This window comes from Lactuca sativa, chromosome 5 (genome assembly GCF_002870075.4).
Source record: "Lactuca sativa cultivar Salinas chromosome 5, Lsat_Salinas_v11, whole genome shotgun sequence".
Classification (NCBI taxonomy): domain Eukaryota; kingdom Viridiplantae; phylum Streptophyta; class Magnoliopsida; order Asterales; family Asteraceae; genus Lactuca; species Lactuca sativa.
This window is the reverse complement of record NC_056627.2, coordinates 171,400,749-171,472,837: the sequence shown is the minus strand read 5'-3', so window position 1 is coordinate 171,472,837 and position 72,089 is coordinate 171,400,749. Positions and strand designations below refer to the sequence as shown.

Sequence of the window (72,089 nt, the reverse complement as noted above, 5' to 3'; positions counted from 1 at the left end):
GGCTATATTTATCCTAGATATGATTACATAACTGCCTAGGTTTGACTGTAGTGTTCAACCTTTAGTCACTTTTGTTTTCTCCTTATTATGATATTATGCTAGTAAGTATGTAAACTTTTATAAAATACTTATATCTTTAAAGTATACTTTTATTCAAAGTGTTTTAGTCTCATTGTATTTATAGTTGTATATCTTGTATGGTTACATATACTAGTTCACTATAAACAATGCTCTGATACCAATATGTCACACCCCCGGACCAGACGGCGGAAACGTCCGGAGGCGGGTGAATTCATTGTGCAGTATCATAACAATTAAATATACATGAAACATAGCAGTTTCAAACATCATACATTGAGATAACAAACTTACATTGTTTACAATACTTGTTCTGTTCAAAAGTTAAACATGAAATAACAAGAGTAGCAATATCATAATGCAGCGACACCAGTCCCCGGTCGTGGTGATTACCAGCTTACTAGATCCCTGAGAATACAAGTCGTTTGAAAAGCTTCAACATAAAATATGTTAGTGAGTTCATAAGCATTTTTGTATAAGAATTTGTAATAGTTTAGAAACCCAGAAAATTCCAGTGTTTTCTTGTGAAAAAATTGTAAGTCTTGTTTCCAATCAAGTATAGTTACATGTGTGTGTGTTTTAGTTTTTCATCTTTTGGAATTGTATAAAATCGTTTTTCTCTAGAAAATCCTATATTTTCTTATATAAAATAGTTGTAAATCATGTTTCCAATCGAGTATAGTTGCATGTGTGTATTTTAGTTTATCATCTTTCCTAATTGTATAAAATCATTTTTCCCAAGAAAATCCTATATTTTCTATGTGTGTGTGTGTGTGTAATCGTTTCGTGGTCTTAAAATCCTAAGACTGGTGAGGTGAGAGAAATTAATAGACGGTAGTGGAGAATCCGCACAATGCAAGTAGACGATCAACACAACGAATGTGGACAATCACTACCACGTATAGGGGAGGTCAACACAAAGTGCCAATTTATTTGAAAGGTTTTCCCTACATAATTTTCTAGATAACATTATCATATTCTAGTGAGCCATTATAACCATAAGAATATGACGGAGGCCTGTCTTGTCATTTCTCAAGCGTCCAAATCGATTAAAGACATTTGTCACCCTAGACTGGCCGGTCTAGCTGAAGCGAGCAGCGACGGTGCGCGATGTCAATCCCGTATAGATCTATACACAAATTCTCGATCTCCCTCCAGGAGACTCTGGTTACAACTCTTTACAGGACTTTAAATGTACACTAATTATATATATATATATATATATATATATATATATATATATATATATATATATATATATATATATATAGGTACTTTGGAGATGCGTCTGACTAGAATACCAACATATATTTGTGCTAATAGTTGAAATCCGTTATCTATTACATAAATAACAATAGTTGTACTCGTTGATTAGATATATCATTTTGTTTTGTAACATTAGTTGTGCATCGTTGGCTAGGTGTATCGTTTTGTTTTTTTTTATTGAAAAATAATCCATATTGAATCATAATTATCAAAGATGATCCAATATTATCGATATTCTCAAAAATGGCCCTTCTTTCTATAAAGTATCAAAATAGACCCATATTTGTCAAAAGGTGTCATAAGTGGCCTAAAACTTGGTGAATTGTTGAAAATGTCCCGTTTCTTCTAAAATGCTCATTTTAGCCTTATATTTGAGAAAATGCTCAAAAAGCCCTTCTTTATCCAAAAATTTCATTTTTGGTCCTTTAGAAATTGAGAGGTTTAATGATTTCCCATATTTATCCCATAATTCAAAATATTTCCTTGTATTTTTATATGGCCGAAAATAGTTCCCCAAAAATATCATTTTTTTCCATTTTCTAACCACTTCCAAATATTTTGCACAACAGCTTGTTTTAAACAATTTTTGAAGCAAACCCTTATGGTTCTTGATATAGAAATTTATGATTTATATTTCATAAACATATTAGTTTTTATTTCTACATCTAATTTGTGATATATAGGTTTGAAACCTTGAGACTTGCTAAAAATCTCAAGTTCTTGAACCAATATATAGTGTTCATAACTTTAAGCACATAAATGATAACATACATGCATAAACAAGCAATTATACTAAGATTTCACAACACCCTTGACTTGTAATCTCCCCATAAACAATGAAAACTTAAAAGATAGGGGTATGAAGCTCACATTGAGTTGGTTGATGAGTTAGTTGGAGTGATGGGGGTGAAGATATCCAGCCTAAACTGTTGGGTGAGAGAATGAACTTCCTTGGAGGTAATTTTATCCAAAGATTAGAATGAGCTTGAAGACTTTAACTCCTTTTGAAGCTTGAAGTTATTCTTGAGGGAAAATAGGAATGGACAGGAGGTAAAATGACAAGAGGTGGTGGAGATTTTTGGAAGGAAGTCATTCAAATATAGGGAGTAGGGAATTTTTGATGTGATATTTACTTGGGAATCTGTTGGTTAATTTCATGGATGCATGTTGAATATTAAAGTACATGGGGAAGTGGGGAAAAGTGTCTAATCAATAAATTCAACACTCTTATCCTTATCTTATTTACATCTTATGATTTAAAATAATATCTTTAGAAATCTTAAATAATATTTTAAATGATCAAATTTAGCTTAGAATGGGGGTTTAAGGGTTCGAAGTTACGAAAAATACGAGTTTGGTGGGATTCCCGATGTCAAAATACCTTAAAATGATGAAATAGTCCGAAATGGTCTAAAATCCGGAGTGTAGTCCGAAATCTGCGAGGGTCCGAAGTGCTTAGGGAGTTCTGGAGTCATTTGGAAATATCTGGACTCAAAGGAGCGAATTATGAAGTCATTTACTAAATTCCAGAATAGGTCAGTAGCTTCCAGAGCGAACTAGAGGCTTCCGAGGTGCGAGGCTGTCAGGGGCAGAGTCTTCCGAGGCGTGTGAGATGGTCCTAAGAAAATGATTCCGGAGCGAAACCTTCCGGAGTGAAGGTGTTCCAAAGTGATCAAGGTCCAGAGTATGCGAAATCTTTCAGTTCAACTTAGGAGGTCCGAAATCAACATGTTTCGGACTCAGAAGGCTCCGGACCAAGAGGGTCCTTTTGGGTTTTCTCCTTCGGTTTTGAACTGATTTCAACAAAGGAAAGGATTAGGATGGTATGGTTGTTTATAAAAAGTTGAGAGAGATTTGGGAGAGATTTGAGATACATAGAGATATTTGGTAGAGATTTGGATCATAACGATACACGGTACATTAGGAATCATAATGAAATTTTAATGCGTTGATACAAGCCTTACAATAGTTGATGCTTACATGAGAACAGAATTTCCTAGCTAAAAATGCTAGTTGCGACGTAATATATCAAGTCATTACAATATATGTTTCTTATATTGTTCCAATATCCAAATATTAAATTTCAATCATTTCCAATCACTTAGAACAACAAGGTCTAATAGCACTTACGTGAATTTCATGCTTTAGCTAGTGAAGGAACTTTATTAAGTGGATTCAACAAACTTGATTTGTATAAAATTTGTGATTAGTAACATTTTCATATATATATATATATATATATATATATATATATATATATATATATATATATATATATATATATATATATAACTCGTATATAGAGAAAACTCTTGAGAATATTTTAGAAGCTTAAATATGAATTAGATACCAATACTTGTGTAATGGGACTATTTATAGTCATAAATGAACTAACATTTAAGCATCCTCATATGTGATTCCCCAAATAACAGTGTATCCTGACTATATAGTAGAACTGTAATTAAAATCTATATGGAACTCTTATCCATCCATTTTCTCCTTCATTCAAAATGAGGATTATCTTAATTTATTTGGAAGATTGCATTTGTGTTACAGTTAGAACTTAGCTTTCTTTCAAATAATCTGCATATCAGGAATATTTCTCTAGTTCTTCATAAGTTCTTTAGAATGCTCTTATCATTCATACCATGACTTATTCTCATATTATATTAGTATTTATTTGTCATGCTCCAGGCATACAATTTGTCACACCCCAAAACCGATAACGGCGGAATACGTTTCGGGGTGGATGACGTAGTGAACAGTATCATCACAATTGCATAATAGTAGAAACAAGAATTATACAACCATAGTATTACATAGTGAATTTAATTACATGCGTGTTTTGTAATGTTTAACAATCACCCAAAAGTAAATCAAAAATAAGAGATGGTTCTCATGTGCTCCACCTTCTCCAAAAATGCCGCGTCTGTACCTGTCTATCTTTGACCTGAAGATACAAGTTATTTTGAAAACAATTATCAGCATAAAGCTGGTGAGTTCATAAGAGTTTAGTGTGAGTTTTTGTATACAAGCATTAGTGTTAAAAAAATGTACCATTTAGGTTCATAAGTAGTAGAAACTTAGAAAAATCCCATATTTTCCAGGAAATACATTGTAAGTGACAATCTGTGAAAAGTATGCATTCTTTATTTCTTTGAAAATAGTATATTGTAAAAATACATTGGCAAATCTCCAAATGACAAATGTGATAGGATAAGTTAAGCCCGTGATTCATAATAGAGGTGCGAGCTTCCTTTAGTGATAGATACTTACTTACTTCGGGATGTGGTTTAGCATTTAGTGTAGTATTTTAGTGTAGTTGTAGGGTATTCCTTGTATATTACCAATAGTGTGGATAATAGAGGATCCCATGACCTTCCCGGTCACGCATAGTGTAGTGAAGTAGTGGCATCCCTGGGCCTGTACGGCACGGACTGAGTTAACAGTCGGGATGTATTAGCGTCTGCCCCGTATAGATCTATACATGTAGAGTCGTCTCCTGCTGGAACACTCCGGGCGTAGTGAATAGCGAATAGAGTATCTCGTAGCGGGTTAGTGTATTATTGTTTGTTTAGTGTTTTCTCTATTGTTATAGTGTAGTAATCTTTTAGTATTGATCATAGTGTATTCTCTTACTAGTGTATCGTCTAGTAATAGTGAGTATTATAGTGTAGATATTAATAACTTTAGCGAGTAGTAGCGGTAGCGACCCTAACCATACCTATTATGGTTATCTTAGTGGGGATGTTTCTTAGCATGTTAGTGACTTTAGCATTAAGTGAAAGCAGAAATATTCGTATCCCATACTGATATACAGATTATATAAGTAAGAAATCAACGACAGTCGGACGGATAACTACTACCTTAAGCCCACAATCAAACAAGAACAGGAAATAAGGCGAGATATCGGTCCTAAGTCCTCCAAGTCTTATTTATATAAATATATCAGAGTGGTTACATTTTATAAGCAAATTGATTTAATAAAAGTATTTTCCAAAAGAACATTTAAATTCTGATTCACTGTTTAAAAATAGTTTGAAAAGGGTAAAACTTGTTTTTAAGGCAAACGGACAAATCACATGTGATTTGAACTAAGAGTAGTGAATCACATGTGATTAATCCTTGTAACTCGGAAATCGTTCTGTAAAACTATACATAAACATTTATAAGCAACTTGTATCTCCCCCCTAAAACATGTAAAACACTTGAAAGGTTCATTAAAGGGGTATGAACTCACCTGAAATCGCGGAAATCGGGTGAATCGGGTAAATCGGGTAATAGTGTCGATTGAGCGTTTGGTACCAAATAACCACTTGAGCACCTTTTAGGACCCTAATGTCATATGAAATATGTATTTTACAAGAAGTTAATCATCTTATGTTTTTCATTATAGAATTTGGACATTCTAGTGTCGTTTTCGGGGTTTTAAGGCCTAGAAAGGGTTCCCGGGAGTGGTACAAGGCCATGGATGATTTACGGGAGGGTCCTTGAGTTCACTTCCTTAGAGTTTATGGCCTAAAAGCCATCCATTGGGAGTTTACGGCCGTAAGCCCCCTAGGCTTGGCCGTAAACTCTTGTGACACTCCAAAATGTGTGTTTAAGGCCTTATCTCACTTCCTTGATTTAGTGGTGTGTGTTTTGGACCAAGAGGGAAGGATTAAACATCATATTTTGTGATATTTTTGGGGATTTTACGGCCAAGGCTTGTTCTTGGCCCGTAAACTCCTATAAGTCCTTTAAGATGATGGTTTTTCTTGTACAACATGGTCCCAAATGGCTTAGAAAAATCCTAGAAGGCCCTATAGTGAGTTTGGAGCAATTTGGCACATATTTATGGGGAGTTTACGGCCCAAGAACATCCTTGGCCGTAAACTCTTCATTTGGTGTCAAAATGAAGTGTTTAATGGTACAACACACTTCCAAAGGCCTTAGATAAATTCCTTTCATGCATTAGGGTGGTTTAAGGGCTTGTTTGACACAATTTCTTGGGTGTTTACGGCCCAAGCCTAAGCTAGGCCGTAAACTCCTCATTTTGGCCTCAAATGGAGTTGTTTGATGCATCTAAGTGTTCCTTGGAGTCATGTCTAATTTACCTAACATCCTAGAAGTGTTTTTGGGGCTTAAAACATGGATTTATGGGGTGTTTGAGGTGTTTACGGCCTAAGCACATGCTTGGGCCGTAAACTCCTTTTTAAGCCTCATTTACTTGTGTTTTAATGTCCAAATCCCTCTAGTTGTAAGCCTTAATAAGTATACTAACATACAAGAAGGAGAAACTTGGCCTTGGGCATGAATTTGGGGGTTTACGGCCTAAGGAGCTTCTTAGGCCGTAAACTCCTTTATGGTCCTTGATTTCCATGATTTTGGCCCCTAAATTCAATGAAGCATGACTAGATTAAGATAGAGGATGAGTACTTACGTTTGGAGGTCGGAAATTAGCGGAATCGGGGCCGATTTCAAGTCTAGAGAGAGAAAGTAGAGAGAGAGAGTGGGTGTGTAGTAAATGGGTGTTCAAATGTTGTGCACACCCATTGCATATGTCTTGGGAAACGCACCCAATACACGGCTACCCGATGTTTAAAGTTAACTGGGTTAAAACTTTTTACCTGGGTGAAGTGGTTGAAAAGGTAAAACCACTCTATTAGGTTAAACGGGGTTAACACATACGAGTTATATTTCTTATAATAATATCAAACCATGCTTAAATTTAGATATTCGGATTTTGACGATTCCAAATATTACATAAAATAACGTATAGTGACGCTTTCCGTTAGTGAAAATGGGATTTTTAACGGAATTAGATTTGGGGTTGTCACATCATCCCCCCGTTAGGGGAATTTCGTCCCGAAATTCAGAATACAAACAGATACGATATTACAATACTACTAAGCAAAGAGATGAGGGTATTTGAGTTTCATTTGATCCTCGCGCTCCCAAGTGAATTCCGGTCCTCGCTTGGCGTTCCACCAAACCTTCACAATTGGGATGCGGCTTTGTTTCGTCCGCTTTACTTCACGATCTAAAACCTCTGCAGGTTCTTCCACGAAGTTGAGGCTCTCATTGATCTCGATCTCGTCAAGGGGGATCACGAGAGTCTCGTCCGACAGACATTTCTTCAAGTTGGAGACGTGGAAGGTTGGATGTATGTTACTTAGTTCGCGGGGTAAGTTTAGTTTGTAAGCTACGGGGCCGATTCTAGCAAGAATCTCAAAAGGCCCTATGTACCTTGGATTCAACTTTCCACGCTTCCCGAAGCGTATCGTGCCTTTCCAGGGCGAGACCTTCAGAAGGACTTGGTCTCCCACCTGGAATTCCAAGGGTTTTCTTCGTTTGTCGGCGTAGCTCTTTTGTCGATCCCTAGCGGCTTTTAGTCGTTCACGTATCTGTACAATCTTCTCGGTCGTCTCTCGAATGATCTCTGGACTAGTGAGGGCGCTATCAGGAGTTCGTCCCTTAGCTAACTGAGTGTCTCCCACCTCGGCCCAGCACAAAGGGGATCTGCACTTTCGGCCGTAGAGAGCTTTGAATGGAGCTGCCTTGATGCTTGTATGATAACTATTGTTGTAGGAAAACTCCACAAGAGGTAAGTGTGTATCCCACGATTTCCTGAAGTCAATCACACAAGCTCGCAGCATGTCTTCTAAGGTTTGGATCGTCCTTTCACTTTGTCCGTCAGTCTGCGGATGGTAGGCTGTACTCATGTCCAGCCTCGTCCCTAGTGCCTTTTGTAATGATTGCCAAAACCTAAAGGTGAACCTACTATCTCTGTCTGATATAATAGATATAGGGACGCCATGCAATCGCACTATTTCTTTTATGTAGATCCTAGTGAGCTTTTCCATCTTATCCGTCTCTTTGATGGGTAGGAAGTGGGCGGACTTGGTCAACCTGTCAACAATGACCCAAATGGTATCTAATCCACCTGCTGTCTTGGGCAGCTTGGTGATGAAGTCCATTGTGATTCGCTCCCACTTCCATTCTGGTATTTCCGGTTGTTGGAGGAGTCCTGATGGCTTTTGGCATTCCACTTTGACCTTCGCGCAAGTAAGGCACTTACTTACAAAGGTAGCGATCTCTGCTTTCATGTTCGGCCACCAGTATAGCTTTTTGAGATCCAGATACATCTTATCTGAACCCGGGTGGACGGAGTAGCGAGTGTTGTGTGCTTCTCTCATAACCAAATCCCTGAAACCTCCATGGCGTGGAGTCCAGATTCGGTCCATAAAGTAATAGGCTCCGTCACCCTTAACCTCCAGATTTTTATCCATTCCACGCAGGGATTCTCCCGTCACGTTTCCAGGCTTTAGAGCTTCCAGCTGAGCTTCTTTGATCTGCGTGGATAGATGTGAGTGTATGGTCATGGTTAGCGACTTGGTTCTTCGTCCGGAATATTCTTTTCTGCTCAGGGCGTCTGCTACTACGTTGGCTTTCCCCGGATGATATCTAATTTCACAGTCGTAATCGTTAAGTAACTCGACCCATCGGCGTTGTCTCATGTTGAGTTCTTTCTGGTTCAGTATGTGTTGGAGGCTTTTATGATCAGTGTACACCACGCTCTTCGTCCCATACAAGTAGTGTCTCCAGATTTTTAGTGCGAAGACGACCGCTCCTAACTCGAGGTCGTGAGTAGTGTAGTTCACCTCATGGTTCTTTAGCTGTCTCGAGGCATAGGCGATAACCTTGCCTCGTTGCATCAAGACACAACCGAGCCCCTGATTGGATGCATCACAGTATACAACAAAATCTACTGTCCCTTCGGGAAGGGATAATACTGGTGCGGTGCACAGGGCTCGCTTCAGGGTCTGGAATGCCTTCTCCTGTTTCTCTTCCCAGTCGAATGGCACACCCTTTTGTGTTAGCGTGGTGAGAGGCTTCGCAATCCGAGAGAAGTTTTGGATGAACCGTCGGTAGTAGCCAGCGAGGCCTAGAAATTGACGAATTTCCGTAGGCGTCTTTGGTGCTGACTAGTTCTCAATAGCCTTAATTTTGGAGGGGTCCTCGTGGATTCCTTCCTCACTGACCACGTGTCCTAAGAATTCAACTCTCCGGATCCAAAACTCGCACTTAGAGAACTTTGCATACAACTTCTCGGATCGCAGGGTTTCCAGGACTAATCGTAAATGGCTTCTGTGCTCTTCCTCGCTCCGAGAGTAGACAAGAATGTCGTCAATAAAAACGATGACGAACTGGTCTAGATATGGACGACACACCCTATTCATCAAGTCCATGAATACTGCGGGGGCGTTAGTCAGTCCAAAGGGCATCACTACGAACTCGAAATGTCCGTAGCGGGTTCGGAAAGCTGTCTTTGGAACATCTTCCTCAAGCACCCGTAATTGGTGATACCCCGATCTAAGATCAATCTTGGAGAAGTAACTGGCTCCTTGGAGTTGGTCGAATAGGTCGTCGATACGAGGGAGAGGATAGCGATTTTTGATCGTGAGTTTATTGAGTTCCCTATAATCGATGCACATTCGAAACGACCCATCCTTTTTCTTCACGAACAAGACCGGAGCTCCCCAAGGTGAGAAGCTAGGTCTTATAAAACCCTTGCTAAGCAGTTCGTTGAGTTGACCGGATAGTTCTTGCATTTCGGCGGGCGCTAGGCGGTAGGGCGACTTAGCTACGGGGGTAGCTCCTGGGATTAGGTCGATTCTGAATTCAACCTGTCGTTTAGGAGGTAGGCCTGGGAGATCCTCCGGAAAGACATCAGGAAAATCGCATACTACGGGAATGTCTTTTGGATCCTTCGATTTCTGGTTAGTGTCGACGACGTGAGCCAGAAAGGCGCGATATTCCTTGCGCAAGTATTTCTGAGCCTGAATACTAGAGATGATACGAAGGTTTGTACTTGGCTTATCTCCGTATATCACTAGGGTCTCTCGATTCGGAAAGTTCAGGCGAATGGCTTTCTCGGAACACAGGATGTCGGCGTAGTGAAGGCTTAGCCAATCCATACCAACAATGACATCGAAATTTTTGATTGGGACTGGTATAAGATCGATTAGAAAGGGGTGATCATCTAACGTGAGAGTACAACCTATATAGATTTCATTAGAGCTTTCTGTCTTCCCATTAGCCATTTCTACAACGAATGTTTCTTTTAGTGGTTGAGGGGTTTGTTTGAGTAGGTGTTTAAAGTTTTGATTTATGAAGCTTCTTTCTGCACCACTATCGAATAAGACACATGCATAAGAGTTGTTGAGAAGAAACGTACCCGTGACCACCGTGGGATCGGCTACCGCTTCGTTGTGACCGATAGCAAGTAACCTTCCAGTTCCCCCAGCATTTGCAGCCTTCGGACAGTTCTTCTTAAAATGGCCCGCTTCACCGCAGCCATAACACGTCGGGGTCACTCCCGTACCAGGAACCTGTGTGATAGGTTTGGGAGGGGCCTTGCAAAATCGGACAGTATGGCCCTTCCGTCTGCAGTTGGAACACTGCAATTCACGGCATGGACCGTTGTGGTGAAAAGGGCACTTGGGACACTTAGGCAAATTCCCACTGTAAGCTTTCGGTGGGGCTGGAGCAGCTGGTGCGGCCGAGGTGGTGGCAGCATGGACCGCCACAATTTGCTGGTCCCTGGAGGCGGTTTGAGTTTTCTTGCCTTTCTTCTTATCCCATCGTTTCCTCTTTCTGTCGGATGATCCGGATGGTGCAGTGGTAGTTGTGGTTGTTGTTACTGGAGTGGAGGAGATTTCGTGGTTGATAAGACTCTGGGCCAATTCCTTGGCGCTGTCGAAAGTGGTAGGGCGTGAAGCCAGAACATTTCCTCGATACGGGGGCACTAAACCCCAGATGTAACGTTCAATCTTCTTGCTTTCAGAGGGGATCATGTTGGGACACATAGCCGCCAAGTCGCAAAACCTAGCCGTATAAGCCGTTATGTCGGTCCCCTTCATCTTGAGGTTCCAGAGTTCTTCCTCAAGCTTCTGAACTTCGCCCCTAGGGCAGTACTCTCCTCTCATAAGATCTTTTAGAGTGTCCCAGCCCATGGCATTGGCTGTGACCAAGGAGAGTGCGTTGACATGGCCGTTCCACCATGACAAAGCCCTGTTAGTGAAGGTAGCAGTAGCGAACTTGATTTTGCTCTCTTCGGGACAAGAGCACATTTCGAATACAGCTTCGGTTCTTTCGAACCATTGGGACAATGCCAGAATTCCTCCGGTCCCATCAAAGAAAGTAGGTTTACAATTCATGAAGTCTTTATAAGTGCATCCCTGCACTCGCTGGTGGACTTCACCAAATCTAGAATTTCCACCGCTCGCATCACCCGAGTTCATTTGGGCCATGGCTGCTGTTACCGCTGCAGTCACAGCCGCTTGGAACAACACCGGATCGAACTGCGGAGGAGGAGGTGGTGGAGGAGGGGTTTGAGTTTCAGGTCTTCCTCTGCTAGGACGCTTTCGTGGTGGCATCCTTCACTGGAAGATCATAGAAATGATAGCAATAGTAAGAGCCTATTGCGAATATGAATAGTGTGTTTCATGGATTAAATCAACATAATCCAAGATCAGGGTAAGAGTTATAGCAATAGAGAAATCATCTGCCAATATACTGGTATTAATGATGCAACAGAAGTTCATGAAAATTGACCTAGCAGTAGGTCTTACATCATACCATAGAGAAAATGTTGGCAGTTTAGAGGTTCAACTAGGGTACTTTTAAACTAGGAACGTTTACAGACAAGAGACCTACGGAACATAGAGATAAAAGGCTAGTCCTTTAAACAAAAGAGTGAGGTAACTAGATGTCTTCTACTGGCGACGGCTGCTTGTCGGGCGAATCCTCAGATCCTCTAGTTGACGCATAACTTCTTGAAGGTGTCGATCATGAGTCCTTTGGCGTGCTCGGAGTTCCCTAACTTCAGCTCGGGATGCAGCCAGCTGATGCTGCAGAGCCTCGTTGGTCCTCCTTGTCCTGTCCACGGCTTCCTCGAGTTGGCGAATGCGAACAGTATTGAGGTTTGAGTTGGCATCCACTCCTACAACTCGACCAATAGCTGTTTGACCTTGTTCAACATTCCTGGCAATCCTTCGGATCATGATGGGTAGAACCCGATCTGCCGATCCTCCTTCGCTTACGTTGTAGAAACTTCGGTCTCCATTGTAAGGCAAGGGCTGACCCTGCTCCTCGCTCCATCGATGCAAGGACATTGCCCACATAGGAGTGGGGCCCTGAAATGCGGGTCGGGGGTTAGGGTTCGGGGCTTCAGGAGGTTGGTTGTTGACTTCTGGCTCGGAGCTCGAACTATCCGAGAAGCCTTCAGCATGATGATCATCCAAAGGAATAGGGTGATCGTCGTCTGACTCCTCTTCGAGCCATCCTCCATTGCCCTGGTTCGGGAAGTACGGATCACCGGGTAGGTGGAAGCCAGCCATGCTATCTACGCGAGAAGGGGGAAAGAAGATTAATAGACGCACTATTCTAAGATACTTATAGGAGGAATCATTACCAGTTGACCCCATACTTGCATAGTGCATACCGATTACATGTAACCGAAGCAAGATAGTCCTTCGAATAAACCACCCTAACTTCAGACCCCCAATCAAACAAGAACAGGGAATGAAGCAAAGGCTGCAGATTCTGAGTATATATCGCCCCAATCACATGTAATCGTGGTGTATCCACTTAGCAACTATTGTCCTACTAGTAACGACCCTTGATGTTAACACATACGTATAATCTAGAGATACAGAATACTCCTATAGTATTCTTATGTTAGCGTTATTGTGGTATTGTTGGTAAGTTTTAGACTTGTTGCAACATCACAACCAAACTTAGGCACATGCTAGTCACTCCCAGGAAAACGTAGTTGATCAGGCTACATCCTCCTGAATGTGACTATATGTCTCTAAACCCAATTGCGCTGCCCAACAATCTTAATACTTTTGTTTTGTTCTAGGATGATACTGATTCCTGTGTTTCATAGTGATGTGTGTACATATATATACTTGGTTAGTTCTTTTAGATACTTAACAGTATATATTTTTGGTCAGAGTGTTTTAGTCCCGAAGTGTTTATAGTTCGTATATCTTTTATAGGTTGATATACTTGATTCACTATAAACAATGCTCTGATACCAATCTGTCACACCCCAAAACCGATAACGGCGGAATACATTTCGGGGTGGATGACGTAGTGAACAGTATCATCACAATTGCATAATAGTAGAAACAAGAATTATACAACCATAGTATTACATAGTGAATTTAATTACATGCGTGTTTTGTAATGTTTAACAATCACCCAAAAGTAAATCAAAAATAAGAGATGGTTCTCATGTGCTCCACCTTCTCCAAAAATGCCGCGTCTGTACCTGTCTATCTTTGACCTGAAGATACAAGTTATTTTGAAAACAATTATCAGCATAAAGCTGGTGAGTTCATAAGAGTTTAGTGTGAGTTTTTGTATACAAGCATTAGTGTTAAAAAAAATGTATCATTTAGGTTCATAAGTAGTAGAAACTTAGAAAAATCCCATATTTTCCAGGAAATACATTGTAAGTGACAATCTGTGAAAAGTATGCATTCTTTATTTCTTTGAAAACAGTATATTGTAAAAATACATTGGCAAATCTCCAAATGACAAATGTGATAGGATAAGTTAAGCCCGTGATTCATAATAGAGGTGCGAGCTTCCTTTAGTGATAGATACTTACTTACTTCGGGATGTGGTTTAGCATTTAGTGTAGTTGTAGGGTATTCCTTGTATATTACCAATAGTGTGGATAATAGAGGATCCCATGACCTTCCCGGTTATGCATAGTGTAGTGAAGTAGTGGCATCCCTGGGCCTGTACGGCACGGACTGAGTTAACAGTCGGGATGTATTAGCGTCTGCCCCGTATAGATCTATACATGTAGAGTCGTCTCCTGCTAGAACACTCCGGGCGTAGTGAATAGCGAATAGAGTATCTCGTAGCGGGTTAGTGTATTATTGTTTGTTTAGTGTTTTCTCTATTGTTATAGTGTAGTAATCTTTTAGTATTGATCATAGTGTATTCTCTTACTAGTGTATCATCTAGTAATAGTGAGTATTATAGTGTAGATATTAATAACTTTAGCGAGTAGTAGCGGTAGCGACCCTAACCATACCTATTATGGTTATCTTAGTGGGGATGTTTCTTAGCACGTTAGTGACTTTAGCATTAAGTGAAAGCAGAAATATTCGTATCCCATACTGATATACAGATTATATAAGTAAGAAATCAACGACAGTCGGACGGATAACTACTACCCTAAGCCCACAATCAAACAAGAACAGGAAATAAGGCGAGATATCGGTCCTAAGTCCTCCAAGTCTTATTTATATAAATATATCAGAGTGGTTACATTTTATAAGCAAATTGATTTAATAAAAGTATTTTCCAAAAGAACATTTAAATTCTGATTCACTGTTTAAAAATAGTTTGAAAAGGGTAAAACCCGTTTTTAAGGCATAGGGACAAATCACATGTGATTTGAACTAAGAGTAGTGAATCACATGTGATTAATCCTTGTAACTCGGAAATCGTTCTGTAAAACTTTACATAAACATTTATAAGCAACTTGTATCTCCCCCCTAAAACATGTAAAACACTTGAAAGGTTCATTAAAGGGGTATGAACTCACCTGAAATCGCGGAAATCGGGTGAATCGGGTAAATCGGGTAATAGTGTCGATTGAGCGTTTGGTACCAAATAACCACTTGAGCACCTTTTAGGACCCTAATGTCATATGAAATATGTATTTTACAAGAAGTTAATCATCTTATGTTTTTCATTATAGAATTTGGACATTCTAGTGTCGTTTTCGGGGTTTTAAGGCCTAGAAAGGGTTCCCGGGAGTGGTACAAGGCCATGGATGATTTACGGGAGGGTCCTTGAGTTCACTTCCTTAGAGTTTATGGCCTAAAAGCCATCCATTGGGAGTTTACGGCCGTAAGCCCCCTAGGCTTGGCCGTAAACTCTTGTGACACTCCAAAATGTGTGTTTAAGGCCTTATCTCACTTCCTTGATTTAGTGGTGTGTGTTTTGGACCAAGAGGGAAGGATTAAACATCATATTTTGTGATATTTTTGGGGAGTTTACGGCTAAGGCTTGTTCTTGGGCCGTAAACTCCTATAAGTCCTTTAAGATGATGGTTTTTCTTGTACAACATGGTCCCAAATGGCTTAGAAAAATCCTAGAAGGCCCTATAGTGAGTTTGGAGCAATTTGGCACATATTTATGGGGAGTTTATGGCCCAAGAACATCCTTGGCCATAAACTCTTCATTTGGTGTCAAAATGAAGTGTTTAATGGTACAACACACTTCCAAAGGCCTTAGATAAATTCCTTTCATGCATTAGGGTGGTTTAAGGGCTTGTTTGACACAATTTCTTGGGTGTTTACGGCCCAAGCCTAAGCTAGGCCGTAAACTCCTCATTTTGGCCTCAAATGGAGTTGTTTGATGCATCTAAGTGTTCCTTGGAGTCATGTCTAATTTACCTAACATCCTAGAAGTGTTTTTGGGGCTTAAAACATGGATTTATGGGGTGTTTGAGGTGTTTACGGCCTAAGCACATGCTTGGGCCGTAAACTCCTTTTTAAGCCTCATTTACTTGTGTTTTAATGTCCAAATCCCTCTAGTTGTAAGCCTTAATAAGTATACTAACATACAAGAAGGAGAAACTTGGCCTTGGGCATGAATTTGGGGGTTTACGGCCTAAGGAGCTTCTTAGGCCGTAAACTCCTTTATGGTCCTTGATTTCCATGATTTTGGCCCCTAAATTCAATGAAGCATGACTAGATTAAGATAGAGGATGAGTACTTACGTTTGGAGGTCGGAAATTAGCGGAATCGGGGCCGATTTCAAGTCTAGAGAGAGAAAGTAGAGAGAGAGTGGATGTGTAGTAAATGGGTGTTCAAATGGTGTGCACACCCATTGCATATGTCTTGGGAAACGTACCCGATACACGGCTACTCGATGTTTAAAGTTAACTGGGTTAAAACTTTTTACCTGGGTGAAGTGGTTGAAAAGGTAAAACCACTCTATTAGGTTAAACGGGGTTAACACATACGAGTTATATTTCTTATAATAATATCAAACCATGCTTAAATTTAGATATTCGGATTTTGACGATTCCAAATATTACGTAAAATAACGTATAGTGACGCTTTCCGTTAGTGAAAATGGGATTTTTAACGGAATTAGATTTGGGGTTGTCACACAATTGTATCTGGCCTTTATGCATAATCATGACATATATGATGAATCTAATTGCAACAACATATGGAATATAATCATACTATCTAGTTTAATTGTTGTACTAGGATTCTAAGACATGCTCAAAATCACATCATGTGGTATTGACAAGATAAAATCTCTCAAAGTCCTATATCTTTAGCTATTTAAGAACCTTGACAGTTAATGAGTTCTATTTAATATTTTAATTTGTCATGATATATCTAAGTAGATCTTAATTCCAAGAATTAGTATATCAATTACATAAAAGGCTATGAATGTTACTACACACCCACTAGCTTGGTGGAAAACACAAGAGTCATCTTGATTTATAAAGAAATCAGACTATGTAATTATCTTATAAGAAAGAAGAATCTTACTTTGAGATGTTAGCTTAAATCTGAAAAGGTTTTCATCCATGTATGCTTTTCTCCTTTGAAATATCACTTACTCTTTATATTCATATTGTATCAAGGAAGATTAATCAAGCTCGTACATGATTATCATACATGAATGCATCTCTACGTGTTATATTACTTTCTGATCAACTATTGAACAGGTTCAACGAATACTGCAAAGTTGCTAGTTCTAAGCCGTGATGCATTTAGTTTATGGTTCTTTATCCCATTAAAGTTCCATATTGCTCCCACTTAGAAAAAGAACTTTCTAAGTACATATCTTCTTGAATGAAAATTAGTGGGATTGTAGAAACTTTATCCTAAAAAATCATTTAAGATATTCTACATAAAAGGAATTAGTATATGTCCAGTTGAGTTAAGATTTGTGTCTAACATAATGCTTCATAACTCTATACCTTCTAGATAAGGATAAGAACATTTCATCCTTAGTTTAATGAAAGTAATTAATCTACTTGTTTGGTTGGAAATATATATTCAATATATATTTGTTGTAGTGAGCATAATTCAAAATATATAAAGGAAATAAATTTTTTAAAAACATAGCAGACTATAAGGTCTAATTTATCCTTTTCAAAAACTTGTAATATCAACAATCAACCAGTGGTCAGGTGACCCTTTCTCACTAAATAATATTAAAGTTACCTTGAACATCATAAGACAAAGGCCAAGCGACCAAGAGATCCAATGCCACAAAGAACCATACAAATGATGAGTGAGTGTTCTTTGACAGAATAAGTTGTGAACCAATTCCAGAACTCCTAAGATGTTTCAAGAAGACTTGGTTTAAAAACTCATTTTCTTTATCAGAAAGGAAAGGTTTATGATGGCCTCATTGAGTTGTATTTTAATCTTCACTATGAAACAATTTGAGAAAATCAAAAGTTTAAACAATAAGGAATAAAAGTCATCAGTGAAATTGATTAGGTATTTATCACCAAATTTATTCAACTGTTACATGTTCCTATAATAATAAGTACAATACACATATTGTTTAATTAAATACTATTTGGTAATCTAAAACTCTAACAGTATCAATAACAACATTTGTCATATCTCAAGAATGGAACACCAATTGTTCGTAATCAGTTGTTTCTTTCTTCCAAACATTTGCACATAATATCAAGTATTAGTTTCACATGTAGTATTAAATACTCAAGTGAATGGCTGAAAAATAAACAGTTCTATCATATAGATATATGAAGTACTGGTCATGCCAGACTTTCTCCGTTCGGTGAGATAAGAGGAGCAATTCCTCTTCTAGTGTTGTGTCTTTTCACTAGATACAACACTGATCATTTTAGCCCTTTCTTGAATTTGTGGGTTAATGTTATGTTTCCCTTAGATAAACTATATGTCTCTTAGAGTACATAATCTCTTATACCTTACCTTTATCTGATGATTGAACAGGTTTAAAGCATGTTCTATTATTCAAAATGAATAGCTCCTTTACTTGATGAAACATCTTGTATGCTTCATAATTATCAAAGACTTTTTGTAGATCAAGGGTCATTATTCCAATGTGATGTGATATACATCAACATCATCACAATAATGCTTTCACACATCATCATGATTAGACTGACTAGTTGGCAGAGGTTGTTCATGAATGGGATCTTTCAGTATATATAATTTATGTTTATCCTTAAGAAAAAACTCAAGGCCTCATACTAGTTATAGAAATTATAAACATCAAATGTTAGTATTTCTTGAAACTCAACAAAAGAGAGGGTATACAGGGGTGTATGATTATTAATAGTTGTATACAGAATTTAACAAAATTTCATATAGTATTTTCAAAATTAAATCTTTAAAAATTAATACCTTTTCTTGTTTCTCAAACATTAATTTATGAAATTTTATGATCCAAGTTACGAAATAAGTAAATAATTAGATTACCTTTATGTTAGGGGTAAATCCGAGATGACGAATGAGGAATATCAAGAACAATCATGAATCAATCACCATCATACGCAAGTAATCTTTCAAAGGTTTTGTGCATATTTATTTTGATATAAACGTACAAAGAAAACTCTAATCAAGAAAAAGCTTACATAAAAAGCTAACATAATGATTATTTATAGGGAACATAAAATATTTACCAAAAATATAAAACCCTAAAAAGGCTTCCTTAAATAACCAAACATACCAAATCAGTTTCAATATCTCAAATACTCAACAATCTCCCCCTAGATGTTGAAATTGATGAAGGTCACGATTTTTGATCTTCTTGGCATTTCTCCCCCTAAATTGTGAGACTCGTCATCACATGGGGTCCTCAAAGAGATAGAAATAATTATCATCTTCGAAATGCGAACTCCCCCCTTGAATAATCATCACTCCCCCTTTGAATCTTCAACAAATACCATGGAGAGAATCCGGAAAGTTAAGAAGAATCACCAACAATGTTCACTATCTCATAGAGTAAGTCGTATAACTTGCTATGTCATATGGAGCGAGTGCCAAAATAGATCTTCAAAACCTGTCAGATTTGATGAAATAAATCCTTGTTGAATATGCACGATTCTTAAAAATTAAAACCGAAAAAATAACAAAAAAATTAATTTTGTATGTTTTTTATTTTTAAATTTAGACATAAAGAATAGAATAAGAAGCAATTTATTTAGAAGGATTAAAAAGAATAAGACCAAAAAAAGATAAGAAATGAAAATATTTTGGTAAGAATAGATAAAAACCCATAAAATTGGAAAGAAGTTAGAATATGGGGTAGAAACTGTCGAGAATGGAAAGAGCAGGGACTGAATTTGAAAAGTGAGCCATCTTTTCATATGATCTGATGAACACGCATTTTGACTTTAAAAAGTCAAATATGATTACGACTTCCGATCATAGTTTCATGTAATCCCGATTTCAGATGATGATGTAGTCGAAAACCAAATTACGAACACTAAGATCGACTTCAATTTCTGAAGCAATTAATTCCGATTCCCATTCGTTTGTAACAGATTGTGATAGAATACTTCCGTTCGACCAATTCTGATTGACGATCGAGATTTCTGTAATAATTTCCGAAACCGAGCTTGTTCAATTCCGAAGGCAGTTGCAAGTCCCGATTGTGGTTTCTAAATTCCGATTCCAATTACGAAGCCAAAATCAGTTCGGATATGTGTTAATCAAATTCCGATTCCAGAAATTGATTCCGAGGACTCGGAGTATGAACAGTGTGGACGACCAATTCCAGAAATCGATTGCGAGTCATTCTGATTCCATTTGTGAAATCCGATTGCAATATTCAGAAAACATCCCTCGTACTTTAATAAAATGACAGATTTCGCCCATAAATCCGAAACTAACCAATTTTGTGTATTGTTCCGAATCTGGCCCTCTTTTTGCAGTACACTGACAATTTCAGCCCATTTTTTGTAGTGATATCAGATTGCAGCCCCTTTTTGCAGAAAAATTTACTTTTCAATCCATCTTTTCAACTTTTCACCATTTTATCATTTCCAACCATTAAAAATCAATAAAAATGATTTTATCCTTCAAAACTTCACCATTTTTACTATATTTTCGTCAGCTTTCACAAGAGTTTTTTTTATAAAACTTTTATGAAACCTTTGGTACCCATTTAAGATTCAAGATTGAATTTGGTTTCTTGCACACCCATTTATTCAAATAAAATCGATCATCTTCTGAAAATAATACCCACTTTTTAGTTGGAATACAAAATTTTCTAAAATTTTCATTAAACCAACCAAATACTCTTTTATTTTCCCTCCAACTTCTAACATTTTTATCTGAAGAAAAATTAGAATTGAAGTTTCTATGAACAAGCTTGACTTCAACTTTCTCAGCTTTTCCACAAGCTTGTGGGACTTGTACCTTGGGCATCCAAACCTTCTTCATTTACTCTTGTTCTTGTTCTTGTTCTTCTTTCTTTTCAGATTATAGGCTTCAAATAAGGTTTTCGGATCTGAACAACATCTTCACATTTCTGAATCTGAACATTTGAAGACTTTTGAACACAATCCTTAGGAGTTTGGTAAATCTGAACATCTTGAATTATTGGCTTTCTGTAAGGAACCAATCATTCAAAAACATCATCAGAACTAGAAAAATCATTTTTTTGGGTTCCAATAGAACAAAACATCTTTATTTTCACTATTTCAGAAGACTTGATTTGCGATTCAATGTTTAAAACACCATATTCAGATTGTGAAGCTTCTGAAAAATATGAAACTTTTGACTCCTCAACAAGAACATTTGGAGTACCTTTTCTTCATAAACATGGAAATCATTATGAACTTCACCAAGAACACCAAGAACATCTTCTTCTTTTCTCATAGAATATTCTTTTCTTTTTCTTTCTCTCATAACATATTCTTTTCTTTTTCTTTCTAACTCCAACTGTTGTTCATTTTTCAGATCTAAATGTGCTTTAATAATACGAAATTGATCTATCAAAATTTCATCATTTACTAAGACACAACTTCCATATTGATTACAACTTGTGAACTTTTCTATCTCCCCATTAATAAAGAGATTATACATCTCAATAGCATCTCGATTCACATATTGATTGTACAAACGCGAATATTTTCTTAATTCCAGATGAAAATTTGGATCATTGATTTTAATCCAAGATCAAAAACCAAAGACAAAAACAATGAGTTTGGTGAAACCATTAGATCTTCAACAAGTGATAGAACTTGAAGAGAGAGAAAGTAGATCTGATAAGATTTCCAGAGAGATAACATGAATCTAAGATGGTTTTTAGAGAGATAAAGTAGATCTGATAAGATTACTAGAGAGATAAAACGGGTATGAGATGGTTTTTAGAGAGATAAAGTAGACCTGAACACAAATATGAGAATAAACACGAAATTCTTCTTCTATTTCTCTTCCAAAACACTAATCAAGAACAAATTAAGTGAAAGAATGAGTAGAAAATAACATATTTGAGATGGGGTTTGCAACAAAACGAGATATTTCACTTTTTCTTTTCAAAAAACTTACAAAACTTGAAGAACAAGGTGAGATACATGATAAAATATCTCCATAAAAAAGATCGATTCTTGCAATAATCACTTAGATCTACAAGAACATGCTCTGATACCACTTGTTACGAATAAATCCGAGATAACGAATGTTTAATATCAAGAACAATCATAAACCAATCACCATCATATGCAAGTAACTTTCAAAGGTTTTATGTATATTGATTTTGATATAAACGTACAAAGAAAACCCAAATCAGTAAAAAGATTACATCAAAAGCTAACCTAATGATTATTTATAGGGAACATAAAATATTCACCAAAATATAAAACCCTAAAAAAGCTTCCCTAAATAACCAAACATGTCAAATCAGTTTCAATATCTCAAATACTCAACACTTTATCCCATCTACTTAATCCAACTCGATAAGTAACGATTGTTGTCTCCCTAAAATATGCAATACCTAGATAATGGAATCCTAAACAACTATTGTTTAATTTGCATGTTTGTTCCCATCTATGTCTCAATCCTTTCATGCTTAGGTGACATTTATCAGACAAGATTCTAGATCAAATCTTCCTACTTGAAAAACTTGTAGCATTGCAAACTAACCAATGACTAAGTGATCCATCTGGCACTAGAAAGTACAAAACAACTTCGAACATCATAAGACAAATTCTAATGACCATGTGAACCGTGTCAAGGGATGACTCTTTTAGACTAGTCAATATCGTGTGCCACTTAGTGCTTCTCCGACTAAGTCAGGCTAACTTCGACGATCTAGATGTACTAACGAACTTAGGAAGCAAGAGTTACGACAAAGGACATTTCAATAAAGCTTCTATTATATAACTCAACTTCTTTACAAGGCAACTTCTTCATGGTTTGGACAAATAAGTCCTCCCCCTATTTATAGGAACCTTACACCTCCTCAAATGGAAGTTTCTAGGTCCCGATCATTCATGACTAATCTAGACTCTTCTTGTTATATACATAGATTTTACAAGACTCTAGAATATGGTAGACTTGTATACGATGCTCTAGAAATCTCTAAGTCGTCCCGACATTATCCAAATCATTCTTGTATGATCTAGCGTGTTCTAGATCCTTCCAAAGTCTTCCGGGTCGTTCTAGCTTTGTCTAGCGTCCTCTTGATAATTCCGGATCGTTATCCTTTGTTCCACGGACATCTACAATATTCTAGCATCTTCCAGGGTCTTGTAGAGCATTCCTGATCTCTTCGGAGACTTCTCGAGTATACTTGATTGTTCCGGAGTTCTCTAGACGATTGTAGAATTTTCCAAAAACTTGGTCCGTGACACCCTCCCCTACTTAAACCCTTGACGTCCTCGTCAAGTCTTCTATACATATGTCTCGATCTTGTCACGGGGCTACTTCGTGTCTTTTCGTTTTCTCCAAAGTATCTCTTCGAGTAAGGCGTGCTTTTATTTCTTGATGTACTTTGAATCCTATTTCTTCTCGCAGCCTCGTAAAACCTTGAGTAACTCTTCATGTGGGATATGGATCCCTGTTCCTTCAAACGTGCCTCGCTTATTCGAACTTCCCCTTTTGGCTTCATATTCTTCTTGATTATATTTCTCTGGTCATAACACATCTTCATAGTTGAAAGGGATCGAGCTTTTGTCTTTCTTCTTTCCAAGGGAATTATATGTATAGTTGATCCCTTGGTTATACGCAGGGTGTTTTCTCTTTCGAACGACCAAGGATATACCATATCCAGGAAATCCATTCTTAGTACCATGCGATAGTCGTCCATCGGAACCACTATCAAGTCGATGGTCCCTTCCCATTCTGCAATCTTCATGCGTATTCCACAAGAAACTCCGAGGATCGGATTAGATGGAGAGTTGACAACCTTCAACCGACCTAACTCCTTTGTATAATGAATATCCAACTTCTTTGCTTCTTCCTCTGCGATGAAACTATGTGTTGCTCCAGAATCTATTAGCGCCTTAGTGTTCCTTGCATTCACTTTAAGTTCGACGAACATGAGACTCCCTCCTTTATTTTCTTCCTTCTTAGAAGATTTTATCTCATCTTTTGATATTGAGTTCAGAAAACTCATTGAGCTTATTTGTGCTTCGTCTTCTTCTTTTTGCAAAACCATCGCATATAAAGTCTTTTTCTTCGGACAGTCTCGGATCAAGTGAGGACCATCACACAAGTAGCACTTGATCTCCTTTCGTTCTTCTCTTTGGTTTCTTCCTTCGATTTCTTTTCCTTTCGTATTTAAAGGTTAGGGTGTGTTTTGTTTTGGTTCCGGTTCTGTCATAGTTTGTTCTCCCCCACTATTCTTCTTAACCGTGCTTTCTTTTCGAAATTCCATTAGATCTTCTGCCACGGCAATAGCTTCGTCAATGTCTTTGACATTTCTCCTCTTGAGCTCATTGTAGGCCCAAGATTGTAGTCCATCCATGAAATAGAAAAGTTTGTCCTTCTCCTGCATGTCGGGTAACTCTAGCATCAAGCTCGTGAACTCGACTATATAGTCTCGGATGGATCCCGTATGCTTTAGCCCACGAAGTTTCTTCATCGCTATATCTTCAGCATTATGTGGGCAGAATTGTCTCTTAAGTTGCCTTTTGAATTCTTCCCATGTGTCTATGGTATATAATCCTTTTTCAATATCACCGTGCTTCCTTCGCCACCATAGAGCTGCACTCTCGCATAGATAAAGTACGGCTGTATCTACCTTCGTCTTGTCGTACTTCACTTGACTAGCATTGAAGTAGCATTCCATCGACCATAAGAATTCGTCAAGTTCTTTGGGGTCGCATTTACCTCCATACTTCAATGGTTTGGGTGCTTCTGTGTGCGGAAACGTTCTTGCAATGGTCCCTCCAGTGATTGTTGCCTTGCACAGGTTTACTTTGGCTTGTAATGCGTCTACCTTCTCACGGAACTCACTCCGCAGGGTGTTGATAAGTCCAAGGACTTCTTCCTTGATGACACTGATGGTCTCCTTCAATCCATCGCTCGTGTCACTTATCTCAGCAACAAATTGATCGACGGTATCCTTCCATTCAAGGATCTCACCGACGTTAATCTCTGTCCTTGTAAGCTTGTTTTCTAAGCTTGCCAAGGCATCTACCGATTGATCCCTCTTCTTGGACTTCCTTCCTTTCTCCTTGACGACAGGGGGAATGTTGAATACTTTGTTGGGTTTTGAGCATTCTAACACTCCTATGATGTACATGCAACCCTGTAAACCGTGGATCTATGTTTTCTCTATTATACATGCAAATAAGAACTTTCCAAGGCTTTAATCCTAACTAGCATATTATGATGTTCTTAATCTACAAAGTACTAGTTAGATGGCATACCTTTTGATGTAGCTTGATGTCTTCAAGCTTTAAGAGCTTAGCCCCAATAGTGTGGAAGCCTCAAGTGGAATCACAAATCACCAAGACACCTTGGAAGACTTTAGAGAATATGGATACTTGGTTCTCTCTAGTGAAATTGGCTAGCCCTTCTTAGTGTACCACACTAGTTCCAATTTCACCAACCAAGGACATCTTTATATAGTGTGGAGGATTAGGGTTAAACCCTAATACCCATGACCTTTCATTTCCTAGGATCCATGGGATAAACACTCCATGTACTATCCATGAAAGCTTAGCCCAACCTAAATGAACTTGGCGCATTCCATATATATATATGAGTCCATATTTAATTAGTTCCTTTTGATCACTTAATTAATTATAAATTAATTCTTGATCAATACTAATTAAATAATATGATTCCATATTAATATATTAGAACCTATAATATATTAATATTAATCATAAACATACTATTCTCAAAAGATTATCCATATAAATTGTGTCGGTGAAGTGCAACCCAAATGGACCATGTCGGGTCGGGTCAAGTACATACCAAATATAGTTATGGACTTAGACATTAATCCAACAGTCTCCCACTTGGATAAGTCTAAAACTATTATTGCGTATGACTTCAAACCTAACTGGCAATCGTAGCTCTTAAAGCCGCTGTCGAACTCTGATCTTGTCAACGAACTTGTCCATTAGATAAGGGATCATATATTCCTCCATTATAGATATCATATGGACTGAGACATGTATTATAATCATTCTCTCTGTCCATTTGTTGTTTCCCGATTTCTGATTTATGACGACTGACTAATTGAACAAATCAAATCAGTCCTGGCCCGGCCGAGCACTTCCATTTGTCATCATCAAATCATCGAGGGGCCCACAGATATCGCTTTTATCCCAAAGGTAAAAGGAATGGATAAACTTCGACTCATATGGCTTGTTCTACTATTTGTTGAATCATACACAAAGGCACGTTTTATAGCACCGATTTACCAAATGCGTTTTCGTGCAATCAATGTACAACCAACTCATAGTAACAACTCATATCTCTAGGTTTGAAGAATATAAGATATTATCGTCTCATGATCACTCGTGATAAAATCCATGAAGTGATTCCAATGAGCGCGGGTTGAATCCAATACTCAAAACTTATGAGCACTCATGAGTGTTGTAGCCCTTTGTCCAAAACCTTAGACCTCTACAAGCCAACCCATGACAGTCTTAATTCATATCTACTTCCAACATATGACCGATTGTGGATGGTTTGAACAACTTAGTCATTCCGGAAGAATAACCTAGTTTATTCTGGAAGTCAAAACATGCAAAATGAAACACAAGAATAATTGAATCCAATATGGTATCAAAACCTATGAACATAAATAAAACACCTTTTATTTATCACCATATGATTACACATTATTCATTGTATACTGTTTCAGCAATCAACTTTATTCTTGAATTTAAAACAATAGTTGTCCCATGCTCCAAGCATGTACACTATGTTTTCTAAACACTAGCCATGCCATACACCAAGTATGCATACTATGTTTGTCTATGATCTTTACTTTGTGAACTAGATCCATTGAACATAACTTCAATGATTCTCTTGTCACACTCCCAAATCTTTACTGCAAATACAAGAATTCCAAATTCATGTCATTTACTGAAATCTGTTAGATTCTAAACTTATATGCATTGATCCTCTTCTAATGATTATGCACAAAGTCAGAAAGACTTGACAACAATCATTACAGAGTATTCTAAAGGAGATCAACTCCTTGGAAACATCCTTCTTGCATTAAGTTTCCTAATCTTACACAGATTGAATAATTTCTAACTTTGAAACATTTCCATATTCCATTTTGACTATCACTTCTGAACAAGAGTTGACTCCTTACAGATTATGTCAATATGGTCCTTCCAGAATTATCACTATACTTCCAACTATCCTTGAGCAACCAATCTTTGGTAAACCTTAGATTGTCCTCGACAATTGTTTAATCCTTTTAGTCATTTCCAGTTCTAAACCTTTTCCCTTCTTAATGCCCTAGGCATTTGGAAAATTTTAGAAAGGATGAATATAGCACATGTAATCGATCCTATATCCGAAGCATATGAGAATCGATTCATGATGTCTCACATAAAGACTAAACCAGTCTTTTGCTATAACATTTCCATTTCAATTTGCCAAGTTCTCATAATTCAGATTATGAAAAGGGATGTTGTAATCATAATCGAATTTTAGAACGCAAATAATGGACTCATATACAAAATTTCCTTATGTTGAGCCATTCCAACATGAAATTCATATATATCCTTGACTAAATGATTAAAACCTCACGATCTAAGCTTATAGATTTGAGATGAAGTATAATTTCCTTTCCCTTAATTATAGCAAAACAACTCTTTCCCAATTGAAACTTTTGTTTTCTATAATTAACATTACTAACTTGCAATACTTATCATAATTATCATGCTCCCACTAACATGATGATTATTAGCATAACATTTATGCTCCCACTAGCTTTGACATGTACTCAAAAATCAGCTGACTTTCTTACCAAAGTTCATATTTCTGATACTAGATTGTTTTGATAAGATTTTATCAAAATCATACACCTTCCCTTAGATAGCACACTTGTGTGTCTAAACAATTATGAAGAGGGATGCCGTAATCATAATGGTTAGACCTTTTTGCCACTTCTCACAAGTCCAGGTTAGTGTGCCGGTAAACCACACATGCTCCACTAATGACTTTGAGAATGCAAATATCACAATTGTTATCCAGCTAAAATCTACTTAGTGAAAGTGTTTCCTCACCATCATTTTCATGAATCGGAGAGAAACCTTATGACACTTAGATTTAATGGTGTATGTGTTCTTATCCATGTGAATTGTCAAAACCATAGTCACAAGACAAGGATAATGACAAATCCAAACTCATATGGACTGAACTCAATCTTAATTTCTTGCCACCTGGCAGCTCAAGGGCCTGCTATTGCTTCCAAGTTGTTGTGCAACTAATTGAGAACTCTAAGAACTCATATGCAAAACCAACTTTAACCGGAATGGGCACAGAATATGTCAACACGATAGGTTATAAACCTCAAGTCGTGTGCTAGTGAAGAACTTCAGGTTTTATTCTTGATTAGTTCTTGAGACTTTCAAGACCTTTAACACTCCCACTGTCCTCTTGACATATAAGACTCCCTTGTCAAACATCCAAGAGATAGTGCGGATTCTAATCAAGACAAACACTTCACACAATTGGCCTTAGTTGGTCTTTGTTTTATCCAAAACATCACAACTTACCAATTTCAAATGTACAAGAGTAGAAAACTTTTACTCTTACATTTCACAGGTGTTTTAAACCTTCTTTAAGACATGTCACTCAAGTTACAATCTTGGAGTATGAATCTAAGACTTGTATTGGAACGAAGTATGACTCATCTTCTTGATTTAACCATTTCAACAATTCAAGATCCCTCTTCTTAGTCATAAGAATGCACTAAGATTTCCTTAGAGAACTAATTGTGCTATGGTTTCTTAATCATTAAGATGATCACAAAACTGATACTAAAGTACTCTCCCATCTTTTCAGATTTGAGAAACTTTTATCCTTCTGCCTAATTTGATTCTTCTTATTCGCTCTGTCATACATTGGAACCTTTTTCCAATGTCTTAGAGTTACACTTAAGCTTGTAAGTATAATCATATTTACTGAGCTTTTGTAAACTATGACGAATAATTTTATCAATCTTTTGTGGTGGACTTGACCAGTGCACAAGAATGTGTACTCGATCCCTTAGTCCTTCACTTGACTCACACATCCATGTGAACAAGTAATTAGTCTTAATTTTCCAATACTTGAAAGTTCTCATTCATCATGCTATACAACTTACATGATTCCAAGTTCCGGTCCAATTGAAACTTGGGTGATGAGAATCTTTCCTTATTTGGTAAATTTAGACATTACCACAAATGAAAGAATCAATTTCATATTTCTACTCTTGCTATTAATGGAATCATATAAGCAACAATTTTTCCTCAAATGCCATTGTAAGGATATTTTAAAATAAATAAAATCAAAATTTTTCTTTTATTTTAAAACTTTGTGGAAAAACTTATCCTTACAATCCATATGAAAACTTGTTGTTATCTATTCCCAAGCAATATCTCATAACTCCTAAGAAGTAGCTCAAGAATCTGATCTTCAAACTATGCGATAGAAATCCATCTACGCCATCAGATTCAACATATTCTTTCTTTAAGTTTCTTCACTTTTCTTTGATTCTTAAAACAACAACATGTGACCCAGTCACATCATGTTTCAAGAATCTCAGATTAGAAACATAGCAGAGTTAGATAGTGGACTTTACCTGAAGTAGAGTCAAACTTATTGACTTTAACATCCTTAGGTAAATTTGGCAACTTCGCGACCAATGCCCCTTCCTTTGGCAATATAAACATATGGACCCTTTGATAATGGTACACGGGACTATCACAGACTTAGCTTTTCTCTTTACCATTTGGTCAACCGAGTTGACTATGGTCGATCCCTTTCCATTGGGAAGAGAATGCTTTTCTGGATTTCCTGTGTCACTATTGTCAATGTCCATCAAGTTTTAAGGAAGTTGATCTTAACAAATAGATAAGATCATTAAGGGTCTTGTCATAGTTTGTTTCATAGGTGTCCCAAAGGAACTCACTATGTGACTTAGAAAGTGATTGAACCACCAACTTTCTCAAGACTTTGACACCCAACTCTCTCGGCTTGTCAACATGTGACTACATCTCCAAGACGTGACCACACCTAGACCTTGACGTGCCAGTAGGGCTTGAGTGACCTTAAACTTTTCAAGAACTTGTGGGTTAGGGAGAATAATTGGAGGAGGTGAAAGAAGTATGATTTCCAAGGGACATCATCTTCATTTAGGAAAGCTTGTTTCAAGAGATTTGGGAAGATCATAACTGTCTAAACCAGACATCTTTTGGGAGATATTAAAGATAGTTGATCTAAAGTCCTTAATATGACACCCAATATGAAATATTAAGGCTAGGACCCAACAAACTATTTTATAACTTAGAAGAGGGATGCCATAATCCAAGCTATAAAATATTTGAAGGTAGGTGAATGACAATTCACCAATTTCCACCATGAAAAACGAAATATATATTATTAGGTTTTAATTTAATTTGAAACTCCTAGATCTTTTGAGATTCATTGAACTGTCCAATGGCATGTTTCAATCTCGAGTGTGCCCTTCAGGTTTTGTGACTAGGATGCCAAGGATCACAAAACAAGGTGTGAAGTAACCATGCAAATTACTTGGTACCCTTAAGTGTTTACCCCTCAATCGATGTGTCGGTTAACCACACACGCTCCATCGATACTATGATAAACATTAAGTTACCATTTGCCTACCTTGTTAAATACGAGTTAGTGTGTCGGTTAACCACACACGCTCCACTAACCAACTTAAACAAAGAGCAAAGTGTAATTTCATGGATTAGCACCTTATTCACATTTTCCTAAGTAACTAGGATTGGGTATTATTAAGAGTTTAGTTACTTAGTATTTATCATTAATACTTTTAATGAAGGGAGAATTCTAGTCCTATCAAACCCGTTCGGCTAACGACCCTCCACCAGTCAAGCAAGCGGTGGGTGAGAGTGAACACCCATTAAGTTGCCATTTTATAGGCAACAACCTTATACCCACCTTATAGACCGGCTTCGTGAATGAGGCGTACTAGCGGTAAGACTGACTTTACTCTTATACATATATATATATATATATATATATATATATATATATATATATATATATATATATTATTAACTTATAATATTATAAAGTATAAGGGTTGAATTTTAACTCTTTAAAATTCTAAGGGCTAACTTGGAATTAAAGTATTCATAAGAGAAAACTTTTCAAATTCCAAAACTTGAGGGCAAGTTTTGTAACTTTCAAAACTTTTCTTATTCCACAACTTATGTGTTTAAAGTAGTTTTAATTAAAAAACTCTTCAAGTTCCATAACTTGAGGACAAGTTATGGAAGACTTTAAACTAATAAAAGAATTAACTTTTCTTTATTTTATAACTTATGGAATTAATTAAGGTTACACCTTTTTTATTTTATTTTATTTTATTAAATGAAGTGACTCTTGGTCCTCCATAACTTGAGGACAAGTTATGGAGTCATAAAACCATTTAATTAGAACTAGACTCTTCATTTTTGTAACCTTTGCCAACTTTTATGAGTTTTATGATTCTTAAATGTGACTTTTCATATAAATTGAGGACAAGTTACAAAAACACATTTTAGAATCAGTTCATAGATTAATTTGGATTGAAAACAACAATTTCACATAACTTCTATTAATCTAAGCAACTCATATAAACAAGATAATTCAAATCAAACTTTTCCATGTAATTAGAGTAACACTTTAAAACTAATACAAAACATGAATCTATTGACAATTATCTTTAAAATTGGATTAGCATGAACATTACCACATCAAAAAACAATTTTATAAGTCCAAAACATCTTTGGTAATGTTCCTAGTCCAATTCCAGCCAAAAAAGTCGAATTTACGCTGTCTGGGGGTCCAACTCGTCGAGTGCATGAACCAACTCGGCGAGTTGGATCGATTTGATCACTTTTTAGGCATGGACTCGCCGAGTCTCCTGATGGACTCGCCGAGTCTGATGATCAGACCGCAACAATTTCGATTTTTTAAGCTTCTTTTGCTAGTATAACAAGAAAACAAGCCTAGGCTCTGATACCATTGTTGGGTTTTGAGCATTCTAACACTCCTATGGTGTACATGCAACCCTATAAACCTTGTATCTATGTTTTCTCTATTATACATGCAAATAAGAACTTTCCAAGGCTTTAATCCTAACTAGCATATTATGATGTTCTTAATCTACGAAGTACTAGTTAGATGACATACCTTTTGATGTAGCTTGATGTCTTCAAGCTTTAAGATCTTAGCCCCAATAGTGTGGAAGCCTCAAGTGGAATCACAAATCACCAAGACACCTTGGAAGACTTTAGAGAATATGGATACTTGGTTCTCTCTAGTGAAATTGGCTAGCCCTTCTTAGTGTACCACACTAGTGCCAATTTCACCAACCATGGACATCTTTATATAGTGTGGAGGATTAGGGTTATACCCTAATACCCATGACCTTTCATTTCCTAGGATACATGGGTTAAACACTCCATGGACTATCCATGAAAGCTTAGCCCAACCTAAATGAACTTGGCCCATTCCATATATATAAGAGTCCATATTTAATTAGTTCCTTTTGATCACTTAATTAATTCTAAATTAATTCTTGATCAATACTAATTAAATAATATGATTCCATATTAATATATTAGAACCTATAATATATTAATATTAATCATAAACATACTATTCTCAAAAGATTATCCATATAAATTGTGTCGGTGAAGTGCAACCCAAATGGACCATGCCGGGTCGGGTCAAGTACATACCAAATATAGTTATGGACTTAGACATTAATCCAACATACTTCACTTGCTGCTTCCATCATAATGGTCTCTTGCTTGCTCGAACCTGGCTCTGATACCACGTGTCACAGGATGACTCTTTTAGACTAGTCAATACCATGTGCCACTTAGTGCTTCTCCGACTAAGTCAGGCTAACTTCGACGATCTAGATGTACTAACGAACTTAGGAAGCAAGAGTTACGACAAGGGACACTTCAATAAAGCTTCTATTATATAACTCAACTTCTTTACAAGGCAACTTCTTGATGGTTTGGACAAATGAGTCCTCCCCCTATTTATAGGAACCTTACACCTCCTCAAATGGAAGTTTCTAGGTCCCGATCATTCATGACTAATCTAGACTCTTCCTGTTATATACATAGATTTTACAAGACTCTAGAATATGGTAGACTTGTATACGATGCTCTAGAAATCTCTAAGTCGTCCCGACGTTATCCAAATCATTCTTGTATGATCTAGCATGTTCTAGATCCTTCCAAAGTCTTCCGGGTCGTTCTAGCTTCGTCTAGCGTCCTCTTGATTATTCTGGATCGTTCTCCTTTGTTACACGAACATCTACAATATTCTAGCATCTTCCAGGGTCTCGTAGAGCATTCCTGATCTCTTCGGAGACTTCTCGAGTATATTTGATTGTTTCGGAGTTCTCTAGACGATTGTAGAATTTTCCAGAAACTTGGTCCGTGACACTGTGGCACAAAGACAATGCAAACTACGCACAAGTGTTCTTCAAAAGGACGACATCAAATTGCATTTTTAAGAAAATGTTTTTATATATGTCTTACAAATATAGTTATAAAAACATAGTCTCATGATTATTGCATACATCCAATAATTGATATACCTTTTGTAAGAATCATATCTCCTGTATAAAGTTGTTTAGGTTCCAAATTAAACTTCATTTTATTAATCGTTAGCCGCAATCAACTATAAACAAATATCTTATATTTAAGATTTAGTCGTAGAGAGCTTTTAAGAACTGATTATACTCTTTTAATAAACTTCATTTTATAGTTAAGACTTGGAGTTTTGGAAGAGTTTAAAAATCAAAATTTTAAATATCTTTTTAATAATCAAAATCTTTTGACTAAACGAATTTATAGAATAAAAACTCATTTTATTTTATAAACTCAATTTACAAATCATGTGATAAAAAAAATCATTTTTTGATCCAAAACTAAAGTGATGTTAATAATGTTGTAAATCTCATTTAGCATACATAAAACATAAGATCAACATGTTGCGTTAAATTAAAAAATTAACATCATATATAAAGTTTTGACGCAAAAATAACATCTAGTATTATAGTTTGATGTTATTATAAAATGATTTTTAGTCTTTTTAATAAAACTATTGTTTATTATAAAAGACATGGAGTTTAGATAAAATTTAAACATATTTTAAACCAATTTAACTATTTTAAAGTTCCTTATTAAGGGTTTTACCATAAAAATTATTTTTAACAAAAACTCAATTTTAAACGTTTTAAAATGATTTAATAAAAACTCATTTATAAACATCTTATGTTATCTTTTAAATATTAATTTTTCAAACTCCAGTTGATGTTATTTTATGATAACATGTTATTGACATGTAAAAACTATTTTCATACGCAAAACATAACATATAACAACATAAAATAAACACAAGCATGTATATAAAATATGTATAAACCAAGTCATAAACTAATAATAATTTTTGTGAGCTAACACAAGAATTATTAAGTCATTTCTTAGGACTTATGGTACACTTCGAATGGTCTTAAAGTTCCAACTTGTCAAGACAACTCTTGCATACAAAAAGAACTTCAATGCTACATGTGTTGTGATGACACTTGAACCATTAAGACTACAATTAAGCCTAAACCCAAGAGTAGAAACTAAATGTTTGGATTATAGTCTCAAGTGGTTAAGTCATCTTCAAGATGGTCATTTCTTCAACTTGTTAAATCTGGTAAAAAAAAAAATAAGAATACAACTAGTTAACTAATTTATAACATATAAAATAAACAAATGAAAAAATAACTATTTATCTATTACATCTTATAAATAAATAATAATCAACCAAACCAACACAATTATCCTATGGTTGGTTTATACACAACAACATCATATGAAATATACAAACAAAAACTTTGTTTTTCTAAGACAACTTTATAAAACCAAATGCATGAAGAAATTGGTTGCATAAAAATAACGATTATAAAAACAACAAGTTGTGATAGAAAATATATTTGGTGATCTCTTTGCCAAAAGAAATACCAAGCATATTTTCCAAAACCAAATGTTATCAAACACGTAAATAAATATTTCTAAAAATATATAATAGGCGTTGATACCACTGATAGGTGTTGGGAAGCTTAAAACGATCCTTTTTATAAAGCAATTTATAAACTGAAAAGGGAAGACTTTAAAAATAACTAATTTGTTTTTAGATCATTTTAACAAAACCACCAAGAGGATCCAAATATATGAACTAGAAAGATTTTAACAATACATTGGATTTTAAGAAGACAACATTTGGAGCCTTTGATCCCACTTCGAAATGGGGAGTTGGTGAAAATAGCAAAAAATCAAGAGAGTTTCTCTACAATGTACCCACCATCAAGAGTGAGACACTTTTGAATGCTAGTTCTAATCTTGAATGAAGTACACCATAAGACTTATGTTCTTAACACAATTAAGCACTAAAGGAGAAGTACTTCTTAATCACCAACACTTGCATCAAGTCTTCAAAAGAGAGCGGCGGGAGAGATAGAGAGAGTATATGGTTTTAAGAGCAAAACCAAAGGAAAAGAAGCAACAAAAAGCAAGCCTCATGCACTTTTTTTATACTCACAAGTGAGATCAAATGACCATACCTTATCTTACATGAAGTGATAGACATAGAGGCATGATAATTGAAGTGTGACATGAAAAAAAACAACAACCCATCCCTAAAGGATGGGTTCGGCCGAAAGTCAACAGGAGAGGGGAGAAGAAGTGTCTTATACTCTATCTTAATTAACTAATGTACATCTTATGTCTAGTGATATCCAATATTGTAAAAACTACTAAAAACTCAAGATACCCAACATCACAATCTATTATATCATTTGAGGATTAACAGACAGGTGGTTTTCACAAACATACAATACAAACCTCACTACAAAAACCCTACACTACTCTCAACAATGATTCACTCAACCTAATATGATAAAAAGATCAAGAACAATGAACTTATTAACAAGATACAGAGAAAACCCTGTATATGATGAAACCCTAAAATGAGAGAAACATGAGAGAATTACAGAGCTAAATGAATGAATAATGAATCTTCTCAAGCTCTCGTAGCCTTTAAGTATTCGGGTCACCTGCTACCCAATGACCCGCGTGTTAACCCGAGCCAACAACTTGAACATTACACTTTAAATCCTTCAACATTCTAATTATACCTGTAACACCCCTCAGATAAACACAAACTATACAAATATATAATTAATATAAAAATGTTAGTTTGAATCATTCAGATTATATATTTTTACAGCCCCCCTCAAACTAAACATTTTGAAAGTAATTATTTAGAAGAAAAAGGATTTATCAACAAAGCTTATCACTAAGACTCTCATGTTGTGAACACATAAGAGACTTAGTAAATATATCTGCTACTTGATCAGAAGAACCAATTTTACAACTCCTTTAACAATTTTTTCCCTTATAAAGTGAAAATCAATATCAAAATGTTTTGTCTTATCATGAAAAACTGGATTCATAGCTAGCATAATAGCTGACTCATTATCACAAAAAATATTCACAGGAATAGAAACTTTAAAACCAATGTCATAAAGAATTTTCAGAATCCAGATCAATTCACATGATAAAGAGCTTAATGCTCTATACTCAGACTCTGTAGAAGAACGAGATATTGTAGACTTTTTTTTTTACTTTTCCAAGAAACAGGTGAATTACCAAAAAAAACAGTACATAACCAGTTACTGACTTTCTAGAAAACAACCTTTTTGCCCAATCAGCATCAGAAAAACCTTTTAATACCAACTTATTTGACTGAGATTTCAAAAAACTCACACCTTTATCTGGACAGAGTTTAAGATATCTTAATAACCTCATTGCAACCTGAAAATGAGCTTTAGTAGGCTATGCATATACTAACTCAAAACATGCACATCATATGCAATGTCAGGCCTAGTAATAGTTAAGTAAATAAGTTTACCAACTAACTTTTGAAAATCAGTAACATTTTCTACCAAAACATCTTTGTTAACATCAAAGACAATATTTGACTCAAGAGGAGTCTTAACAGGCTTGCAGCTTAACATACCAAAATCATGCAAAAGCTCCAAACAATACTTCCTTTGACACAAACAAATTCCACTTGGAACATTAACCACTTCAATACCCAAAAAATATTTGAACTTTCCCAAATCTTTTATAAGAAATTGTGATTTCAAAAATTCTTTTACTTTTGTTATTTCATTTTCACAATTTCATGTAACAATAATATCATCAACATATACTAAAAGTATAACAACTAATTTTCCTGAAACCTTAACAAACATAGAATAATCATTATAACTTTGTTTAAAACCAAAACTAATTAAAGAGTTACTTAAACTTTCATTCCACTTTATTAGAGCCTGTTTTAAACCATACAAAGATTTTAACAGTTTACAAACTTTGTTGTCATTTTTACTATGATAACCAGGAGGTAAAGACATATAAACATCTTCTTCAAGAGACCCATACAAGAAAGCATTATTAATTTCAAACTTATACAAATTCCAATTCGAATTCACAACCAAAGTAATAACAACACGTATAGTAACAATTTTGGCAATAGGAGCAAAAGTCTCCCTATAGTCAATACCTACCTTTTGATTATAACCTTTAGCTACTAACCTAGCCTTATATCTTTCTATTTCTCCATTTTCTTTATACTTTATCTTATATATCCAGCGACATCCTATAGGTTTCCTATTTTTAGGGAAATCTATTATTATCGAGGTATTGTTTCTATACAGAGCTTCCATTTTCTGATTCATAGCTTTAATTCATTCAGGATTAAGTGATGCCTCATAAAACGATTGAGGTTCAACAGTTTTATCAAGACTAGAAACAAAACATTTATTTTCAGAAGTTAACTTTAAATAATTAAGAGTTTTTTCAATTCCATATTTATATTTTCCTTCTACAATATAATCACTAAATTTAGATGGAAATCTAGTTTCTCTTCTAGTACGAATAAGACCAATAGACTCAGTATCAGAAGAATCAGGAATAAAAGAAATATTTTCCTCAGTCCTAACAGAAGAATCAGGAGAACTAACAGAACTAGGACCAGACCCATCAATCAAAGGCACATTGTACTCTTTAAATCTTAAACTACTATCTGTCTATTTTCCTATAATATTTGTTCTACTAGGACTTAAAGGAGAACTAGCACCATCTAAATGATGATCCAGTCCTTGAGTTCTATTAGACACACTATCATCAACATAATTTTTAGAAATAACAGGATCATCATCGGAAAATGGGTCAGACCCACTAGAAACATCATTAGATTTAGTGAAAACATGACTCTACATTCTGAATGGAAACACATATTCGTAGAACTTAACATCTTGGAAACAAACATAGATTTTGAATCAAGACTCAAGACTTTATACCCTTTCTTATCTAAAGAGTAACCCATAAAAACACATTTTTCAGAACGAGGAGAAAACTTATCAGAATTATTTAGATTAGTAGTAAAGCACATACACCCAAACACACGAAGATTATCAAAATTAGGTGACTTTTTATAAACTAACTCATGCGGAGAAAGTCCTTTTAAAACAGAAGAAGGAGTTCTATTAATTAAAAAAACTGATGTGAGAATAGCATCACCCCAGTACTTTAGTGGAACTCCTGATTGAAACATTAAAGACCTAGCAACATTAAGAATATGCCGATGTTTCCTCTCTAGAACTCCATTCTGTAGTGGAGTGTAAACACAAGAAGTTTGATGAATAATACCATGACTATCACCAAATGTTTTAAAACGAGAATTAATAAATTCAGTTCCATTGTCAGTTCTTATAGTTTTAACAATAACTTGAAACTGATCTTTTAACATATTAAAAAAATATCACATAATTTTGAAAAACTTCATCTTTGGACTTAAGGAGAAAAACCCAAGTAGCTCTAGTGTAATCATCTACAATAGTTAAAAAGAATCTAAATCCTCCTACACACTCAACTCTATAAGGTCCCCACACATCCAAATGAATAATCTCTCCAAGGGATTTTGTAATATGCAGACTGTTATGAAATGAATCCCTAGTTTGTTTAGATTTGTGACAAACCTCACAAGGTGGTAGAGAAACATTACTAAACTTAATTTTATTCCTAAGAATGTTTAAATCTTGGTCAGTAGGATGACCAAGTCTACTATGCCTGGTAAATTTAGAAACACAACAAACATTCTTAGAAACAAAGGACCCACTACCTGCCACATATGGATCAAGATAATAAAGACCAACAGATTGATTACCAGTCTCCACCGTCCCCTTGGACTCTGAATCCTGAATATGAAAATTATGTTCATTAAAAACAACTTCACATTTGCTGTCCTTGCACAACTTATGAACAAATAACAAATTAACATTGAAATCTGGAATAACAAAGACATCAAACAATGTAACAGAACTTGATAACTGCATATTCCCAATTTTATTAATTTGAGCAGAAGATCCATTTGGGTGACTAACCCTTATATTTAGTCTAGAAACATCATTTGAATCTTGGAGATGTGACTCAGGACTAATCATATGTTGGCTAGCTCCAGAGTCAACAACCCATTTAGAACATTTATTATCAATAAATGAGTTACATGAAATGCCTGCCATATTGGCATTGACAGATGTATCATCTAACCCTTGCTTATTGTCACCAATGAGACTGAGAAACTTAGAATATTGCTCATTAGTTAAAAAATGACAATCATTACTACTATGACTAGCTCTAGACCCATAGGATTCAATTTGAAAAACAAAAGTTGAATTACTAGAAAAAATTTTGTTTTGATTACCAACTTCGGAACTTGGCTTGTAATCCTTTGGATAACCAATAATTTCGTAACATTTATCAATAGAATAACCTTTAAGACCACAGTTTTTACACTGCAGTATTTGACCCTTGGACTTGGACTTTTTCTGATCAACAAACTTAGATACAAAAGCGGAACCAGAGGTCTTAGAATTTGAATTTAAAATATTAGACCCATGTTTTTTATTTCACTCCTCACAAGATACTAAGGAGAAAGCAGTTTTGACAGAAGGAAGAGGATCCATTAACAAGATATGACTCTTAACTTGATTATAAGAATCATCTAAACCACTCAAAAATTGCATCAACTTCATAAGTTTTTAATGACTCTTACAACTATCAGTAGCTTTACATGTACACTTAGTAAGATTAGTTAACCCATCAAATTCTTTCCAATATGAATCAAGTTTACTAAAATAATTAGACAAAGACAAGCTACCTTGAGAATGAGATACAATTTTTTGATGGACATTAAAAATAACTGAACCATCTGTTTTATGATAAGTTTCATTTAATTCATTCCAAAGATCATAAGCACTTTCTAAACAAGCATGGTTAGCATATAAGTTCTCAGAAATAGAACCAAGAATCCAAGAACAAGTAATGGCATTAGCACGTTCCCATTTAGACTCTTTAACAGGGTCTTTAACAGGTTTAGACACGGTTCCATCAACAAAACCAAGTTTATTACGAGCCTTCAAAGCTCTAACCATAGAACTACGCCAGATCCTAAAATTTTCAGTTCCTAACAACTTGAAAATGATAACACTAGTAACAGTATTATCTGAAGGGTGAACATATAAAGGATCATCAAAGTTGACAGTAGGATCAGTTTTATCCCCAGATCCACTAGAACACTCAACCCCAGAACTAGTCATATTTGCAAGAAATCAAACAAAACATAGATAACAGTGAAAGCCTTAGAGTCCAGATGGTCACCACAGTATGTCGGGGCCCAAGACAAGCAATCACTGAATCAAAGAAAACTAGAGCTTGTAATGATAACAGATCTTATCAAAACAATAAAAATAGGAACAAGAAATCCTCACACTGAGAGCAGATGACAACATAAACGGCTGAATAACCGATCGGCTCTCAGATTCATTCTCTACTAAGGTTTATCGGTGATGAAATCCGACCCTTAGAGAGTTATTTCAGATCAAGTGAGATTAACCGACCGATCCAATGGAGGACAAAGCCTTCACACAACTAATCAGATGGAAACAAGAGATCTAATCTTTGGAGTCTGCAAAACAAATCAAAGAACTCACACTAACCAAGATCAAGAAACCCTAATCTCACACAATCTAAAATTGGATCCAGATTTCAACAAGTCTGGACTAAATCAGATTATGTAGATCAATTAGAGAAATGAAACAAGGACAGGAAACCGAAACAGTTACCTCGATTTAGTGAAGACAAAGTGTCAATAGATGATATGAGCCAACAATCGGAGCCCTAAAGCTCTGATACCATGTAAAAACTACTAAAAACTCAAGATACCCAACATCACCATCTATTATATCATTTGAGGATTAACAGACAGGTGGTTTTCACAAACTTACAATACAAACCTCACTACAAAAACCCTACACTACTCTCAACAATGATTCACTCAACCTAATCTAATAAAAAGATAAAGAACAATGAACTTATTAACAAGATACAGAGAAAACCCTGAATATGATGAAACCCTAAAACGAGAGAAACATGAGAGAGTTACAGAGCTGAATGAATGAATAATGAATCTTCTCAAGCTCACATAGCCTTTAAGTATTCGGGTCACCTGCTACCCGATGACCTACATGTTAACCCGAGCCAACAACTTCAACAATACACTTTCAATCCTTCAACATTCTAATTATACCTGCAACACCCCTCAGATAAACACAAACTATGCAAATATATAATTAATATCAAACTGTTAGTTTGAGTCATTCAGATTATATATTTTAACAAATATGCCTAAAAACTTGTACATGACATATTATATCATACAATATGATGTAATTATTAGTTACAACCTCTACAAATATTATTTTCACAAAAATAATAACTTCCCTAATTAAATAAAAGAGTTAGTTATTTATTAATAATAAATATTCAATATGTGTCAACTGGATAAAGTTATGACCCTATAGGATCATATGTTATTAGCAATATCATTTATTAATGATTCTTAAGCATATAGATCCAACATTTATTACGGGTATGTATTCAAAATCCTAATACTCATGTTCAAACATCTTGAAGCAATGAGTAATAAGTTATTTTGGGGAGGTGAAGATACTGATACAAATACTACATAAATTAAGTGGGGTGTTGTGTTGACAGTAAAGGAAAAAGGTGGTCTAAGCATTTGAAGTTTCGAGGATTTCAATGATGCCCTACTGCATAAGTAGAAATGGATGCTTTTTCAACAATCCAAAAACTATTTGGGTTTGAGGTGATCAGGAGATTCATGAAGTTTAAGTTCGTATCAGCAGGGTTAGGTACTCGGCTGGTATCATGGAGATGTAGACGAACATTATTGGTTCAATAACCTTATTTCATGAGAAAAATATTATTCCTAGATCGACCTTGAAAATAAAATAAAAAAGTAGGGATGGCTATATTATGTAACGTCCGCGTTTCCAGGCTAGGCATTATTGTTGATGTAATAGCCTAGGTTAACCCTTGTAACTCTTTTTGAAGTATTAATGATGAAATATGTGAGTATTATGTGAATTATGTGAATTATGTGTTTATTTTTCTTAATTATTATAATTTAATGAATTAAGAATAAAATGAGCGTCAAAATTAAAGTGTGAGATAAGCCCGATATCTTTGCATGAATATGTAGTAGTTGAAACAAGGATTCCAGAGATATAAAGAATGTCGAAATCCGAGTTATAACGAAGAAGTTATGACTCGTCGAATTTTCGCGACAGAACCGGCAACGCTGAATGACATAAAAAGTGAAATTTACGTTAGAGCGGTATTTAGCCTTAGTAATATAAACGAAAGTCGTAGAGTTCGTTAAACCGGGAGCGTGCATAAAAAGAACGCCCAAATCTAACTTCGTATAAGGAAGTTATGATTTTCCGAAGTTTCGACTTACGCACAGCGTAACTGGGATTTATGCACAGCGTAAATCGAGGATCCAGCCCCCTATAAAAGGAAGTTGAGGCTGCCAAGTTTCAGTTGCTATTTTCTTTCCTTCTCTCGCGTTTTTACCTCGTTTTCGTGCAAGAATTATCCCGAAGTCCCGGTATCATTCCCGAGACCCGAAGCAAGTCCCAAAGGCCTGAAGATCCCGAGAAGTAAAATTCCCGAGCCGAAGCTCTGCCTACGAGGATCCCGGTTTTTGTGAAAATCTTCCAGATCTACCGAAGAATACTACTTCTTCAAGCCATAGTGTTGTCCGATCATCTTCTGATCAAGTGAGTGTGTAATCACTTTCTTCTAACGCATAATTATGAAGTATTTTATACGAAATACGTGTTATGTGTATATTTTGTTGTTATATGTGTGAATGTATATTCACTTTCTTCTATCTGATAGATATGATTTATTCTCTATGAAATACGTGTTATGTGTATGTGACTCATCTGTTGTTTGGAATATGTATTGAATGAGAATGCTATACAGGTTTTAAACTATGTATAAAAATATATTTTTTTTTCTACTAATATGTTGGGTAGAACATGGGTAGATAATTGATGTGTGATAAACAGATGAATGGCCTCAATGTTGTTTTTGATTCAGTCATCTAGCAGAGTTTAGATGATGACCACAGACTTTTCTAAACAATCATGTGGAACGCTAGCAGGCTCGCCACCTATAGGTGTTAATGAACTTGGGTGTTCATTCGTTGTACTCCATCCCCCTCATGGTTGCCTTATTTGACATATATTGTTGGGAAACCCCCGAATGCATGTGTTCTCGCCCCGATGAAATATTCTTAAACTAGGTCCCTTATGTTAGTTGTCTTAGGGGCGTAAAGTGAGAATAATGGGAATTGATAATTGGTTTATTGTTGGTTGGTGGAATTAAATATAATTATTTATTGTGGGTTGAAAACCCTATATGCTCACTAGGCTCCCAAGTCTGATCCACTCGGTTTTCTTTGTATTATAGGTAGTGGCGCCAGAGCATAAGTTGGATGACTTGTCAAGTTATTTTTGGATTATAGACATGTTGTTGTAAATAACTGTTGTAAGGTCTGTATTGAAATGTTTATGCTTTTGGTCTATTTATGGGAACATGACATCCCAAGTATTGTAATATAATAAAAAATACATTTCTTTAAGAAATGCTTTGGTAAATCTTATTTTTATCATATTTTGTTTTGGGAACAAATTCTGCAACTCTTTTAATCAAAGGATTACCTTGAAATCATTTTAAAAGCATAAATTAAACTGGTCTTTTCTGGTCGTGATTTTGGGGATGTCACATATTTACTTTTTTGAAATGAAGTGTGGATTGGAAGTGATCTACTATTAATCATTTTTTAGGTTATATCGATTGGAGCTATAAGTAGAATGTTATATTTCACACAAAATGGAAAATGATAGATGGAAACGAGAGATGGTTTTGAATCAGACCAATTCTTGGCTCTTTTGTAGATGCTAGCTATATTCGATTTCAGCCCGTAGAAACATAGAGGGATGTGGGACTTCATAGGTTCGCTTAAGTTAAGACCTTTGTTTGGAGATTATTGTTGAATCGTCTTCCTAAAAAGGATAAGCTGAGAGCTAGAGGTATAGATTTGTACTCTTCTTTATCTCCTATTTTCAATAACAACGGACGAAATTGACCATATGTTTCTTAACTATGAAGTAGCAGAGTAAGTGTTAGCGAAAGTGAGTCGATTGTGTGACTTCCAATTCCCTTATCGGAATTGAATTTGTGATTTTTTTGTGGTCACATAATGTAGAATCATCTAACAACAAACAGAAGGGACTAGATGCTATTATTATTTATACGTGGTGGACCATTTGGAAATTCGGGAATGAGAAGGCTTTCATGACCTCCAACCGAGAAGCGATGTTATGTTTGATAATATGGTGACAACTTTTTTTTACTTGGTTTATGCTTAAAACACTATAATTAAAATTGATTACATCAATTTGCTACAAAACCCAGTCATTAACATTCCCTTGGCATTGCTCTTTTATTTTCTTTGTTTCTTGCTAGCTTAATATATTTTGTTGTTCATGAAAAAACATTAAAAAAAATAACATGTAATGCCTAGATTTTTTTTCGTTTTTTTTGGAATATACTATTGATTCTACATATTTAAAAGTCCCAATTGCTATGTGAAAGCCAATCATATATATATATATATATATATATATATATATATATATATATATATATATATATATATATATATATATATATATACATTTAAAGAAAGACTTTTGAGTTTTGACTTACAATTGTTCCTTATATATAATATAATTGGACTACCTCCCATGGTCGACCTTCATTTCTTCAATCGCCATGATCAAGCTCAATCTGCCCTTTCATGCCTACCGCCATAACAAACCACCCACCAAGATTTCGACCCCAAACAATCGGAGTTGGAGGCTTCTAAAAAGGGATCGATCGTTTCCACTTACATCGATGGCAACCACTACTAAACCGATGAAAAAGACGAGCTCACTACATCAAAAATGGAAGGGGACAAAGGATCAAAACGACTTCTCCAGCCTGCTAGAACCGATGGATCCCCTCTTAAAATCTGAGGTCATCCGTTATGGAGAAATGGCTCAAGCATGTTACGAATCTTTTGATAACGACCCCTACTCAAAGTATTGTGGTAGTTGTAAGGTGCCACCGAAGAACTTTTTCCAAGACCTCGGAATGAATGACTTCGGATACGATATCACAAGCTATATCTATTCAAGCAACACGAGTAATCTCGTTCCCAAATTCTTCACAAAGTCGATCCATTCAGATGGGCCATGGAGCCCTTCGGTGAACTGGATTGGTTATGTTGCAGTCTCGGACGATGAAACCACCGCCCGGTTGGGGAGGCGGGACATCGCCATAGCATGGCGGGGCACCGTCACAAAGTTGGAATGGTATGAGGATCTTATGAACTTCCTGAAACCCGTTTCAGCTCAAAAACTAGCGAGTAGAGACCCAAAGATCAAAGTGATGGCTGGGTTTTTGCATATCTATACGGATAAAGATCAAAGCTGCATGTATTCAGAGTTCTCTGCGCGTGAACAGGTACTACTTTTACTCTTGCTCACACTACAAATTTTTCTTTAAGGGTTGACCATGGCTGACTCGTTGACTTTTTGTCTCAGCTTTTGGCCGAATTAGCAAGATTAACAATGATCTACGGGGAAAAAAAGGAGGAAATCAGCATAACTATAACGGGTCATAGCTTGGGTAGTGCTTTGGCGATTTTAAGTGCTTATGACATAGCAGAATCCGGATTGGATATACTTGACAACATGCACGACATACCCATATCCGTAATGTCATTTTCAGGTCCGAGGGTGGGTAACACAAGGTTTCAAAATAGACTCGAACTCCTCGGAGTAAAAGTATTGAGAGTCTTCAATGTCCATGATAAGGTTCCTAATGTGCCAGGTTTTTTTCTTAACGAATACACATCATCATTAGCTCGACATATTTTTGATTGGACGACTTGGTTCTACTCGCATGTGGGGGAGGAACTTGCTTTGGATCACACAAAATCTCCTTTCGTGAAGACAAAATTAGACTTACCTTCAAAGCATAACTTGGAGCTTCTCTTGCATCTAGTAGACGGGTATGTACACAATATTTAATTATTCAATTAACCATACGTTAATGTGTTGTGTATATAATATTTTAGTATATTATGTATATAATATAAATGTGTTATGTATATTACCATACGTTAATGACTAAATGTGTTATGTATATTATGTATATTACCATACGCTAATGACTAAATGTGTTATGTATATAATATTTTATTTAAGGGGTGAAAATTATAAAATGCAGATACCATGGTAAAGGGACAGAATTTTGTCTTTCGAGTGGAAGGGACAAAGCATTGTTGAACAGAGATGGTGATATTTTGAAAGGGGAGTATTTGATACCACCCAAGTGGTTTCAAGTTGAAAACAAAGGGCTTCGGAAAAAACCAAATGGTAAATGGGAATTACCGGAACAAAAGGGCATTGAGGATCATTTACGACCTGAAGATGTTGAACTTCATCTTCGAAAGTTAGGTCTAAAGGTTTGATATTAGGAATGGCAATGGGGCGGGTTCGGGGCGGGGCATGGATTCCCAAACCCGCCCCGATAACTTTCGGGTATCTTATCGGGGCGCCCCATTGGGTTTCGGGTTTCCCCATCGGGTTTCGGGTATCTTATCGGGTTTACAACAATTGATAACGAAATCTTTATTCTCTTTTAGGGTACCCCAATGTCTTATAAAATATACATGTTCTAGCAACTCTTTTAAATTAAAAACATGATGCATCACTTTAATAAAATAAACTGGACGTTATATTAAAAATTATTTGATTTAAGTTTTGTTTAATACGTCAAAACACATAAAAATGATCATTAACACCAGATTGTTAATAACTAAAAAATTTGTCCACAATAAGTATTTTATATTTGAACGCATACAATTAACAGCAAAATTTTTTGAGCATTATATATATATATATATATATATATATATATATATATATATATATATATATATATATATATATATATATATATATATATATATATATATATAATCGGGGCGGGGCGGGTCGGGGCGAGGATAACCCACTCCCTGCCCCGAACCCGATAAAAAACCCGATAACGACCCGTTACCCGACCCGAAATGATCGGGTTTCGGGTTTCCCCATCGGGTTCGGACTTTTTTGCCATCCCTATTTGATATCTAGATTCTTTTGAACATAACTTTACATACTTTTTTTTATTGTTTTGTTTTAGATAGTGAATTCATTTAATAAAAAATAGTTAGTTTGGATAGGGGAGGTAATAAGGTGTCCTAAACTCTAAAGGGATATTGAGTCATGTTGTTGTTTGGTTGTTGAAATTGATAAGTAAAGATCAACATTGCTTAATGCGTCATTATAGTGTACGGATATTTAAAAAGTACAGTTGCATTATTTTTTTAGACAGTTGATTGTTAAAAACTCTCAATCGAAAGAGCATAATTCCAAATTAATAGTCTTGCCTACCAACTATGCAAAGCAAAGAAATGTAAACATGAAACAGTCAATGTTTGATATTCATGAATCATGACTACATTTTACAAGTCAATGGTATCCAGCAACAACTTCGAGAACACATAAAGAAAGAATAATAGTAACAATTTAAAACTCCCACCAATCCTATTAATTCAACTATAGAGACCTACCTACATAAATGCATGCATATATACATAAATGTGACGTCGTGTTTAAATCTCTATTATAATAAAACAAATTGTTTTATTAAATCATGACATATTTTACGCACAATGATGACATATGTTATTTTTTTAGAATTCTTTTATTTTATTTTTTTACTTTACTTATAAATCCTAAATTTTTAGAAGTTTAATCTGTTTTGATCTGTTATATCTAGTACTTGTGGGACAAAGAGTACAACTACAACAGCATTGCTTCAGTACAGAATTTCTCTCCAATAAGATATTCATCAATTTCAAAGAAACCAATTGGAAATCAAATTATAAAATTAAAAAATAAATTATATGTTTTCAGTACGCTACTCTATCGGTTTCATACGAGATGTTCACTAATGATATTTTATTTCAACAATTATACCATCCCCAGTTACAATAAGCATTATATTCAACCTCAAAAGTTTGTAATGTTTCTCCTTTATTCTTCTTGAAAAAAAGGAGAACAAAAATAAAAATCAAAAGACTATCAACCCGAATCTGTACCCAAGTATTAGTACTTCCATACCCAAAAAAAGAAAAAAAAAAGAAAAAAAAAAAAAAAAACATGTGCATGAGTTAGAAATCAGTATCCATATCCATAAGACGGCCAACCTCGATTTCCTCAAATTTTCAAGATCCAACGAGCCCTTTTAAACGAGCATACGAAACAATCAATAGAAAAAGAACCGCAGAGAATACACCCGAAAGAATCACCACCTATCAACATCCATAAAAAAATAAATAAATAAATTTTTTTTGTCTTTTCTGCAAAAAAGTTATTCTTCCAGCAAACCCTGAGCTAGCCTGCATGCCGGGTACCTAGTGGGCCCAATGTTTATTCTTCCAGCTTAAAGGTTGTTGGAAAAATAACTTTTTTTTCAGATATATTGATGCCAAATACGAAATATTGAATTTAAATTTCTACACGCACCCATTTGAACATGTAGCCATGATCATCATTCCATGTGTAAGGTATATTCATGCCAAATATTCCAGTCACCAATGCATAGATTGACATACATAAAGTTCCTGAACTTAAAAACAGCTCCAACTGCAATCATAAATACAATCAAAAACTAGATTAAAAAAAAAAAAAAAAAAAAAAAAAAAAAAAAAAAAGTGTATCCAGTCCTATGTAAAAAGTGCTGACCAAAAGAAAATATTATGGGACAAAAAATATAATTTACCTGAATTAGCTGATTTCTATGATTATCAAGCTGCAGTACAAACAATTTCATAAATTAATTGTAAATTAATTGAAGAAATTAAAAATTTATTGCTTTTTGCATACCTGAATGTTGATGTAATCTTCCGTATCATCAATATATTCACGCAACTGCAGATTTTATTTGTCACGGAGTTAATAATAATAATAATAATGTCTGGTTGTTTAAACAAAAGTGGCAACAATTATACAATATCTAAAACACCTATCCATGAACCATGAAATTTTATGGATCAAAATTAGTCAAAATCACAAATAGTTTTATTAAGAACACATCTTTTTTTAATTTGTTTATTACATTTCTTCCTATTATAGCATTGTAGTTTGAAAAACATACAAAATTCTTGCAAAGCCATCTAGATACAAAGCAATTTTCACTTTTATAATAAAAATAAATAAAAGTACAATGCTTATAATTGGGTAGATTTTCCAAAGTAACAATGCCTTAATAAGAAAAAACCTTGAAAATACAAAATAAAAGTAGCATGCTATAATACGGACACATATAAAAAAACTACATTGCTCTTTCTTGCATTTAACCCAAATAGAACCTACATTTTGCTTTTTGTTTTCCAAAACAGATAGAAAAGATGGTTTTTAAGGGTAACAGAAAATAATTAATTGGCTAAAAATCGATAGAACAAAAAAAGTAAAGAATTAACATGACTCACACTCATTAACTTGTTCAAAGTTCCATCAATCTGCATAAAGTATGCCTGAAAGAAATCGAAAAAACAAAACCAATATAAACATAAAATGAAATAAATAAATAAAAAAGATGTAAAAATTGAAACCTCTAGAAGCATCTCGAGCTCCTCAACATCATTTTCATCTCCATGAACAGTCATCACACTCGCCCTGCTAGCCCTAGATATCTTTGAACCAATGGTTGGCGATCCATGAAACCAACCAGCTGCACCTCCACCTGAATCACTCACTGGTGATGCGGAGGATAATTTCCTCGATAAGTACAGATCCGCCATGTCATCATCATCGTCCAAAAGTCGCTCAAGTTCATCTCTCACCTGCAATAAACCACATATAGTCAGAACAGGACATGACATGACATGACATGACATGACATGACAGAACAGAACAATACAGCCTGTGTTTGGGATGTAATGGACCAGGATTGGAATTCATGTCAATAAGACAAAAGTTGCAGCTTTTTGTCAGGTGGAACAAAACAATGTCTTCTCTGTGTAAAAAGACATAAATGCCCTTCAAACATCATGTATATGTATATATACCTTTTGAACACGAGCAGTCAACCTTGTCATTGCACTTTTTAGTTTACGAACACGATCCAAGTTACGGCTACTAATCTGCCAATTAATAAAAAATCATAAAACAATTACATAAAATACGAAAATAAAAAAATATATATATATTTCGAATTCAATGGAAATTGGGCATATAGTTAACAATATAGAGTCAAATTTGACATTATAATTCATTTCATGATTTATTTAATAAAAAGTGGCATTGTTGTTTTGCATTAAAAAAAAAAAAAAAAAAAAAAAAAAAAAGAAAGAAGTAGATTTAACTAATATGACAATTGACCCCAAATACATTGCTATTATGTGCATTTAACCCTAGTTATAACTCAAGGATCACCCTCTTGTATAAAATTGTTTACATAAGTATTTTCTTCATATACTAAAAAATTTAAAGGCAAAATACAAGAATAGCAATGTACTTTCATGTATTTGTATATTATACCCTTTGTATTACAACATCATTCTTTCAATTTTTTTTCAACTTTTCCCTATTAAGACATTATATTTTGGAAAATGAAAAAATTTATCCAATTATAACAATGAAAGTTGATGTGTATGCATGACATTGCAACAACTTGATAGATTTTTTTTAAGTATAATATTGTTATAGGAAAAAAAAATGAAAGTTCATTGGTATTTCTTGTTTATAAGCCAAAAGATACCTTTGATGTAAGCTCATCTAAGGCTGGATAAGCATCAGTTTCTAACTCTGTAGTACGAGCAGCATGAAAGCTGCAAATGGCCTCTAGAAAAACCTCTAGTGCTCTGAATTCAAATGGAGATTCTGCATTTATATTAAAGAAACAAATGAAATCCATTTCTTTCAAAACACAAGATAATGCAAAAAGACAATAAGGTCCCTTTTGGGACTTAATATCATACCATCTTCTTCACCAGTTTCAACATCATGCTGTCCATTCAGTTCTCCATGATGGGCATTTAGGACAGGTAATCTCCTTCTTAGTTCCTCAACAACTGGTATTACATTATCATCTGAAGGATCTCGAAGCAACACCTGTTCAAAGTTCCAAATGCATGTAAGAAGAAATTTGGATAGAAGATTTGAAAGGGATATAATAAGGGGAAAAAGGAAAGAAATCCAAACCTCTTCAGCAGTGATAATAGCCTTGATATGCTGCCAAAAACCAACAAATCGACAGAAATATTAGTAGATAAACCAATTTGCTTTGATGAAATCTTGATGATGGATTCCTGTTTATAGCACTACATACAAAACAGAACATGTATTCTGTTTTATGACAATTTGCTTTGTGGTTGTTTAAGGCATAGGTTTAACTATTTGGTGAAATTTTTGATGTATCTATTAATTAGAATAGAAGGAAGCACTATAACTAAAGAACTCTATATACAAAAATAGTGTTTAAAGACAAAAATTAAACTGAATTTTTGAGTCAAAAATATTAGAAAGTGAGGTTTAACATCGAAAAGATAGTTTGAAGATGTGCTTGACTACAAATTCATGTTATATGATGCCATGCAATAAGACAAATTTCAAAACCAAATTATAGCATGTATAATTTTCCAGAAACTCTGGCATGATGACAAAAATCTCTGAATACTTACACGGTTGATATATTTATTGAAATTGAAACTATTCTATGGAAGATAACAAAAATCATTATTAATTTATAGATACTCTGGATTAAAAAACAATAAAGGAAGATAACATGAATCAAAATAGTAATGATAGTAATGATGAACTCACTTCCAAGTTGAGAACGATTGCCCTTTCACGGCCTAAAATTGTTGAAGGATAAGATAGAAGAGGATCAAGAATCCGAAGATCACGAGCATGAATCTGAACTCTGTGCATGATTGCGTACTTATCGATATCCATAATCGTTTCATTCACGTCAGAATCGATCGATATCCAACTCCTGGCACTCGCTGTCCCCTTCTTCTTCACCAGCATACCAACGCCACCATCTCCCGACGTCGTTTCGGTCTCCGGCTGCACCACTAACACGTCTCGAGTCATCTCTAACAATCATCCCCAAAATTAAACACTGATTTTTTTACAAATTCCTGGAAACGGTGTTGTATTGTTTGCATGAACCTCTCACCACACCACTGTTGGAACAAATATATGCGCGTAAAAACAAAACCCTAATCAATTTAGCAAACAAATTAGGGTTTCTAAACAAACAAAAAAAGATCGAGAGAGATCACATTTTTTCGAAAAATTTGGTTGATTAGAGAACAGAAGTCTCAGATTTCATGCCTCCCCCTAAATATGCTGACATGCTTCTGAGATCCCTTTTCTTTTTTTATTGTTTTTTTTTCAGCATTAAATAATCATTTATTACTCTTCAAGCATCCATTTTTCAAAGACTTTGGACTGAATTGTAAATTTCTCATTTTCTCTATTTAATAAAATTACGAAACTACCCTTAACTTTCTGTTGTTTATTTGTTTCCTATCACTCAAGTCTGAAAATTAGTTAGCAAAATCGTCCTCATCTCCAACTATGTTGACCCCTTTTTGTTACAAAGTAATTGAAGATAATTTAGCAAAATCGTGAACATCTCCACTCTATTGACCCATTTTTGTTACAATGTGTAAGGGCATAACCGTAATTTTCGATACACTAGCTTAGCTTTTTTGTTTTCTCTATTATATTTTTCCCATTTTTCTTTTTTGTAATTTTGGACTTATGACGACTTGTTTTATGTTAAAATGGCACCAAAGTGAGGTTTTTCATCAAAATAATAATTAAAAAAATCAATAATAGAAAGGTTAATTCAGCAAAAGAGGGATTTGGTAGGGTTGTTTTATGGGTTGTTCGATATGTTTTTTTATCGGGTCTGGTAAAATGTTATGTCTGATTTAGTCAAATTTAGATCGTTTGATATAGCAAATAGAAGTCTCCAATTTAGTCTTATAACATTGATCAACATCGATTAAACCTTATCTAAATCAGTCTAACCAAACAATTCACTATCAAACATCCACCAACATTATAAATTTAGTATGAAGTTTACTTTTAGGGACAAAGTTTTATTTATTATTTTAATTTAAACATTCAAAATATGTATCTTCGTTACAATTGTGTGGTTATGTTTATAACAAGATGGACTATTCTTTTAAGTCCTTTATACAACAAGACAGAAAAATGCAAAAACTAAAATCATTGGACTAAATTAGACAATCATAATATATTACAGGGAATATTTTCAAAGTTACTTTAAAAAGCGACTAAAAGGCATAAAAAACACCAAAAAGGAATTGGTTAACCACTTCCTTAGAAAAGTACCAAATTTTCTGCCAAATGTTTCCAAAAACATCCAAGGAAGATTATCAAATCAATTATTGTTTTATTTAAAAAAAAAAAAAAAAAAAAGGAATTATTGTTTTTTTAAATGATCATGTAGATGTAATGCTTGGTTTAAGTATTTTTAATTTAGGGACTGTATGTGTAATAAAAAGAAAATATGAACAATACTATAAAGGCCAAAGTAATTGATTCTTCTATTTTTTAAGCATTCCATTAACATTTTTATTTTATTGTCCAAAACAGATAATTTTTCTTTTCAAATAGTTTTTCACCAAAAATAATATTTTTAATACTAGTAATCATTATCCGAAATGCTAGCCTAACAATTAATCTCCAATTAATCTTGATATGTGATACGCATGATAAATTATTTTAAATAAACATTATATAGAAAATTCAGTAGACTCAAGAAATTAATTGGATTTATACAATTATACGTATTTTATTATTATCCAAATATATTTAATATTAAGTTAATATTTTTCAAATATAGATACAATTTTGTTGTCTTTTGCTTTTAATATTCTTTCTTTTCTCTAAATTTCCTTTTTGGGAAAATGCGCAAACGATTGGACGAAATTTGAAGTAACGCCCATCCTATTCACGAATAAATTCGTTTGCCTTTATTTGTTAAAATAATTGTTTTTCTTTATACCCAAAATATTACTTTATTTTCTTCAATTCTACACAAATTTTTTGCCAAAATTAAAAATAGAAATATGCTATTTTTTCTATTAATTGCTTAAAAAGTTATATGATGGAAATTTATTACAAGGTTCGCCGATAAAAAAAATATGAACCTCCTATTATTTGACAAGATGTAAAACTGAACTATAAAAAAGATGGAATCTTACTTAAAAATTAATTGAACTTTAACATGCGGGTGACAAAAAAAAATATGATTTAAATGCATTTGAAGGGCTTCAAAGAAAAGTTAAATAATATATCAACATGGAATATGGAATAATGGACCATGTACGATGTATCCGGTAATTTTAAGCAAATATTTTATTAAATTTATTAAAAATAACATCATTCGTTTAAGGGAAAATGATACAAATGTCCTTTTAACTTTCTAGTGTTGGTCATTTTAGTCCATACACTATTTACATGGCTTTACGAGAGAACGAACTCGTATTTGTTGGGTCGATTAAGTTATTTTTTAAGTTTTGAAGGGATAAGTCAGTCACATTTTTGTCACTGTTAGCGGACTCATGTTTATTGTATTATTGTATAGAATATTAGTTAGCCCATTACTTACTTAGCTCTTTTGTGTTGGTCCTCTTTACATTGACCAATTGTACTCCTTGTATGCATTTATATGTATTCAGTAATACATCTCAATTCATGGGAAATTATCTCTTAGCATGGTATTAGGTTGATTATTCTAAACCCTAGTCGATCCTTCTGTTTGTCGACCCCCTCATCAGTCGACGCTTTCTTTCTTCTTCTTTCGCCTTCATTCTTTTCTTCTCCATCGATCTCCATCAATGACAGGAACTAGTGAAAGCAACAACCCTCATGAAACCCACTCACAAAGCGTATGGAATCACCAACATCAAAACATACATGCCTTTCATTCTAGATCTCTCAACGCGCAACTATGAGCCTTGGAGCGATCTCTTCAAAGCTCACTGCATTGCTTATGATGTTTTGGATCAGATTGATGATTCATACAACTCACCCAGTAAGCCACCAACAAATTCTGAATATGAGCAACTTGGCTTCATGGTAAAATTGTGGCTCTTTGGATCCATCTCCTAAAGTCTAATCACGTCTTCCTACTCTACCAAGGCTATTGCTCATAAAGTGTGGCTTAATCTACACTCTATTTTCTATGATAATATTGAATCCACTATTATGCAACTTGAAACTAAACTCAGGAACATGTCTATGGGATATCTCTCGGTTCATGCCTATTGTGACAAAGTAATGAAATTGGTTGATTTGCTTGAAGGGCATGGGGAACCGATCAAAGAAAGAAACATTGTCATGTATGCCCTTAATGGATTGCCTAGCAAATTCGATAATGTTGCGAGTATCATCTGGTTCACAAAACCATTCCTCACTCTTTCCGAGATGTGTTATATGCTCTCCGTTGAAGAAACTAGGCTATCAACGACTCGGGTACCCCCTCCGTCTCACGATCATCCAAGTTAAATCTCAGTCTAAAGCTCAAAATATCCAAGTTTGACCCAAAAGTCAATTGATCGAAAAAGTTACGATCAGAGTCAAAGTCAATGGTTAACGACCAATCATATTGTGAACCTTGACCATTCACGTTGTGATCCACAAAACGAAAAAGTAGTCAGGATTACTCTCAAAATCGTGTCGTGACACGCTAATTGTCTTTGGGATATCTCTCGGTTCATGCCTATTGTGACAAAGTAAAGAAATTGGTTGATTTGTTTGAAGGGCGTGGGGAACCGGTCAAAGAAAAAAACATTGTCATGCACGCCCTTAATGGATTGCCTAGCAAATTCGATAATGTTGCGAGTATCATCTGGTTCACAAGACCATTCCTCACTCTTTCCGAGATGTGTTATATGCTCTCCGTCGAAGAAACTAGGCTATCAAAGACTCGGGTACCCACTCCGTCTCACGATCATCCAAGTTAAATCTTCGTCTAAAGCTCAAAATATCCAAGTTTGACCCAAAAGTCAATTGATCAAAAAAGTTACGATCAGATTCAAAGTCAATGGTTAACGACCAATCATATTGTGAACCTTGACCATTCACGCTATGATCCACAAAACGAAAAAATAGTCGGGATTACTCTCAAAATTGTGTCGTGACACACTAATTGTCTACGGGATATCTCTCAGTTCATGCCTGTTATGACAAAGTAAAGAAATTGGTTGATTTGCTTGAAGGGCGTGGGGAACCGGTCAAATAAAGAAACATTGTCATGCACGCCTTTAATGGCTTGCCTAGCAAAATTCGATAATGTTGCGGGTATCATCTGGTTCACAAAACATTTCCTCACTCTTTCCGAGATGTGTTATATGCTCTCCGTTGAAGAAACTAGGCTATCAAAGACTCGGGTACCCACTCCATCTCACGATCATCCAAGTTAAATCTCATTCTAAAGCTCAAAATATCCAAGTTTGACCCAAAAGTCAATTGATCAAAAAAGTTACGATCAAAGTCAAAGTCAATGGTTAACGACCAATCACATTGTGAACCTTGACCATTCACGTTGTGATCCACAAAAAGAACAAAAAATCGGGATTACTCTCAAAATCATGTCGTGACACACTAATTGTCTATGGGATATCTCTCGGTTCATGTCTATTGTGACAAAGTAAAGAAATTGGTTGATTTGCTTGAAGGGCGTGGGGAACCGGTCAAAGAAAAAAACATTGTCATGCACGCCCTTAATGGATTGCCTAGCAAATTCGATAATGTTGCGAGTATCATCTGGTTCACAAGACCATTCCTCACTCTTTCCGAGATGTGTTATATGCTCTCCGTCGAAGAAACTAGGCTATCAAAGACTTGGGTACCCACTCCGTCTCACGATCATCCAAGTTAAATCTTAGTCTAAAGCTCAAAATATCCAAGTTTGACCCAAAAGTCAATTGATCAAAAAAGTTACGATCAGATTCAAAGTCAATGGTTAACGACCAATCATATTATGAACCTTGACCATTCACGCTATGATCCACAAAACGAAAAAATAGTCGGGATTACTCTCAAAATTGTGTCGTGACACACTAATTTTCTATGGGATATCTCTCAGTTCATGCCTGTTGTGAAAAAGTAAAGAAATTGGTTGATTTGCTTGAAGGGCGTGGGGAACCGGTCAAATAAAGAAACATTGTCATGCACGCCTTTAATGGCTTGCCTAGAAAAATTCGATAATGTTGCGGGTATCATCTGGTTCACAAAACCATTCCTCACTCTTTCCGAGATGTGTTATATGCTCTCCGTTGAAGAAACTAGGCTATCAAAGACTCGGGTACCCACTCCGTCTCACGATCATCCAAGTTAAATCTCATTCTAAAGCTCAAAATATCCAAGTTTGACCCAAAAGTCAATTGATCAAAAAAGTTACGATCAAAGTCAAAGTCAATGGTTAATGACCAATCACATTGTGAACCTTGACCATTCACGTTGTGATCCACAAAAAGAACAAAAAACCGGGATTACTCTCAAAATCGTGTCGTGACACACTAATTGTCTATGGGATATCTCTCGGTTCATGCCTATTGTGACAAAGTAAAGAAATTGGTTGATTTGCTTGAAGGGCGTGGGGAACCGGTCAAAGAAAGAAACATTGTCATGCACGCCCTTAATGGCTTGCCTAGCAAATTCGATAATGTTGTGGGTATCATCTGGTTCACAAAACCATTCCTCACTCTTTCTGAGATGTGTTATATACTCTCCGTTGAAGAAACTAGGCTATCAAAGACTCGGGTACCCACTCCGTCTCACGATCATCCAAGTTAAATCTCAGTCTAAAGCTCAAAATATCCAAGTTTGACCCAAAAGTCAATTGATCAATAAAGTTACGATAAAAGTCAAAGTCAATGGTTAACGACCAATCACATTGTGAACCTTGACCATTCACGTTGTGATCCAGAAAAAGAAAAAATAATCGGGATTACTCTCAAAATCGTGTCGTGACACACTAATTGTCACGCCATGAAATCCAGCTTAACAGCCTAAACTCATTAACAACTTAATCCTTAAGTCCAGAACCCAAATTACTCAAATCTGAAACCCCATAATGACTTAATGGATAAAGTTTCCAACTTTATCCATCCTAAGGGCTTAATAACTCTAAATCTCAAACCCTAGGTCCAAGAGTCCATTGATAAAGCCTAAACTACATGCATGGTCAAAGCACAATCATGCACAACCATTTTTCCAACATCCATTAAGTCCAGAGTTGATCAAATCATTCATTTTGTTCCTGGAGTTCTCCAAAATCGAAGAACACCACAAAAAGGGACCAAAAGACACTAAAAAACAACTTAGAATCTAGATTTATCATCAAATAAGCATAAAGGTGGAAGCTTTGCATCATACCAACGTCCAAAAGTTGCATGAGTGAAGATAACTGCAAGGCAAGAAACTCACAATCATCAAATGATTCTTCTTCTTTAACAATCTTCCATTAAAAGCTTCAAAGATCACCAAAACTGGCAAGGAATGAAGTATGAACAATATAGGGGCTAGGGTTTACTCCAAGAAAGCTCTTTGAGGTGATGGAGTCTGTAAATGACCTACAACTCGGAAATAAAGCCTTTAAATACGGGGTAAACCCTAAGATTATGGGCTTGGGTTGCATACAAATCATGTCGTGACACTCCTTGTCACACCCCCGAACCAGATGGCAGAAACGTCTGGGGCTTGTACGTGACTTCATCCTTGTAGTATCATCACATAGTATATAATTGAAACATAACATCATCATCATCACACATCTAATATAACAACATACCTTGTTTACATCGAGTATTGTGTTTGAATATTACATGCCAAAATAGTTAAAGTATGATGAAACAAAATATAACAAAATATTCATTAGTTTGTTCCGCTCAATCTGCTTCAACGGTTTCCTGAGAATATGTGACAACTTGAAATTCTCATTCGGTCATACCCTAAAAGTCAATCACTTCAATTTATAGGTCAATTACATTATTACTTATTTTAAGCAAATTTAAAGTTAGTTTGATTATTTTAATATTATTCTTTAAACGAACGGGTGAAAGAAAGTGTCGTCTCGGGTTTTGAAATTTAAAAACCGCAAACACCTCGTGTCTTAGAAGTTCACGACCAAACTTTTATGTTTGGGTCGAAAAATCATCCAAAAACCGTGAACTCATGCATAAGCATGAGTTTACTCCTCAAATTAGTCACTTTTCATTTCTTCACCCTAAAAGAGTAAACTCAAAAACCCTCTCAAGTATCATCCAAGTTTTGTTCAATATCTTCAATCTAGTAAGTGTTTCTAGCCCTTTCAAGTTAGTATATCACTTAATCTAGTGATTGTACATCCTTTAATCCATCCATTTTTGTGTTTTGATTAGTTTTCCAAAAACACCAAGAACACACACTAAGTGTTCTTGGACTTTTAGCTCAATTCAAGATTCCTTATAGTAAGTAATTCCATCCTTGAGTCTTATTAAGCTTGTATTACATGTTAGCATCAAAGAAAAGTCCTAAGAACACCAAGTTAAAGGTGTTCACGGTTTTGGGAGGTCCCAAAACCGTGAACACCAAGATTAAGTGCAAAGTGGTGCCTTAGGGTGCCTAGATGCTTCACCATGCCTTAAGGACTTGTCTAGATTCATCCTTGATGATTTTATCACACAAAAAGCACCAAAACCTTACATTTTTATGTGTTTATGGTTTGGGGATCTCCCAAAACCGTAAACACCCCAAAAGGTGTATAAAAGTCCCATAAAAGTCTCATGGTTGTTCCTTATGTCTAAATATAACCTAGACTATTGCCATGATTGAGCTAAGGACTTGAAAACCCCCAAATAACAAACTTATGAGTTTAAGGTAGTAAACTCATGGAGAAATGGTCCTTAGACCATAAACTCCATTTATGAGTGTTTTGATGCCACACAACACTTCCTAAGGCTAAATCATGAAGTAGGAATGCTTGGAATAGCTTAGAAGACTTCAAAACAACAAATGGTCAAAACGTTAGGAGTTTACGACCATAAACTCAAGAGTTTACGACCGTAAACTCAAGGGGTGTTGGTCTTTAGGGAGTAAACTCATTTTAGGAGTGTTCCTTGAACCCCAAACACACTAGCCTTTCCTTACAACACTTAGATGCACTCCTTAACACTTCTAACACTTATACAAAGCGTTTGTTATGCCCTAGAGTGTCTTGACTTGTTTATTAATTGATTAAAGACTATTTGTTTATATACATATGTCTTTATATGTTATTAGGATCTTTGTGCGTGTCTAAGTCTTCACTTGACACCAAGCACTTATCCGACACTTCCTTCCGATCCACTCGCAACAGGTGAGTTCATACCCCTTAATCAATGTTTTACATGTTTTTAAATGCTTTATGGGGGGATACAAGTAGAATCATGCTACTTATTATATCAATCACATGTGATTAATAAGCAGCATTCAAATGATTTACTATTCATTAGCCGTTTTACCAAACAGTTTCCTTCAAATGATTTTCATAAACAATTTATATGTTTAAAAATCCTTATTAAACTGTACATTTTACTCTGTATGTTTGATTTCAAACTCATTTACAATTGTGTTTCAAACAAATGTTTCTTTATACTTAAACTGTTTTATCAAACCCATGCTTTCAAACCGTTTTATAGATTGACATCAAGTCGATCTTTTCTTAGATAATAATTATGCTCAAAGGTTTTACAAAACTTATTTTATGCTTTTATATTATCAATTGCATGCCTATATATGTATAGTTATATAAGAAATGTTTAAAAGACTTAGGAAGGCTATCCACCCTATTTCCTTTTTGCGCTTGAGATGTGGTCTGGTGGGATATCGGTTACCTGTCCGAAGGTCGTTTAAATATTAGTTATATATCATGTTTACATATATAGTCATCAAGGTTTTTCCAGTCCATTTAGTACCCTTGGGTAGAAAGGGTATACTTCCATGTTCATACGTACCCGTTACATTACTAGTAAGCTACCATATGGGTAGTTTAGGAAGATATTAGAACTATTACTAGAACGCGATATCATACAATGAGTCAGTTCATTCCTGAGTCAATACTTGCTAGATAGATAGAGAACACACATTATAGCTAGTGCACATGGTACATTACTATACTATTACATAGATACTTTTACATGAATACATTTACAAGAATACGTTTACATATATACACCTACATGAGTACATCTACATAGATACACCTACATGAGTACATCTACATAGATACATCTACATGAGTACATGAGTACACTTACATGAGTACGTTTACATAGATAACATATGATGAATTACTAGTACATTTTATATGTATAGATTCTATTATATAATCCTCATTCTTATCTTCACTTTGTGATACAATCACATAATCGGTGAGATAGATTGGATTTAATATCCTAGTACCAAAGGATACTTTGTGGGATTAACCATTCCTAAAATCTCTGTTAGCTACAGAGGTAAAAGTACATCCACGGATGTCAACGGTTGATACCATTACAGGTATACTTTAAGGGACTAACTATTCCTATACCCGGCTGTTAGCAATAGAGGTAAATGTACATCTACGGATGTCTTCAGTTGACACTGTTAGTTACCCTAGTACCAAAGGGTAATCCTTAGGTTATTTATATTATTACCTTTATCTTGTGACCCATTCACATAATCGATGAGGTGAATTATATTTGAGTATCCTAGTACCAAAGGATATAATGTCTTATAATAATAATAATAATAATAATAATAATAAAAATAATAATAATAATAATAATAATAATAATAATAATAATAATAATAATGGTAGCACAGTCGGGTCTTGGTAGGAGGCTACATTCAGAACAGTTAAGTCTTGGTAGAAGACTACATTTAGAACAATTAGGTCTTGGTAGAAGACTCCCTTTATAATAGTAGGGATCATAGGGATTTCTAGGGTTTTTCAAACGTTTACAGTTGTTTTACAAACATTTTCATACTAACACGAACTTTCTTTCAAAACATTTTCAAGTCTTTCATTTCATGTCAAACAAATACTTACATACAAATTAAGACACATTAATACTTATGATCTCACCAGCTTACTCTCTTTCAAAATAACTTGTATCCTCAGGTCAACAGTAGCCAGGTACCGATGCAAGGTTTAGAAAAGATGGAGCTCGTTCAAGACTCATCTTTCATTTTGTTTATACTTTAGTGTCTATTATAATTTGACAGAACACTTGTATTAAAATTATATTATTAATGCAATGGATGATGTTGTTGCTTGTTTACTACTTTTCATTGTTGTGATACTGTACATGACGTCCTCCGCCCCCAGAACGTTTCTGCCGTTCTTGGTTTTGGGGTGTGACAGATTGGTATTAGAGCATTGTTTACAGTGAATTAAGTATATCAACCAATAAAAGATATACGAACTATAAATACATAGGGATTAAAAATACTTTGACCAAGAGTTTATACTTTAAATAGTAAAATATATAGGTAAGTATACGTGCATGCATTCATACTAAAATCAGTGTCACTAGGACAATACAAAAGAATTACGATTATTGGGCAACACAGGTGGACTTAGAGACATATGGTCAAAACTGGGAAGATATAGCCTAATCAACTATATTATCCGAGGGTTGACTAGCATGTGCCTAAGTGTAGTTGTGTGGTTGCAACAAGTCTAAAATCTTACCAACAATAGCACAATGAGAACAGTAGAACATAACATTAAACTTAAAATACTATATGGGTATTTGATGTTACTATAAGTACTTTATACTTAAGAACTAAAACGGGATCTTCATTACTAAGTTGATAGTTGCTAAGTGGATACACTAAAGCTATATGTAATTAGGATGTTATAGACTTAGAATCTGTGAAAATTTTACTTTACCCCTATTTTGTGTGAATATAGAGTTAAGGTCACTTATTCGAAGGCCTATCCTGTTTCGATTACATATAACTGATATGCACTTCACAAATAGCGATGTAACTGATGAAGTTTTTCTAAATAATTATCTAGATAGTCCGTCTAATAATTATTTTCTTACCCCAATTCTCGTATAGATAACATAGTTGGACTCCATCCCCACAATAACCAGTATCTTCCGAATGAAGTCATTGCTGGTTGGTTTGGAGAAGAACCAGAGAATGATCATCCTATCCCTTTGAATGATCACCATGATGAAGACCTTTCGGACATCGCTAACTCCGAACCCAAGGTTGAGAACCTACCCCAGGCAGCTCCCGTTCCAATTCCTAACCCTCGTCCGGCTTTTCATGGCCCGACGCCTGAGTGGGTGGAATGCTTGGAAACATGGAGCCAAGGACAAGATCTGCCCATGCCATTTAATGGTGACCGAAGCTTCTATGACCTGTGCAATGGGGGCTCAACAGACAGAATCTTTCCAATCTTGGTCCGCAGAGTGGCCCGAAATGAGATTCAAGGCAGGACAGCCCTACATCAGATCACCGAAGTTGTCGCCGAAGCGAGAATGCATGCCCTCTGCACCATTCGTCTAGAAGATGCTCGCGAGAGATCTAAGAGAAACCATGAAACCCTGCTGCAAGCACTGGCTGAATCACGAGCCAAAGTCATAGAGCTCCGCGTGCGCCAGAGGGTGTACGAAAGACACATACTTGATGTAGAACGTCAACTGGCTAAACTGAGAGTTCACCAGAGGGATGACCGTCGCCAGTAGTAGATGTTTTACTTTATTTTCCTTGTTAAAAGGAATCGTTTTTCTGTCTATGCCCGATGTGGCATTTTCTATGAAATTATCTTGTATCGTAAGTACTTTTGGTTAGGTCCTTATGCTGTCAAGGACTATCTTCGCTGGATATGATGTAAGACCTTTTTACAAGGTCATTTTCCCGAACTTGTACGTCATGAATATCAAAGATATTGACAGTCGGCTAACTTCTGTGTCATTCTTTATTCAAGTACTCTCATCATACTCTCATTTGAGTATACCTGAAACATGCTTTAGTCAAGTCATTGGACTATAGCAATTTAGCTCCGGAGACATTTCCAAGTCTCTTTTAGTGGTTGGATCATGTTATATTCACCAACCAATGATACCTCGGCTTGAACGACAAATGTCATGAGACCATTCTACAAACTCACTTCCACTCAGTACTAGGACTGCATCTAGGGATGTAGGTCAAACTTTCGAGGACATACTCTTACTCTTTTCTTGAACAATCGAAGTACATCTAGGGTCAACCCAAAATCGCTCACAAAATCCTTATCTTTCGTGTTACATAATCATGTCATCATCCGGAAGCAGCCAACCGAACAACGAAACCTCTGCTTTTCCTATGGACGCCGCTACTTTTCAAACCACAATTACAGCTGCCATGATGGCTGCCGTGACAGCTGTCCTTGCAAATCGCAGCACTGTCAACGCAACCAAGACTGAAAAAGGAGTTGACAATCCCGATCGTGTTAACGATCCGAGAAATCAACAAATAGTAACAGTCGCCACCGCCCAAAACAACAACTCCGAGTTCAAGAAACGAAAACGTCAAGCCCAAGTAGAACGCAAGCGATTTCAGAGAATTTCCATGCAACAACAACAAGTGGAAACCTCTGCCATCCCAGTACCGAGCAAACCATATGAAGGAACACTCCCGAAGTGCGACCGGTGCAACTACCACCACAAGGGAATTTTCCGAGCTTGGCAATGCAATAATTGCAACAAGATGGGGCATATTGCTCATTTATGTAAAACTACCTCCACCACTGGAGCAAGCCTAGTTTGCTATAGTTGTGGTGAGGCAGGGCACTATTACAGAAATTGTCCAAAAGAGAAGATCAACAAAAGCAACCGTGTCCCCATAACTCATACTCGACGCTTCACTTCCACCACAAATGTTGGTGCTGCTCAGATATGTCACCAATGCGGTGAAATTGGGCACCTCAAGAAGGATTGCCCAATAGCAAGGAACTCGGGCGCTGATGGGAAGATTATCAGGATCACAACTGCAGGAGAACCTACTCCGAACCCATGTTAATGTAATTTAGGCGTTTAGTTGTAACAGACTTATGAAACATCTAGAACTAGTGCAACTAGAGTCTTACCTTTTTGCGAGATCCTGTTGGTATAGGGATGCTCGTGCTGCGTATACCTGTCTTTTGTAGTATACCTTATTCGCAACAATAGTCTTGTAGTAAATCTAAAGTACTGTAACTCTGTTGATGGTTGCACGGTTGTGTTTTTTCTGTAGCGCCTTATGTTCAAATCTAATGTCTTTAAGTTTCCTTATGATTCTGACATTATCATATGACTCGATTCAATTTGATCCTCACGAAAACAGCTTCATACGTACATCTCTTTCTTCGAAATCGCCTTTCCAGCGAAGCCGTCATATCAGAAGACCAAAGTAATCATGCATGGAGTACCTCATAGTTCTTTTCCTTTCCGAAGAAATCCCCGAAGTACCACTCGTACAGTACGTCAAGTTCAAATCCAAAGATCCATACGGTTGATCTGTCGCTAAAGAATGTATACATAGGGGTGATATATAATCAAGGTTCTACAGGTTTAGAATTGATGATTCCATTTAACTTCTTTTTCCTCGATGGGATATGAGCTTAAAGAAGAATCAGTTATTCGACTACCTTTTCAATCTTAATTATATATGACTCGTATACATGCCATTGTGATCGTTGAACCACGTATGAATTCTAATATGAACTTCAGGACGGAGAACTGCCCAAGTCTACGAGTAATCGCATCAGCATGTGAACAAAGTTAGAACCCAATATGACTCTTGTAAATAGATCGCCCGATAGTCTAAACACCTACGGAGATACAAGAACAACCCTGACAACTTAGCGAACTACATAGAAATAGAATTGGAAGACTAGGCTTCTCACCCTGGAGAACTCCGGTCTTATCCTTCTAGAGGTCGACTGATTGCATCATATGTACCTCGACTATCGAGGACTCCGTCCAGATTTTCCATTAGAAATCGTTGTCTCTGCCTCGCATAGATGAATTGGTTGAACAAACGAAAGGAAAGAATTACTTTCAGAAATGGACCTAAGATCCGAATATCACCAGTTTGAGTGTTAGGGAAGGATGTCCGAAAGACTACCTTCTGAACTTGATGTGGACACTTCAAGTCCGTAGTGATACCCCTCGGATGGGACCAATACGCCCGAAGCATTCATGAGTTTAATGAATAGAGTCCGTCTTTCTTACTTGGATCAGTTCGTCATTCTCCATGTAACGACTTACTTTTCTACCCTCGTAGTAAGAAAGAACCCGCGGAAACATTACCTCGGAGATACTTTTCGCAAAGTTCTCTGAACACGAGTTTTGGAATTGAAGAGTCAAAATTTCCTAAGACACACTATTAGTGATGTGGAAATTCTTGAGTACTCTGTCAATTTAACAAAACCGTTGAGAATTTGTCGACACCAGAGACGCCGACAGGAAATCGCCAAATTCTAGGTCTTACAGACCTACTATCATAGATCATCAAGAACTCCTCGCAAATTTTAGAAACTCTTACGACTTTGACCCAGCAGGGGGTGGCCCTTAACTGGGAAGTTAAGCAAGAGAAAGAACCTTTGGAATTCCAAGTGAGAGACCAACTTTTTTAGGAAGTCTCACTCTGGGAATGGCTTAATATGCTTCGTAAAGCATGGAAAGCTAAATCCAAGATAATTAGGACCTCCGAGATCCTTACTAGAATATGTCCTGTATCTCGCAGGCTAGATCTACTCTGCAAACTCAGTAACGTACATTTTACCCTTCGCGTCTCGATCTTGAAACCGTACCTTTCCGTTAAGACTCTCGTAAGTCCGACCCGACTAGATTGAGATTAACGAGATCCTCGCCTTCATATTAGAACCGTAGTGACCCTCAACCGAGTGGTCAAGCGGACGAAGCAGCGCCACCTCCCTATAGTGAAGGTTCGTTGGGATACCAACCGAGGGCCCGAATTCACTTATGAGCGCATGAAAAAATCGATTAGGAAGTTTCCCACCTCTTGAATCGACCATTTATACCTACTTCCTTACCTAAATTCTAATTTCGGGACAAAATTCTTTTTAACAGGGGGATGATGTGACAACTCGAAATTCTCATTCGGTCAAACCCTAAAAGCTAATCACTTCGATTTAAAAGGTCAATTACATTATTACTTATTTTTAGCAAATTTAAAGTTCGTTTGATTATTTTAATATTATTCTTTAAACGAACGGGTGAAAGAAAGTGCCGTCTCGGGTTTTGAAATTTAAAAACCGCAAACACCTCGTGTCTTAGAAGTTCACGACCAAACTTTTATGTTTGGGTCGAAAAATAATCCAAAAACCGTGATCTCATGCATAAGCATGAGTTTACTCCTCAAATTAGTCACTTTTCATTTCTTCACCCTAAAAGAGTAAACTCAAAAAGAGTAAACTCAAAAACCCTCTCAAGTATCATCCAAGTTTTGTTCAATATCTTCAATCTAGTAAGTGTTTCTAGCCCTTTCAAGTTAGTATATCACTTAATCTAGTGATTTTACATCCTTTAATCCATCCATTTTTGTGTTTTGATTAGTTTTCCAAAAACACCAAGAACACCAAGAACACATACTAAGTGTTCTTGGACTTTTAGCTCAATTCAAGATTCCTTATAGTAAGTACTTCCATCCTTGAGTCTTATTAAGCTTGTATTACAAGTTAGCATCAAAGAAAAGTCCTAAAAACACCAAGTTAAAGGTGTTCACGGTTTTGGGAGGTCCCAAAACCGTGAACACCAAGATTAAGTGCAAAGTGGTGCCTTAGGGTGCCTAGATGCTTCACCATGCCTTAGGGACTTGTCTAGATTCATCCTTGATGATTTTATCACACAAAAAGCACTAAAACCTTACATTTTTATGTGTTTATGGTTTGGGGATCTCCCAAAACCGTAAACACCCCAAAAGGTGTATAAAAGTCCCATAAAAGTCTCATGGTTGTTCCTTATGTCTAAATATAACCTAGACTATTGCCATGACTGAGCTAAGGACTTGAAAACCCCCAAATACCAAAATTATGAGTTTAAGGTAGTAAACTCATGGAGAAATGGTCCTTAGACCATAAACTCCATTTATGAGTGTTTTGATGCCACACAACACTTCCTAAGGCTAAATCATGAAGTAGGAATGCTTGTAATAGCTTAGAAGACTTCAAAACAACAAATGGTCAAAACGTTAGGAGTTTACGACCGTAAACTCAAGAGTTTACGACCGTAAACTCAAGGGGTGTTGGTCTTTAGGGAGTAAACTCATTTTAGGAGTGTTCCTTGAACCCCAAACACACTAGCCTTTCCCTACAACACTTAGATGCACTCCTTAACACTTCTAACACTTATACAAAGCGTTTGTTATGCCCTAGAGTGTCTTGAATTGTTTATTAATTGATTAAAGACTATTTGTTTATATACATATGTCTTTATATGTTATTAGGATCTTTGTGCGTGTCTAAGTCTTCACTTGACACCAAGCACTTATCCGACACTTCCTTCCGATCCACTCGCAACAGGTGAGTTCATACCCCTTAATCAATGTTTTACATGTTTTTAAATGCTTTATGGGGGGATACAAGTAGAATCATGCTACTTATTATATCAATCACATGTGATTAATAAGCAGCATTCAAATGATTTACTATTCATTAGCCGTTTTACCAAACAATTTCCTTCAAATGATTTTCATAAACAATTTATAAGTTTAAAACTCCTTATTAAACTGTACATTTTACTCTGTATGTTTGATTTCAAACTCATTTACAATTGTGTTTCAAACAAATGTTTCTTTATACTTAAACTGTTTTATCAAACCCATGCTTTCAAACCGTTTTATAGATTGACATCAAGTCGATCTTTTCTTAGATAATAATTATGCTCAAAGGTTTTACAAAACTTATTTTATGCTTTTATATTATCAATTGCATGCCTATATATGTATAGTTATATAAGAAATGTTTAAAAGACTTAGGAAGGCTATCCACCCTATTTCCTTTTTGCGCTTGATATGTTGTCTGGTGGGATATCGGTTACCTGTCCGAAGGTCGTTTAAATATTAGTTGTATATCATGTTTACATATATAGTCATCAAGGTTTTTCCAGTCCATTTAGTACCCTTGGGTAGAAAGGGTATACTTCCATGTTCATACGTACCAGTTACATTACTAGTAAGCTACCATATGGGTAGTTTAGGAAGATATTAGAACTATTACTAGAACGCGATATCATACAATGAGTCAGTTCATTCCTGAGTCAATACTTGCTAGATAGATAGAGAACACACATTATAGCTAGTGCACATGGTACATTACTATACTATTACATAGATACTTTTACATGAATACATTTACAAGAATACGTTTACATATATACACCTACATGAGTACATCTACATAGATACACCTACATGAGTACATCTACATAGATACATCTACATGAGTACATGAGTACACTTACATGAGTATGTTTACATAGATAACATATGATGAATTACTAGTACATTTTATATGTATAGATTCTATTATATAATCCTCATTCTTATCTTCACTTTGTGATACAATCACATAATCGGTGAGATAGATTGGATTTAATATCCTAGTACCAAAGGATACTTTGTGGGATTAACCATTCCTAAAATCTCTGTTAGCTACAGAGGTAAAAGTACATCCACGGATGTCAACGGTTGATACCATTACAGGTATACTTTAAGGGACTAACTATTCCTATACCCGGCTGTTAGCAATAGAGGTAAATGTACATCTACGGATGTCTTCAGTTGACACTGTTAGTTACCCTAGTACCAAAGGGTAATCCTTAGGTTATTTATATTATTACCTTTATCTTGTGACCCATTCACATAATCGATGAGGTGAATTATATTTGAGTATCCTAGTACCAAAGGATACAATGTCTTATAATAATAATAATAATAATAATGGTAGCACAGTCGGGTCTTGGTAGGAGGCTACATTCAGAACAGTTAAGTCTTGGTAGAAGACTACATTTAGAACAATTAGGTCTTGGTAGAAGACTCCCTTTATAATAGTAGGGATCATAGGGATTTCTAGGGTTTTTCAAACGTTTACAGTTGTTTTACAAACATTTTCATACTAACACGAACTTTCTTTCAAAACATTTTCAAGTCTTTCATTTCATGTCAAACAAATACTTACATACAAATTAAGACACATTAATACTTATGATCTCACCAGCTTTAAAGATGATACTCTCTTTCAAAATAACTTGTATCCTCAGGTCAACAGTAGCCAGGTACCGATGCAAGGTTTAGAGAAGATGGAGCTCGTTCAAGACTCATCTTTCATTTTGTTTATACTTTAGTGTCTATTATAATTTGACAGAACACTTGTATTAAAATTATATTATTAATGCAATGGATGATGTTGTTGCTTGTTTACTACTTTTCATTGTTGTGATACTGTACATGACTTCCTCCGCCCCCAGAACGTTTCTGCCGTTCTTGGTTTTGGGGTGTGACAGAATACAAGTTAATTTAAAAAGGTTAACATAAAAATGTTGGTGAGTTCATAAGCATGTCTGAGAAAATGATTTTGTATAATTTTGAAATCACCAAATAATCCTATATTTTCTAAAGGCAATTTAGTATGTTTGTGTCCGATCTTGTATTAATGCATGTGTGTTATTGTTTACTAATATGCAAAAGAGAATGAAGAAAATGTAAAGAGAATGTACAGTGAATTCCCCCAGACAACCATATGTTGTCTGTAAAAGAGAATGTTGATATACCAACCCCCGAGGTTGAGTACCAACGCGAGTATGTTCCTGAGTAATCCATTTAGAAAAGAGAATGGTCTCCCGCAAATTTATAACGTTAATTCCTCTAAGTGAGTCGTTATAACCATACTAGATAATGACAATTTCACCTGTCTTGGTGTTGTTGAACGCCGACAGAAAATAGAATAAGGTTTTTCTCACCATAGACTGGCCTAGTCTAACTGTAGTGAACAGCTCGGGTGTGGGGTGTCATCCCCGTATAGGTCTATACACAAACCCCCGTTCTCCCTCCAAGAGACTCTGGTTATCACTACAGGCTACGATTGTACACTCAATAGGTGTCAACTGACACATCTCACTAGATCCTTAATCGAATTTATGCGAAGAGAAACGTATAAAACACATCACATGCCCAAATGATCATGTAAGTGAACGACTAAGGCCCATTAACATGTAAATCATTTCTAGGCTCATAAGGAAAAAGGACAACTAAGGCCCATTTCACATGTAAGGGGTTTACAGGCCCAAATAGCACGCAAAGAGTATCCAAGGTCCGTT

The 72,089-nt window shown here is 35.6% G+C and overlaps 3 protein-coding genes across 3 annotated transcripts; 1 reads left to right on the top strand and 2 right to left on the bottom strand.

Annotated features, from left to right (window-relative positions):
- Nucleotides 1-37,875: 37,875 nt before the first annotated feature.
- On the bottom strand, nucleotides 37,876-40,788 carry LOC111885459 (uncharacterized). Its single transcript, XM_023881718.1, has 7 exons — nucleotides 40,350-40,788; nucleotides 40,117-40,193; nucleotides 39,469-39,771; nucleotides 39,312-39,387; nucleotides 38,458-38,929; nucleotides 38,268-38,368; nucleotides 37,876-38,213 (listed from the first exon to the last, which is right to left on the bottom strand). The coding sequence occupies exons 1-7, from the start codon at nucleotides 40,786-40,788 to the stop codon at nucleotides 37,876-37,878; spliced, it is 1,806 nt and encodes a 601-aa protein (XP_023737486.1).
- Nucleotides 40,789-45,348: 4,560 nt separating this feature from the next.
- LOC111885452 (phospholipase A1-Igamma2, chloroplastic) lies at nucleotides 45,349-47,317 on the top strand. Its single transcript, XM_023881706.3, has 3 exons — nucleotides 45,349-46,132; nucleotides 46,213-46,682; nucleotides 46,901-47,317. Exons 1-3 carry the CDS (start codon nucleotides 45,398-45,400, stop codon nucleotides 47,142-47,144), a joined length of 1,449 nt encoding a protein of 482 aa, XP_023737474.2. The 5' UTR covers nucleotides 45,349-45,397; the 3' UTR covers nucleotides 47,145-47,317.
- A 1,346-nt stretch (nucleotides 47,318-48,663) lies between these two features.
- On the bottom strand, nucleotides 48,664-53,100 carry LOC111885454 (magnesium transporter MRS2-I). Its single transcript, XM_023881708.2, has 11 exons — nucleotides 52,546-53,100; nucleotides 51,925-51,954; nucleotides 51,702-51,834; nucleotides 51,482-51,603; nucleotides 50,790-50,864; nucleotides 50,334-50,564; nucleotides 50,211-50,255; nucleotides 49,606-49,650; nucleotides 49,502-49,531; nucleotides 49,246-49,365; nucleotides 48,664-49,031 (listed from the first exon to the last, which is right to left on the bottom strand). The coding sequence occupies exons 1-11, from the start codon at nucleotides 52,816-52,818 to the stop codon at nucleotides 48,945-48,947; spliced, it is 1,191 nt and encodes a 396-aa protein (XP_023737476.1). The 5' UTR covers nucleotides 52,819-53,100; the 3' UTR covers nucleotides 48,664-48,944.
- Between the last annotated feature and the right edge of the window lie 18,989 nt (nucleotides 53,101-72,089).

Coding starts and splice junctions, on each gene's coding strand:
- LOC111885454 (XM_023881708.2), bottom strand. CDS start 52,818: ATGACTCGAGACGTGTTAGTGGTGCAGCCGGAGACCGAAACGACGTCG. Junction 51,955..52,545: donor CAATCGTTCTCAACTTGGAA/GTGAGTTCATCA, acceptor GGTTTTTGGCAG/CATATCAAGGCTATTATCAC. Junction 51,835..51,924: donor CTATTATCACTGCTGAAGAG/GTTTGGATTTCT, acceptor AACTTTGAACAG/GTGTTGCTTCGAGATCCTTC.
- LOC111885452 (XM_023881706.3), top strand. CDS start 45,398: ATGATCAAGCTCAATCTGCCCTTTCATGCCTACCGCCATAACAAACCA. Junction 46,133..46,212: donor AGTTCTCTGCGCGTGAACAG/GTACTACTTTTA, acceptor TTTTTGTCTCAG/CTTTTGGCCGAATTAGCAAG. Junction 46,683..46,900: donor CTCTTGCATCTAGTAGACGG/GTATGTACACAA, acceptor TATAAAATGCAG/ATACCATGGTAAAGGGACAG.
- LOC111885459 (XM_023881718.1), bottom strand. CDS start 40,788: ATGACTAGTTCTGGGGTTGAGTGTTCTAGTGGATCTGGGGATAAAACT. Junction 40,194..40,349: donor AATTGTATCTCATTCTCAAG/GTAGCTTGTCTT, acceptor TGAGTGGTTTAG/ATGATTCTTATAATCAAGTT. Junction 38,930..39,311: donor TCTTGATCCATATGTGGCAG/GTAGTGGGTCCT, acceptor ATATGTTAAAAG/ATCAGTTTCAAGTTATTGTT.